The 67,496-nt window shown below is 36.2% G+C and overlaps 11 protein-coding genes and 2 long non-coding RNA genes across 42 annotated transcripts; 11 read left to right on the forward strand and 2 right to left on the reverse strand.

Moving 5' to 3' along the window:
- LOC18793307 (lipid phosphate phosphatase 2) lies at window positions 6,421–9,475 on the forward strand. Of its 6 annotated transcripts, none has more exons than XM_020555438.1 (9): window positions 6,421–6,664; window positions 6,938–7,016; window positions 7,382–7,606; window positions 7,811–7,898; window positions 8,010–8,119; window positions 8,426–8,516; window positions 8,636–8,824; window positions 8,906–8,965; window positions 9,047–9,475. In XM_020555438.1, the coding sequence occupies exons 2-9, from the start codon at window positions 6,957–6,959 to the stop codon at window positions 9,253–9,255; spliced, it is 1,032 nt and encodes a 343-aa protein (XP_020411027.1). In that variant the 5' UTR covers window positions 6,421–6,664; window positions 6,938–6,956; the 3' UTR covers window positions 9,256–9,475. The 6 variants fall into 6 exon arrangements, with proteins under 6 accessions (XP_020411027.1, XP_020411030.1, XP_020411029.1 ...); XM_020555441.1 differs by having other exon boundaries at window positions 6,424–6,664; window positions 7,385–7,606; XM_020555440.1 differs by lacking the exon at window positions 6,421–6,664 and adding an exon at window positions 6,671–6,808.
- LOC18794037 (lipid phosphate phosphatase 2) lies at window positions 11,431–15,265 on the forward strand. The gene is made up of 8 exons (XM_007225635.2): window positions 11,431–12,527; window positions 13,126–13,352; window positions 13,471–13,558; window positions 13,662–13,771; window positions 13,896–13,989; window positions 14,208–14,396; window positions 14,500–14,559; window positions 14,773–15,265. The coding sequence occupies exons 2-8, from the start codon at window positions 13,137–13,139 to the stop codon at window positions 14,988–14,990; spliced, it is 975 nt and encodes a 324-aa protein (XP_007225697.1). The 5' UTR covers window positions 11,431–12,527; window positions 13,126–13,136; the 3' UTR covers window positions 14,991–15,265.
- On the forward strand, window positions 17,988–18,395 carry LOC18792078. The gene has a single exon (XM_007227497.2). It carries the CDS (start codon window positions 17,988–17,990, stop codon window positions 18,393–18,395), a length of 408 nt encoding a protein of 135 aa, XP_007227559.1.
- LOC18793893 lies at window positions 19,370–20,218 on the forward strand. Its single transcript, XM_007226757.2, has one exon. It carries the CDS (start codon window positions 19,634–19,636, stop codon window positions 20,048–20,050), a length of 417 nt encoding a protein of 138 aa, XP_007226819.1. The 5' UTR covers window positions 19,370–19,633; the 3' UTR covers window positions 20,051–20,218.
- On the forward strand, window positions 20,454–26,520 carry LOC18793166 (amino-acid permease BAT1 homolog). Of its 2 annotated transcripts, none has more exons than XM_007222748.2 (8): window positions 20,454–20,808; window positions 21,571–21,831; window positions 24,380–24,398; window positions 24,519–24,738; window positions 24,838–25,019; window positions 25,455–25,744; window positions 25,837–25,966; window positions 26,049–26,520. In XM_007222748.2, the coding sequence occupies exons 1-8, from the start codon at window positions 20,690–20,692 to the stop codon at window positions 26,394–26,396; spliced, it is 1,569 nt and encodes a 522-aa protein (XP_007222810.1). In that variant the 5' UTR covers window positions 20,454–20,689; the 3' UTR covers window positions 26,397–26,520. The 2 variants fall into 2 exon arrangements, with proteins under 2 accessions (XP_007222810.1, XP_020424682.1); XM_020569093.1 differs by lacking the exons at window positions 20,454–20,808; window positions 21,571–21,831 and adding exons at window positions 22,686–23,145; window positions 23,255–23,515.
- Window positions 27,155–29,463, reverse strand: LOC18789286 (two-component response regulator ORR24). The gene is made up of 4 exons (XM_020556978.1): window positions 29,328–29,463; window positions 28,721–29,227; window positions 28,523–28,599; window positions 27,155–28,099 (listed from the first exon to the last, which is right to left on the reverse strand). The coding sequence occupies exons 1-4, from the start codon at window positions 29,461–29,463 to the stop codon at window positions 27,155–27,157; spliced, it is 1,665 nt and encodes a 554-aa protein (XP_020412567.1).
- LOC18791254 lies at window positions 32,035–35,390 on the forward strand. Its single transcript, XM_007223338.2, has 7 exons — window positions 32,035–32,240; window positions 32,342–32,417; window positions 32,604–32,665; window positions 32,815–32,957; window positions 33,145–33,343; window positions 33,966–34,137; window positions 35,063–35,390. Exons 1-6 carry the CDS (start codon window positions 32,235–32,237, stop codon window positions 34,131–34,133), a joined length of 654 nt encoding a protein of 217 aa, XP_007223400.1. The 5' UTR covers window positions 32,035–32,234; the 3' UTR covers window positions 34,134–34,137; window positions 35,063–35,390.
- Window positions 35,920–39,924, forward strand: LOC18789837 (putative zinc finger protein At1g68190). Of its 2 annotated transcripts, none has more exons than XM_020554052.1 (6): window positions 35,920–36,115; window positions 36,695–37,273; window positions 37,688–38,002; window positions 38,471–38,698; window positions 38,827–39,113; window positions 39,183–39,924. In XM_020554052.1, exons 2-6 carry the CDS (start codon window positions 36,761–36,763, stop codon window positions 39,283–39,285), a joined length of 1,446 nt encoding a protein of 481 aa, XP_020409641.1. In that variant the 5' UTR covers window positions 35,920–36,115; window positions 36,695–36,760; the 3' UTR covers window positions 39,286–39,924. The 2 variants fall into 2 exon arrangements, with proteins under 2 accessions (XP_020409641.1, XP_020409642.1); XM_020554053.1 differs by having other exon boundaries at window positions 35,923–36,115; window positions 39,210–39,924.
- Window positions 40,019–43,790, reverse strand: LOC18793742 (phosphoglycolate phosphatase 1B, chloroplastic). 21 transcript variants are annotated; one of them, XM_020554059.1, is made up of 9 exons: window positions 43,650–43,790; window positions 42,555–42,626; window positions 41,797–41,856; window positions 41,536–41,573; window positions 41,185–41,334; window positions 40,962–41,094; window positions 40,625–40,719; window positions 40,461–40,508; window positions 40,019–40,358 (listed from the first exon to the last, which is right to left on the reverse strand). In XM_020554059.1, the coding sequence occupies exons 1-6, from the start codon at window positions 43,737–43,739 to the stop codon at window positions 41,064–41,066; spliced, it is 441 nt and encodes a 146-aa protein (XP_020409648.1). In that variant the 5' UTR covers window positions 43,740–43,790; the 3' UTR covers window positions 40,019–40,358; window positions 40,461–40,508; window positions 40,625–40,719; window positions 40,962–41,063. The 21 variants fall into 21 exon arrangements, 17 of the variants coding, with proteins under 17 accessions (XP_020409648.1, XP_020409647.1, XP_020409644.1 ...); XM_020554058.1 differs by having other exon boundaries at window positions 40,019–40,377; XM_020554055.1 differs by having other exon boundaries at window positions 40,019–40,508.
- LOC18790254 (putative zinc finger protein At1g68190) lies at window positions 49,109–51,643 on the forward strand. Of its 3 annotated transcripts, XM_020561894.1 has the most exons (7): window positions 49,109–49,269; window positions 49,388–49,442; window positions 49,785–49,874; window positions 50,100–50,540; window positions 50,671–51,048; window positions 51,137–51,316; window positions 51,435–51,643. In XM_020561894.1, exons 4-7 carry the CDS (start codon window positions 50,163–50,165, stop codon window positions 51,438–51,440), a joined length of 942 nt encoding a protein of 313 aa, XP_020417483.1. In that variant the 5' UTR covers window positions 49,109–49,269; window positions 49,388–49,442; window positions 49,785–49,874; window positions 50,100–50,162; the 3' UTR covers window positions 51,441–51,643. The 3 variants fall into 3 exon arrangements, with proteins under 3 accessions (XP_020417483.1, XP_020417492.1, XP_007226357.2); XM_020561903.1 differs by lacking the exon at window positions 49,785–49,874; XM_007226295.2 differs by lacking the exon at window positions 49,388–49,442.
- LOC18792705 (zinc finger CCCH domain-containing protein 15) lies at window positions 53,180–55,950 on the forward strand. The gene is made up of 3 exons (XM_007224136.2): window positions 53,180–53,393; window positions 53,744–54,434; window positions 55,152–55,950. Exons 2-3 carry the CDS (start codon window positions 53,763–53,765, stop codon window positions 55,479–55,481), a joined length of 1,002 nt encoding a protein of 333 aa, XP_007224198.1. The 5' UTR covers window positions 53,180–53,393; window positions 53,744–53,762; the 3' UTR covers window positions 55,482–55,950.
- Window positions 60,767–62,092, forward strand: LOC109946552. Its single transcript, XR_002269680.1, has 2 exons — window positions 60,767–61,482; window positions 61,584–62,092. It is a non-coding gene; the product is annotated as an uncharacterized LOC109946552 (long non-coding RNA).
- Window positions 64,140–64,841, forward strand: LOC18790290. Its single transcript, XR_002269525.1, has 2 exons — window positions 64,140–64,394; window positions 64,569–64,841. It is a non-coding gene; the product is annotated as an uncharacterized LOC18790290 (long non-coding RNA).

Below are 67,496 nucleotides of genomic sequence, written 5' to 3' on the forward strand. Positions count from 1 at the left end.
ATGAAAATGAAGATAATAGCACGATTGGACCTCTTATTGTGGGCTCCTGCTACGACATTGCTTCTAGTACGAATATATTAAAAATATCACATTCCTTCGACCATCTTGACTCATTTATTAGTGGTAGACTCACTAAATGCGAGATCGTACGGTAGAAAAGCACTGAATTATTAATTTATGTGAGTAGTATAACCAAAATTGTATTGGAAAAATTAGGTATGGGTCCACCCTCATTCTCCAATTGTTTTTCTTTCTTTTTTTTTAATTTTTAAATTAAAAATAATAATGAATAGTTGTATTTCATAAAAATAAATTTTTTTATTTGATTTTATTTTAAATTTTTTTAATATGAAAAAAATGTGAATTTATTATATTATTCTAATTTAATTAATAATTTTAATTCTTAATATTTGAATACTTTGACTTTTGCTATATATATACAATTCTGATTTCTTGGACTACAAGTGTCCAAGAGATTTATGGTCACTCACTGTTTGATATAAATTCAATAGTTCACTTACTCTTGTACTCTTTTTAAGAAACTTTTATACACCATTGGATTAATATATATAAAAAACAAAAGACAGAAAATAGTAAAATATTCAAAATATCATATGTTCTTAGTTAATGTAAATATTAAGAATTGAAATTATTAATTAAATGAGGATAATATGGTCAATTCATAATTTTTCATAATAAAATATTAAAATTAAAAACAAAATCAGATAATAGATTATACTTTTATGTAACACTAGCCCCTTGGCACATGCGTGAGCATGTGCCAATTGGTTTTATTTTTTATTTTTTATTCTATTTTTAGAATGGGTAATGCTAGGGAGACCATCTTTTTGTACCACAATTGTATACCATCTGATGTGGAGGATGATGTGGCATGCCAAATCATTTAATACAATTATATATTTTTAAAATTTTTATTCTCCCCTAATTAATGCACTGATCCCATCAGATTTATTTATTTATTTATTCATTCATTTATAGCCTTTCCTCTTCCTCCTTCTCCGTCTCACCCATTTCATACAACAAGGAAAGGTAGTTGGGTTTTGATTCTAAATATTATATTATTTAAGATCTACAAGAACAGTATAACTAGATTTCTGAGGGAGTCCATGAAGATATAAAGTTTTTATCGGATCAGTTGCTTTTTCCACCACATTATAGCGACTAGGTTTTTTTTTTTTTTTTGGCTGCGAAATTGACCACTAGTTGCAGGCCGTAAGAGACAAAAGAACAAAAAACGGCAGCCAACATGAGGAAAGGGGTTGATTCTGTGTTCAACACCTATGAAAAATCCGGCAATCATAAAATTATTTTGGAGAAGACAGTGTTGGGAGAAGGAAGAAGAGAGAGTGAAGATTGAAAGACTCCTATCGGTAATTGTGCTGTAATTAGGGGATAATAAAATATATTTAGCTATATTTAATAACTTTTGTGCTTTAATTAGGAGAGAATAAAAATTTAAAATATATGTAATTATATTAAATGATTTGGCATGCCACATCAGATGGTATACAATTGTGGTATAAAAAAGATGGTCTAGCATATTAAGAAAAGATAACATGGTAGTTATGTTCCATAAAAGCAGGATCTATTATCTGATTATTTATTTATTTATTTTTTAATATAAAAAATATGAATTTACCATATTATCCATATTTATTTAATAATTTCAATTCTTAATGTTTGAATTAACTAATGACATTTTCTGGTATTTTGAATGTTTCACCATTCTCTACCTTTTGCATTATATATATAGATAACTACCCATAGTATCTTTTCTTAATTCTAAAAAAAAAAAAAAACAAAAAAACAATTGGCACATGCGTGAGCGTGTGCCAAGGGGCTAGTATATTTGATAAGAAAGAAAGTTTAAATAAATTAGCCTCTTCACACGTGCTTCTGCGCTTGCAAGAGGTTTTTTTCAAAATTTTTAAATTTATTGTGGAATTAAAAAAGATACTAGGTAGTTGTGTTCCATAAAAATAGGATCTATTATCTGATTTTTCTTTTAATTTTAATTTTTTTTAATATAAAAAAGTGTGAATTTACCATATTATCTTCATTTAATTAATAATTTCAATTCTTAATATTTGCATTAACAAATGGCATTTTATGATATTTTGAATGTTTTACCATTCTCTTCCTTTTGGTTTATCAGTACTGATCTCTTGAACTACAGGGGTCCAAGAAATTCGTGGTCACTCACCGTTGGATGTAAATTTAACGGTTCACTCACACTTGCACTCAATTTAAAAAACTTTTTTCAACCATTAAATTAATATTCAACGGTGAGTGACCATAATCTCTTGAACTTCTGTGATCTAAAAGATCGGAACTGTTTCTTTTATATATATATATATATATATAGATTATCTGAGTTAAGCTAAAGTTGGAGGGTAGATGATCTCCCAAACGGCATAGGACCACGACGTATGCAACATTCAGAAAGAAACCACCTAATCATGCTTTGTTTTTTGCCCTTTTAGATTTAAGCTAATTGCTAAGGGATAAGATAGCTGCTACACTAATAATTTAGGTATTGACGCAGAAAAAGTCATTGATATGTTGCTAGCTGACATGAAATGAAAGTTATTCGTCCCAATTCGCATGCTCTTATTGAAAAAGATAACAAATTCAATTCCTTTTGGCGTCTAGGGGCAAACTTCTCACGAATATTGCTTACCTAAATATTGCATATCGTTCTTGAGCCAGATTTTTAAATAAGCTCGTAATTTTTAAAAGCAATTCCACTGATGACTTGTAAAATTATTATTCATCTTTTTACTTTTTTGCGAAGGATGCGATGTGACGGCATATTCATTGAAATGAATTAAAAAAAAAAAAGATGTGATGGCATACACCGCATTTACACGATGAAATGACGCAGTAATTCATTGCTTGAAGGTACAAAATTATCAATGAATTAAAAAAAATTAAAAACTCTTGCTGAAAATCAGGATTTCATACGCGCAGACGCAGAGACCAATGTGGATCTTGCCATTGGTCTTAGGAAGTGGTATGTCCATCAGAAATGGTGCAAGATGGGTTTGCTAATCCTACGAGGCGGTTACGTGATAAGAACAAGGCCCAAAGGATGAGCATAAACAACGGCGCTATCAGTTTATTTTATTTTTTTGACAATGAAGATACTTTAAATTTATTATAATGTATCAGTAATAAAACTTTGAATATCGGTGTGAGAGGCACGCTATTTTAATCAACTAACCTAACTTATATTTATGCGTTTAATTTATACTTTACATTTTGTATTTCATACAGTGTCACTTAATATGACGTAAATGTAAAAAAAGAAGGAAACCTCCAGAAAAAGCATGAGAAAAGAAAACGTGTAGGCTGTGCTGAAAAAATGTACAATAGATGGATTAGAGTGAAGGGTAGGGTTTTGGTTCAATGATCCAACAGTAGGGTCTTTAAGAGACACATAATCTCCAATTGTGGAGATTGGGGACCACTTTAGGAAACAGCTCCAGTGCTCAACAGCCTGAGCAGCAGCATACTGCGGCAAAGCATTATTCTGGTATTTTCTGTATTTTTAATTTCAGAAGACCGAGATGTCGTCAAAGCTTACAAAAGAGCCACCTCGATTTCCAACTTGTCTTCTTTCCTTTCCTTTCCTTTCCATTCCTTTCCTTACAATCGCCGGCAGCAAGCAATCTCAATTTTCAGTCTCCAAGCAGAATTTTTAAGAAGCGAATTGACGTAATGCTGATCATGACGACGCCAATTCTTTTATCCCTAAACCCCATTTGCATCGCAGGCTTTATTTTATTCCTATAAAATGGATTGGGCCAGCTCCTCTGATGTCAAAAGGCCCAAATTCTATCTGGTCCTCGATTATTTTGACCCATAGAAGGAATAAACCGAACTGGGCCGACCCTTGATGAAAGCGATTTGGCCCAAACAGTTTGATTTCTCTCTCTCTCTCTCTCTCTCTCTCTCTCTCTGCATAAAATCCATTTTGTACATTAGGTTGTAGTTGTCTAATCTCAATTTGGTTCTCAAATTGTGAACCAAATTTTGCAGCAAATCCCATCGGGTGCTAGTGGAGCTGGAGAGTGGGTGGGTGGACCAAGCTATGATCTAGATATTTGACTCCCACTTAATCAGGTCAGGACAAAGAAAATATTCCTAGTTAGTATATAGAGTACTATTTTTTGAATTGGAGATGAAGATGAAGCTGATAATAATGATGGGTGAAAAGGTGCTCACGTGGAATCCCTTAGTATAACAACCGTGTAATTATTGGAGAATTAGAAAAAATAAATTAGTTGTGACACGTGAGAGGAAAATGTATACCTCATTGCTCATTAAATATATTTTCTTGGAATTAAGAAGTGACCATCTAGCATTAGAGCATTCATAATAGATTCATTAAATCATCTTCTTAAACAAATTTTGAGAAGGAATTGGGAAAATACAACTTTAATCGTACTCCTTATCCATCTTCTAAAATAGGAAGACCTCTAGGAGCTCCTAAATTTAAGAAGAGAGAAATGACTCCTAGTGGCTCCCTATAATATAATTTAATACTGTTTTATTTTATGCATAGTTGAAAATAACTTTTGTGTGTTTTTAGCTAAATTTTAGCTAAAAAATAAAGAGCATGATTATAAATACTATAATAATTTTTATTTTTAGAGTTTGAGGGTTGAGATCAGTTGGATGAGGAGTTGGTGGCAGTCGGTGTCAATGCTGGTAAATGTCATTTTAATTTGGTTTCTTTTCCTTAATCATTATAGTTGTTGGAGATTGGAATGGATGTTTTTTAATTACAATGGGTGTGTTGGTGGAAAAAAAAACTTACCTATTCATGTCTAATTATTATTTTTATTTAAGTCGTAGTTACGTAAAGAGAGATATAAAAAATAGACATTTAGTCGTAGTTACGTAAAGAAAGAGATATAAAAAATAGACTATCAAACGGAGATAGTAAGTAATTTCCCCTACGTAATATCTAACCCAGTAACCCGAGTCATAATCCACAACTACGGCTCCAAATTTATTTGTATGTGTACAGTTTAATTTGCATGCAGATTGATGAAGCTTAACTTGTAAGTTGTGAGGTTGTCTGCCACTAAATGAAGGAACGCAGCTACGAAAAATAGATGTGCGATCTATTTTAAACCATATTGTACGCAGCCAGCCAGTCTAAACTCCACAAGCTTGAGGCTACAGTCAAATTGATGAACAAATTATGAAACAGACAATAGAGGACATTCAAGAAATGAAATCAATGACGAAGAAGAGGCCAAAATAATGAGAATAACAATAAAACGACAATTTTTTTGGTCTGATAGTAATGAAACGACTTAGGAATTCAAAAGTGTCGGCATTGTTATGTTCAAGAAACTCAATAAGTCTTGTTTGGTATGCCGAATTGGATTGGATTGGATATTTTCAATTACATGGATATGAGTCCTAGTTATTTTTTAATGGACTTAAATATGTCTTGAACCGGATATAGGCCTTGAATCCAAATCCCCAATATGAATTAAGGATCATGAAGATTTTTTATTTTTTATTTTTTGAATTTTCTCTTTGTTTTATAAAATTATTTTTTAATGTCTAGTCCAGTCCGGTGTTGTACCAAGCAGTGAATATGATTCGTGAATGTATAGTATGGTCCCAGCCAATCAAATCCAAGAATTTAGTCCTATCATGTCTAATCTTGATCACGAAATGGAGCCTTATTAGGAGAAACACTTTGTAAAACAAGGATAATACTATTTTGTTATTCAGGTTAATCATTGCATGTTATGCATGATAATTTTTTCAAATGGTAGTTTATAATTGGTTGGAGATAACAAACAGTGCTCTCTCCATTTCATACAAGTTTTTCTAGAAAGACCTCATAAAGTCAGAACTAGATATTTAAAGAAATCAAAAGGATTTGTACTTTTATTATTTTGGAAAACAAAGGAAGAAAAGCTGCTGTATTTTTTTGAATTGTTTGCAAATTACAACCATGTCATCTTATAGTCATCAATCTTAATCTGGGACCTAGTTGGATGAGCATATGAAAAGACAAAATTGTCCCACATGATTGTTGTGAATGACAAATCATCCCGCCAACTGAAGGTAACCGCCGTACCAACTTCCCTCCGCCGGATTAAAGGCCATGTTACGCACAACTGTCATCCACGATTCTCTGTGTGTAATTATTCATCAAAACGACGGCGTAACATTCCAAGCAAAACCAACCATCACATTCCTAAGCGGGGCCCCACAAGGTTAAATGCCCACATGCAGTCAACAGATCGGACGGCAGCTGAGTGATTAGTTTGAAGACTTGACCCCGCCTCTGAACACAGAAACAAAGACGAGGTCGTTATCTCTTCCTCCAGCCTCGTTCATATTCACACAATTTTTAGTGTTTTAGGACTCTCTCTCTCTCTCTCTCTCTACAACCTCCAACATTGTTGTTAACGTTGATCCAACAAATCTTAACCGTCCGCGGCGCCAACCCCATTTTATAATTCAAAACTTTGATTACAATTGGCATTTGGCAGCAAGAAGAAAATTTTGGCACTGCCACTGGGGGTTTGAATTCCCCATTTCAAATTTTCCTGCGAAGCACTCTCACATTTTGTTGCTTAAAAAATTCGAAAGTCTTCTTTTTTTAAGGGTAAAACAGAGACCAAGTTGCTGACACGTCTTTTCCCACTTTTGTTTTTTCAATTCTGATTCATTGCCTCATTGTAACTATACCTCACTGCTTTGAATTCAATTCACTACTTTTGCTCTTTTTCTTTTTCCTGTTTGTGATAAGGTTATGCTTCTCTTCTTTCTTTTTGGGTTGTGAATTGTGGTCTTATATATCCTGCATCACTTTCTGTGTATTCACTTCTGTTGTCCATGTCTGGTTTTTATGTTTGAAACTTGACAACCGTACGTGCAGGTTTCTGGGTTTATTCATTATGGCTTGGAGGAATCTGGGATCCCTTTGTTCTTTTTGGAATTTCCGGAGTATCTTTCAGGTTGGTAAATTGAAAATACTTTTGTTGCTTTTTTGGTTTATGTTTGTTTATTGCATTGGGCTAGCGACTACCAATTGAGTTTTGGCAGATTTTCACTTTATTGAGTTTTGGTTATTATTATTTTTAAAATTATTAACAAGTTTTACTCTTTTGGAATTATGTTCTGCAAAGAAGGGAAAAGAACAAAAAAAGAAAGCATTTGGAACTGGAAGTTGTACACTTCTTTGCAGTTGCTCTTTTTCTTCATCTGTGGATGTAGTTTTAGAAATATCGTTCTCCAAATCAATATTGCCTCTTTGCCAAGGCATCTTTATTGAGAAGTGTTTGTAGTGGACCAAATGAAGTCATCAGTTTGTTTGTTCTAGCAGAGCAGAACCACAGAAATTGAACTGGGAACTCACACAATCAAATCTCATGGAGCTGCACTTGCAAAGAATCACATGCATGATTGGCTTATACTGCTGCTTCTTGCAGTTATAGAGGTCATCTTGTTCATCATTCAACCCTTCCACCGTTTTGTGGGAAAGGATATGATGACAGACCTTAAATATCCCATGAAAGGGAACACAGTGCCTGTGTGGGCTGTCCCTGTAAGTATTCCCCTTCTTCTTTTAGTCCTACTTCCATTTTCGAAGAAAGAACTTCTGCTTTAAGATCCTATGCCAGTCATTTTACAATGATAATTTTTTCTTATTTTCTGTCTGAGCATTGTTTCATTTAGTTGTATGTATATTTGATAGCTGCGAGTATATAGTGCTATGGTTAATGAGATTGATTCTTCTATTGATGCTCAGATGTATGCAGTTTTGTTGCCTATTGCCGTTTTCGTTTTGTTCTATGCACGTAGGAAAGATGTCTATGATCTGCACCACAGCACTCTAGGTAATCCAATTGCTTTTTTGTCTTTCCTTTAATTTTTATTCACCTTGAAACCCTTTTATTTACTAATGTCTCTATGCATTAATTTGGCTATATATCTATCTACTAGAGCAGGCCTCTTATTTGCTGTGCTGATTACTGGGGTTGTCACGGATGCAATCAAAAATGCAGTTGGCCGGCCTCGACCAGATTTCTTTTGGCGATGCTTTCCTGATGGAAAAGATGTATGTTCCATTGGTTCCAAATCCTTGTTAGCCTTAAATCCGGGAGTTCATTTTCTTTAGATAAATCCACATTAGACTGGGGGTTTTGGCATCAACTTTTTCTGTTTCTTTGCCTGTTGACTAATGCTACTAATTGACATTTCAAGAGATCTAAAGTAAAGGAGGTTAGAGTTTTGGCCACCTAATTGTATGTTAGGAAGCTGTTGTGTGATGTGGGCACAAACATAACACTCAAAAATTTTCATTTATATATGGGAATATGAGTTGCGTCGATTTTGATCTTTATCTATTTTTCACTACTGGTAGGTTTATGATCAGTGGGGAGGTGTACTGTGCCATGGTAAGGATAGTGACATAAAGGAAGGACATAAGAGTTTCCCAAGTGGTCATGCTTCATGTAAGAAATGCTTTCTGCACCATTATACACTGTTTCATTCAATTCGGATCCTTATACTTCTACAAAAGGCAGCCTATAATAAATCCATTAATCTGATACAGTTTAGCATTGCTCTGCAGGGTCCTTTGCAGGTTTAGGCTTTCTCTCATTGTACTTATGTGGAAAGATTAAAGCATTTGATCGGAAAGGGCACGTGGCAAAATTGTGCATTGTCTTCCTTCCTCTACTTGCTGCATCTCTTGTTGGCATTTCTAGAGTAGATGACTATTGGCATCATTGGCAGGACGTGTTTGCCGGAGGCCTTTTAGGTCTGTTCATTCGCGATCTCTTTTCTCTAATACTTTAATTGTAAGAATGTTAGAGCTTTATACATGGTTCATATTTTGCAGGACTTGTTGTGGCTGCATTTTGTTACCGGCAATTCTTCCCTTCCCCTTTTAATGATGAAGGTTGCATAATTTTTCCTCCTTGCATTTCTTTTAGAACTGAATTAGATAGTTCAGTTTTCCTAAATATTCTTTTGAATTCAGGATGGGGTCCTTATGCATATTTCAAAGCTTTGGAGGAGATGCGGAGCAATTCACATGCGGCCAGTCCTGTGAATGCACTCAGTGTGCAGGTGATGGGGGCTCAGAATGTGACTGAACGACGTAGGCAAAATGGGGATCCATTTGCAGCATTATCCGCAGACCGCTATACAAGCATTAGGCTGGATGAAATAGAATCAGGGGCGAAGTGATATTTTTTGTACATGTTGTTGCTTTGTTTAGGTCCGCGTATTGCTTGCTTGGAATATGTAGATACCAGTTGAAAGACAAACAGTGTAGACTAGAAGTTAGTTTTAGCACCATATACAGAGCTTAGTTTGATATTGATAGTTCTGTGAATCCATTCATGCATGCTTTATATTTCTTGGAACCACAGAATGAAGCCACGCTTGCACAATGCCTGGTTGTGTTGTTCTGGTTGGCCTGACAATATTTCCTTGGATCAAACTCTGCAATTTTTTATTATGAAGAACGATACAATGTCACGTAATGTAGGAAATGAAAGTATAAAGAATAGAGTATAGTACGGTATCTGGGAAGTGATCTGTAGTCTCTACGGTACTGAGTACCGCCTGTTTGAGTTAGCTACTACTGGGATAGGCAGATTATTAGTAACAGTGATGGAAGAAAACATCAGCTGTAAACTTGTAATAATTGTATTAATAATAAGACATGCTAATCAGCTAATCCTTGGACCTTTGACCCCATGATAGTTAAAGTTTAGTGGCATTCCCTGATTAGGTCTCCATTATTCAACATTATAGTTGCTTTCTGAGCTGTTCACCCACTGCCAATTAAACATTTCCATATGAACATGGACCGATCCAATTTCTTGGTTTCTTCCATCCATTTATTTATCAAATACCAACCAATTATGAGGCTCCAAATTGCCACTAGCTTTTCTTGTAATTTAATTTAAGTTTTAATCTAATCTTGTTTATCTTCTAATCCACAAATGGTCTGTTGCCACCTAACTCCGTTCCTTTACCTGTGTAAAATAGTAAAGGTAAAGTACAAAGATGATTGAACAAGAAAAGAATATGGATTTTGGAGATGGATAGATATATAAAGAGATTGTTGACAAAGACTTGGCAAAAAATATTAGGGACAATTTAAATATTCAAGGGACAATTTAAGCACCGAAAAGAGCTCATATTCACTTGAAAAACACATTGCTTTTTGCACGTTTCAATCCCATTTGGGTTGCGAGAGAGTCAAAGGAGTATTGCCTCCCTCTGGCAAGTGGCCTACGACCAATCTTTCATCTTTTTTAAATTCTGTTTGTATGTTTTGTTTTGTGCATCACACAACCCTTTTAAAGGGCAAAGAGCAAATTAAAAAAAGAGTTTTCTATTTAAATCCCATACTTTTTTTTTTCATTCAAATACTTAAATCATTAAGTTATAAGTTTTATTATTATGTAAAAAGACAAAAAAGGTCATCAAACTAAATACTTAACCTTAATACATTTAAACACACACCCCACTATTCTTCATATTAAGTTTTAAGAAAATACAAACTCTTTTACACCCTATTACCAGATTACTTTCTCTTTCAATTCAAAAAACCTACTACACTTTCATCTTCTCTTCACAAACACTAATCTCAGTTTTAAATATCCATGATCTAATAAAGCCACAATATAGTTCACATGTACGAAGAAAAAGAAACTTGAGTAAAAGACGATGAGCATGATCAACAACCTAAACAAAGAATAAATAAATATGTCAATGAAGTGTCCATTAGCAGAATTTAACCTTTTAAAACATTTATGTTACTAGACTTTTTTTATGTCACTGCAGTGTCCATTACCATTAAGACAATTACAGCCATACGAGGGGATGCCATAGCAACAAACTTGAAAAAAAAATTGTGAAATTTTGGGAAGGTAGTGAATTTTCTTAAAAATCATGAAATTTTGAATTAGAAGTTTGGGTGAACAAAGAGAAGTACGAGATTTAAATAGAAAAACTATTTAAAAAAGTCTCAAGCAACCAAAAAGAAAAAAAAATTTATAAAAATTTCAGGTTAGATCAAGTGGTGAGGGAGGGTGAATACTTACGAAAAGAATGCCTTAGCTCGAAATGGAAATTAAAAAAGAAAAGATTTATCAAGAAATTAAATTCCATGTTAAAAAATGTTAACATATGCTATATTAATAGAAGTTTGAAGGTTAATATTGTAAACCAAGTATCCTTCTCGTGTATAGTATATCTAGTACTTGGGTTAAGGACTGGGCCTATACCTGATCCCCGGGACAATTATCAGGGTAGGAGCAAACTGGGGTTGATCCCAGTTGAACCCCCTCTGATGGTTAAGTCAAAAATAGTAGAAAAGGTGGAGAGAATTGATGTAGGGTTTTCAAGGTGAGAATATTTATTACCTTTATTCATAGATAGATGATGTGTATTTATAGGGGGAGAATGAGAGACAAAGATACTAAGGAGATATTTTCCTCTCCCATTCCTCTGACGTGAGTTACATTAAATGCCCCGCTTCTGATCGCCATACTTATCTGACTGGGATCAGGTGGCGAAGTGATATGTGGCATAAGATGGAAGGTGTATTAACTGATCTCTTTCCATTGCCAGGCTTTTGATCAGATTAATGGAGTGATTTATTCGACACCCATGATCAATGTGCTTCTGGCCCTACGACACCACCGTAGTCTGATCGGTATTTTGGGTGCTCGGGCTCCACTCACCTTTGGTCTTGTCAAGCTCCAACTGGGAGGCTCTCTACCGATCTCCGAGGGTATCGAGTCTGATCGGGTTGGTGTATATGTAACCCGGCCCACCAATGGCTACGCGGTTTTATGCAATTAGTTCGGCTCATAGCAACAGTATAGGCCATTAACAAATATTTTAAAAACCGCGTCATTTTTCTTTTTGCCGGTAATACAAGAAGCTTTTGTGGAAGCCTGGATATTTTCATTTGAATCCCCAACTAATTTGTAGTAGATGAGATGTTAATGAATTGCAAATTATGAGGCTAAATTCACGCCTAAGCATGCTATTATTAGTTTTTTTTTTGTTTTTTTTTTCTGATAAATAAGAAGTAATTTACAATGAATTGTACATTACTTTTGATCGCTTTGAAATTTAGATTTATGTCACCATCCGCCGTCCCCAGCCAGCAATCAGCAAAGCAAACAAGCCGCGTTTTGTCTCTTTTAGTGAGAGACAAAATATAAAACCCCAAAATAAATTCCAAATTTTTTTTCTTCATTTCTTCTTCCTACTTCTCTGTATCTCAACTGTAGGGAGTCGGTGATCCACTGCACTGCACCCAAACCAAATTGACAACTCCGTTGTTATTTTTTCCGCTTCACGCGGCTTTCCATTTCAGCCCCTCTGTTTCGCTCTTCTTCACCAAAATCCACTCCCCTGCCACCTTAAAATCGAACCCAAAACCACCCCGCTCTCTCTCTCTCTCTCTCTCTCTCTCTCTACGAAATTTACACGTATGTCTCTCTCTCTTTTAGTTTTGTAAATTTTTATGCACAATGTATGCTTTCGTTAAGAATTGTTCATTTTGTTTTTTTACTCTGCATGTATGGAATTCGATGTTTATGTATGTGCATTTTATTGTAGTTTATTTTTTCTTTCGTTTTCTGCGTTTTCCCCTAATGTTGGGTTTAAGCCTACGTTTAAATTAAGGAAAATAAAAGAAATTGGAAAAACTCAAATCGACCAAGCCGAAATGTTGAGTTACATTATATTTGTTGTTTTCTTTTCCCTCTTCTTCACCTCTGCATAAATTTTATTGTTTTATTCATTTCTATGTCGTATCAAAATATTCTTGTGCGGATGAACCTGAGGCCATGAGATTGAGTTTTCCCTTGATTTGAATTGCCAAGTGAGATTAAGAGTACATGTTTCTGTGAGTGGGCACAGTTACAGGATATCTACATAAATTTGTACACTTTTCTAATTTGTTACTGTAATATTGCCGACTCCCCCTTTCCCTCTTTTTGTTGTTGTTAGTTTGAGTGTTTTTATGCTCCAATTTGCAGCATCATTTCCATCAACTTACAGTGGTTTTATTCTTTCCTTTTCCAGTTAGTCAAAAAATGCCAGAAATTCAGTTGGGTTCTCACACTGTAAGATCTCATGGAGTAAAGGTATTGAGGATTCATATGCATGACTGGCTGATTCTACTGGTTCTTGCGGCGATAGATCTGGGTTTGAACTTGATAGAACCTTTTCACCGCTTTGTTGGAGAGGACATGATGACAGACCTGAAATACCCATTGAAAGACAATACAGTTCCCTTCTGGGGTGTTCCGGTACGTTTTGGTTTTGAGAAAACAATGTCATGCTGAGAAAATTTGCAGAAATCTGGATATTGCATGAGTCTCACTTTTGTATAGATGAGGCAAAAACCTTACTTTTCACTTCTAACAGATAATTGCAGTACTGTTGCCACTTGCTGTCATTCTTGTTTACTACTTCATCCGAAAGGATGTCTATGATCTGCACCACGCCATTTTAGGTAATTTTCTCCCTTTTTTGTTTGTTATTTTTCGTGATTGTTGCATTGGTGAATGGTGTTTGCATGTTGTAGTCTTTCAATAACACTTCCATTGCTCATTCAGGCCTTCTATTTTCCATCTTTATAACCGCTGTTTTAACTGATGCAATCAAAGATGGTGTTGGTCGACCTCGTCCAGACTTCTTTTGGCGTTGTTTCCCTGATGGCAAAGGGGTGGGCCTTCCAGTGCATAGAATTCTTATATATTTTGATCTTTTCTTGACTTAAACTTGGCATTTTTCAGTTCTTGGTCATGCTTGCTTATACATACATTGACATACAATTGATCCATGTCCAGGTGTTTGATCCAATCACAAAGAATGTCATGTGTACTGGAAGCAAGAGTGTCATTAAGGAAGGACACAAAAGCTTCCCCAGCGGGCATACTTCATGTAAGCAGTTTGATATTTCTGGAAAACTGTACATCGAAGGATTAGAGATTAGGGATGTGCTTAATGTCCTCTAAGGGAGAGTTGTATGCTGACTATCTAGTTTCTTTAGTTTATCTGCATATGTTTGACTTTGTATTGTTTTCTCATTTGCACTTTATCTTGATTTATCTGTAAAACCAGAAATTAGCCCAAACGTAAATCTGGTTGTCAACATGCAGGGTCCTTTGCAGGTCTTGGTTTCATTGCATGGTATCTATCAGGGAAAGTTAGGGTGTTTGATCGTAGAGGACATGTTGCAAAGCTCTGTATTGTCTTTCTACCATTACTTCTTGCGGCAATGGTAGCAGTTTCTCGAGTTGATGACTATTGGCATCATTGGCAAGATGTTTTTGCTGGCGGGCTTATAGGTACCTTGTCAGCTTATGGCATCATTGGCATGATTTTTTGAGAAAAACAAAAATGTTTGTCAAGTTTTTCATTCTTTCTTATATATATATATATATTGTGCAGGAATCACCATTGCTTCATTTTGTTACCTGCAATTCTTTCCACCTCCGTATGACACAGACGGTATGTACCTAAGAGTTCCTTTCTTAATGTTATCACTATGTGGCTTCCCTTTCGTTTTGTGTAACTCTGTGTTTTCATAGCTAAGGTTTTCTATTTCTACAAGTCCGTGAGTGTTTTTTTTTCTTTCAATGAAACTAAGTTAAATTTCTGTGCATTTTAATAGTCCACGGACATTGTTCTCAAGATTGTTTTCTGTTTATGTTGGATGGGCAGGTTGGGGACCTCATGCGTACTTTCAGATGCTGGCAGAGTCTCAAAATCGCGATGAGGCCTTGTCTCCCAATGCCAATAGTCTCAGTGTGCAGCAAACAGAGCTTGAGAGTATATACATCCAGTCTCAGCATGGTGTTGAAACATCACGAGGCTATAGTGGAGACACAAACCCCATTCTGAATGGGCGGGAAAGTGGGAGACACTTGAGTGTAGGCTGACTGTAGAGAAGAATAGAGTTAGTGATCAGGTGTTCATATTTTAGGATCGACGCCGTGTGAATTTCATACACAGATCTCAGAATGCAGATGAAATTTGGACCATCCTTTTTTTCTTGAGTTCTATTAATTGATTTATTTTGTTGGTGTTTTGAGGAGTTCATATTACATTGCTTCTGTTCCCTTTTCTTTTATACTGGTATATGGCTGGCTATGATCTTATATTTTGAAGTGACATGTATTATGTATAGCTATGTTTGAATGATATTATTCTTTTCTAGAAGCAGCCACGTTCAAAATTAAATGAAATTAAACAATCCTCAGGGTTCAGACAAAGGAGAAGAAACCGAAGACAGAACAGAACCCAGGATTTCCTTCATCCACACTCCCTGGTGCCTACCAGCCGCTTTCACATTTCACATTTCCAGAATTTAGGGTTGGTCAATAAGCAAACCTCAGGGTCCTACAGCTGGGCCCGGGCCAACACGGTGACACACGTGTGCACGTCCAGAAGAATGGTGGCGGTGGCCCAATGCCTGGTTGAATGGACAGGCCATCTTCTGAAAAAGACCCTGAATGAAGGAAGAATCTTCCCATTTCGATTTGTTGTAACATTTACATTTGGAGGTTCAATTTAAAAGTAAAACAAATGCGCCTCATAATTCTCTCTTTTAAATTGACACAATCAAATTAAACGATAGAAAAAAGTTTGATTTAAAAATAGGTATATGATTTTCCGACTCCCCTTTTCTTTATTTATACTCCCTTTTACTTTTTAGTCAATTTTGTTCTTTCTCTTTTCTATTTTACCTTTATTCTACATTAATTTCTTTTTTACTTCAATTTTATATTAATTTTTTTTCTTCAGACTTAATTTTTCAACTTGCACTTCATTTTTAGTATTTTTTTTTTCCATTAATCAAGTAAGAAATTAAATTTTTTTCCCCCTTTAATATTGAAAATGGAGTGTAAGTTAAAAAATTAAGTATAAAGAAAAAGAAATAATATAAAAGTGAAAAAAAAAAAGAAGGAAATTAATGTAGAGTAAGGATAGAATAGGAAAGAGAAAGAACAAAATTGATAAAAAATATTAAAAAGCAAAAGGGAGTGTAAGTGGAGAAATCAACTTCCTAAAAATAAAGAGTGCTGCTAAACGAACCTTAAAATTAACTGAGTACACCCTATGATCTAAGTACACCATAATATTTAAACTAAAATGTAAAATTAACTAAGTTTACCCTATTTAACTACCAAAAATACCCCCATTACATCCTAATACACCATTATAAAAACTTAAAATAGCTATATATATTGAAGAATTGGGCATCAGTGATACAGTGATCTGCTTGATCACAAGGTTTGCCTATGCAATGTTTATTTAGTACCTTCAATTAAATGGTATCTATTGATCTTGGCTCCACCTTTACATTATTATTTTTAATCATATTATTTGTTTGATGCCGGATCAATTCAAGCTCCATATTTAAAGTTGAGAACAAGCATAAACATGTTCATTTGGTGGCCAAGGGTTTTTATACAGTGTGAAGTGGAGTAACTGGGAATCACACTGTAGTGTCGCCCTTAAATTTGCAGCGTTGTTGGCCTTGGTTGGCTGGAACCTCATTCAAATTCAGAATCAAATGCAAATGGTTGGTTGGAACCTTTTTTTGTATGCGGAGTCACAAGTCTAGGACTCATATTTTTTCTTCTGTTTGAAAAGTTTTCATAAGAAATATAATCATTGTCATTAATTTTGCAATTCTATATGAATCAGACAGACATTGTGATAGTTGTCTTATAGTACAAGATCCATTCTTAACTTACCCATCTCTGGACACATTTTTTAATCTAGCTTGGCTTTATGGTTGGTCCCTCCCTAATCATTCATTTTTTATATTATTGAGGTTAACAAACAAACCCAAAAAAAAGTTCAATTTGGTTGAATATAGTGGGTAGGGTGTACTTTTTATTTTTTTAGAGTAGTGTGTACTTATTAAAATTATATTTGTTTCACAATTCAATATATCCTTTTTGGTCATTTTATATTAGGGTAAATTAGTAATTCAATAAATAGTTTGGTAGTAGGGTGTATTTAGTTAATTTTAGGGTGTTTAGCAGCACTCAAAAAAAAAAAACAACAGAAAAAAAAGGACCAACAAGATAACAACACTCCCCTTGTACCATGTAAGTAGGACAAGTTCATGCATTTCTATCAACATAACAGTGTAACATGTGTGCATAAGTTTTCGTTTTTGTGAATTATTTTTGCATATGTGTCAAATTTTAATTTGTAAGAAAGAAGAGTATCTCCTTATAGGGGAAAAGATAAGCTGTATCCCTTAAGAATTATTGTGACAGAATTGATGTTTTTTATTTTGCCTTGCACGTGGCAGCTGAAGAATATTGAATAATATGAACTATGAATTAATTTCTTCTGCATAGTATGAACTATGAATGGCATTTAGATTTGGATAGATAGCACAAAAATTTGGTTTGGTGATGGACTAATGATCACCTAATTTCCCAGCACTTAAGCACCTTTTTGTTGGTTTGGTGATGGACTAATGATCACCTAATTTCCCAGCACTTAAGCACCTTTTTGTTGGTATGTACGGAAGAGTCCTATTCAAGTCAGAGTTGGAGCATTAGACCCTAAATTATGGATTTGGACTTATTAATCAATTTAAGCATGAGAATGCATCGATAGCATATAATAATATACCATGAATTGGATTTAGTAAAAGCGTACTTAATCAAACTTATTATTCAATTTGCTACAACATTCGCCTCTTTGCCTGGTCAGACAGACAATATTGACCAACTACAATTGAAAACTCACTCGTCTCACATATTCAATGCCACCCCCATTTTGACCTAGCACCGTTTCCTCTCCTCCTATATAAACCCCCCTTACCTCCTCTCTTCTCACACTTGTCTCAATACTCAAAACATCTTTTCTTAATTTGAAGCCATTTCTCTTGACCTAATAAAAAAAGAAAGATGGAGATTGCTCCCGTTGCATACTACGACAACTTGAAGAGGTACTGGAGAAGGAGAAGGTACCAGAGGCTCAATGGTGACACCAAGAAGAAGATGAGGGTCACAAGGCTTGGCGGAGCCAAAACTACCAGAAGGATTTGGAAGCTCAGAAGCGCCATGCCAAAGCTCAGGCTGATGAAGTTTGTCTCCCCACTTAAGCTCTTGACAAAGTTCCACGATGCTTACGTTGACATGATGTATCGGATGGCCGGCAACGCTGCCAGTATCGGAGGGGTTTCGGGGAAGAAGGTTGCGAAAGCTCAAGACCAGATTTCAATTGCTTCATGTGGGGAGGAAGTTGATGGTAGATTGGTTTTGGAAATATACAAGAGATTGGCTGCTTCTCGCCAATTATTGATTGATTATTGAAGCAAAATCAGCTTCTTCAAATATTTGTGTAATCAAATTCTTTTATAATTTTATTTCCATTGATTTATCAGATTGGCTCTAGCTAGCGCTGTTTCTTCATTCCCTGAAGTAGTAGCTCACGGGGCATGTTGTTGTAACTAAAAAGTTGGGAAATGTACAAATTTTGTACTCATGGGATGGGATCCTTTCGAGTACTCAAGTCAATAAGTTATTGAAATTTTCCGTATGCCACTATAATTTTTATGTTTTCATAATTTAATTACATGTTTGGAGATAATTTTGTGATTAAAGTCAATATTAAGGGATTGACCAAAAAAAGTCAATATTAAGGTATGTAAACAAGCCTCCTCCCCTCCTATATGTATAAACCATCCAGAAGAAAATCTTTGACTATGCGGTTTGCCCGTGTGAGTCAAAAAACATGTACAAAGCGAATGCATGCAGACGCAGTTTAAAGATCAGATGGTCAGAATTTGTGGTCGATTCTGTCGGCAAAGAAGTGGAACCTTCTCAGACAAAAAATAAAATTTGGCCCATACGCCTAAGGCCCGTGATGTAGTGTCTCTTTTGGCCCAAGGGAGAGGAGCTCCAACAACATGACCAAATTATGAATTTTCCAACAGTAACCGTCACACTTAAACGGAATGTACGATTAAGATTATTTTGTATAGAGTATAAAGATATGTGTTGTACTGAGGTTTTTTTGAGTCTATTTAGATTTATGATTATCCTAAAGAATATAGGAAAGCCGTGCAGGCTGCACCAGCACAAGGCCAAACAAAACCAAGGAAAGGATCCTCCAGGTCCAGCAAAGATATAAACCCTACGCTAGTATTTGTTCTTGGTACGCATGGAAATGTGTTGCGTATTTGTTTATGTTTTATACGTTTTTTTGTTTGTTTTTGTGATAGCATATTATACCATGGATTGGATTTCGTATAAGAATACTTGATCAAACTTAATTATTCAATCATTAAAAGACTAGCCTTAAATTTGAAGTCAAACAGACAATATTGACCAAGTACACTTCAAAACTCACTAATCTCTCACATATCCTCTGATATTCTCATTCCCGGAATAAACCATAAGACCAAGCCTTCATTCATTGGGCACCCATTTTGACTTCGCACCCAAATTCTTCTCCTCCTCCTATATATATACCCTCTCTCACTTCTTCTCTTCACACACTTCTCTCAATCAAAACTCAAAAAACACAGTACTAGTGGAAATCAATTGAAATGGAGATTGTTCCGACTACGCACTACGACAACTTGAAGAGGTATTGGAGGAGGAGAAGGTACCAAAGGCTGAATGGTGACACTAAGAAGAAGATGAGAGTCACAAGGCTTGGCGGAGCCAATGGCAGCAAAACTACCAGACGGGTTTGGAAGCTCAGAAGCGCCATACCAAAGCTCAGACTGATGAAGTTTCTCTCCCCAATTAAGCTCTTGGCAAAGTTCCACGATGCTTACGTTGACATGATGTATCGGATTGCCGGCAACGCTGCGAGTGTAGGAAGGGTTTCGGGGAAGAAGGTTGCGAAAGCTCAAGACCAGATTTCAATTGCTTCTTGTGGGGAGGAAGTTGACGGTAGATTGGTTTTGGAGATTTACAAGAGATTGGCTGCTTCTCGCCAATTATTGATTGAGAATTGAAGCACAAGCAACTTCAAATAATTGTGTGACAATATATATGCAGTTTCAATTTCAGTGTTACCATAGTCAATCACTTGATGTTGTAGCTACAAAGTTTGGAATTGTAAAAATTTTGTACTCATGTGATATATATTTTCAAGTTCTTTTAAGTGATTGAAATTTTTGGTATGTGCCTACCTATGATTTTTATATTTTCAGAATTAAATTCCATGCTAGGAGATAACTCTCAGATTAAAATCAATCATCAGTGATGGATCCATTTTCTGAAATTTCAGCGCAAAGTGAATGCATTGAGTGATTGTTGTGATTGGAGAGAGAAAGGGTAACTAACAATTATAGAGACGAATACCAAAATTAAGAAAAGTAGGTGCGTGCGGACTTCAATCAATCAATTTATGACAAGTAAAAGGTCCTGAAAAGCAATATGTCTCTGATGTGCCCACCGCCCACCCACCAATAATTTTGGTGTGGGTTTAAGCTTTATGCAGCTGTTTGACTGTTAGCTAGCTATTTCTTATAACACACAGCTTCACTTTCAGTTTCAGAGGCGAATTAGTTATGAAATTCATCACCCCAAAAAAAATCTAAGTCTTTCAATCTGAAACTGATCAGAAGGCAACCCCAACAAGGACATATAACATGGAAGAAGAACAAGGCCCCTATCACCCTCTTCGAGATCAAGACGGAGAAGCCATTTCTGCCGATAACACTCGCTTGAAGCAGCTGGGTTACAAGCAAGAACTCAGTCGTAACCTCTCGTATGAAACCTTTACCCTATCCATCCATCCATGAATATTTACCTTCTGTTTAATTTGTGGAAGCACTTTTGACTTTTCTGGCACTTTTCCCACATCACAATCACATTTTTCAGTTCTGGATGAATGTATAAAAGTCTCTTCTTTTTTTTTCACAGCCTTGGACTTTTAGTCGTTGAATATCAGTTCTGATATTTCTGAAGCCAGACAGTACTCATAATTTAATATGATATGATTGTTTTCCAAGAAATTAAATGACATAATTTTGTTTTATTATTAGTTTGCTTGTCACACGGACTCAGTGCTTGGACAGGAAAGTTGTATTTAAACGTTGCTTGGGTTTCTTGCAATCCTTTTATTTTGCGTATTTTCCTGGCCGTTGTTTTTAAATATTGTTGATTCAAAAACGTCACATTGGATTGGAGAATGACTGACTTTGAATAAGATATAAACTTGACATAAATATCTGAAAAGTAGATTTCTCATTTGATTTTGATTGATATCTAAAAACTAAACAGTGCAGAATTGGGGCAGCCAATCAGATTTAGTAATTAGTATTTACAAACAACTGATAATAAAATAAGAAACGACACGGGGATCAATCAGAACAAGCCAACGCAAGAAATCTATTTAAAATGTGTGTTTTAGTTTAATTATGGAATCTTAAACAAGTCAACAAAAATCCAAATTCTACATAATCTCATGTAAATCGTTTTTTGAGGCCTTCGATTCATTCTGTGCTTCTTGTCTTCTTGTTGTGTGCAGGGCAATTGCAAACTTCTCGGTGACTTTCTCCATCATTTCAGTTCTGACTGGTCTCAGCACAACATATAGTATGGGCCTCACCTATGGTGGGCCCGTAACTTTGGTCTACGGGTGGCCCATTGTGGGCCTCCTCACACTCCTAGTGGGCCTATCAATGGCCGAGATTTGTTCCGCTTATCCAACTTCTGGTGGCCTTTACTTCTGGAGCGCCAAACTCTCTGGTAAACGCTGGGGCCCTTTGGCTGCCTGGCTCACTGGCTGGTACGTTTTTCCCTCTTTTATTTATTTATTTATTTATAGTCTCTGAAAAAATATTTGTTACATGCATGCTGAAGTCTTAAAGCCCTTAGATGAGGCACTATCTCACAATTATTGGATCAAACTAACCAATTTAATTCAATAATTAGTTAATTTAATTCAACAGTTAAGATATAGGACCTCATCTAAGAACCTTATCTAAAGCCCTCACTATAGAATTCTACCGGAAACCAAATCGAATCCTTGGAATATTTGATGTTTGGAATTTAAGTGGCTTTCACGTATCGTATATTGTTGGGCCAAGAAATCCTAAAGCCCATATAGATGAAGTGGGCCTGAACAATTCCTAAGTATTCAACAGCCGTTGGTCGGTCAATGGGCTATTACATATTTATTTTTTATTTTTGCATGAACCATTGGATTGGATGGATGGATCCCCGTTGTTATTTTAGACTAACATTGCTAATAATTTCTCGTATTGTATTACTATTGTGTTTGTCCATTGAGTGGTATTTTCAGGAATTTTTTTGAATTGCGTATTGTTTAATTAATCCCTATTACTTTAGTCTAATTGGAGGGTCAGCACATGGGCTACTTGGTCAATGATTCGGATTCTTCTTTCTGTGGCCGATCAAGATTCAAAATCCCATGTGATAATTGATACCTAAGTGACATCAAAGAATCTTATAATGCACCATTGATCTTGCATAAAAAAAAATAAAATAAAATAGTTATAATAAATGTTACATCTGTGATATTGTCTTGTACTAATATGGAATCTGTAACTGCTATTTATACTGTGCAAGCAAACATTATTATGTCGTTATAAGTTAGGTTGCAATATTTTTGAAACTCATGTGAAACTTTCGCAAACAATGCTGAAATAGAATCATTACGTTCCATAGGCAAAAAATCCAATGGAAGGCAAAAGAATGAAAAGCCAAGTCAATCAAGCCAATGTCCAAAGTCCATAGGCCACGTAGTAGCAATCTTCTCGGCGCGTCAACCTGCATTGCTTACTGGCTGCTCTGTTTGACCTTCGTGCCCTCAATCAAAAGCTCTCCTTTTCTGTTCTCATATGCCTATTTTATACTCGAGCTGCGTAGCCACTGACACTCTGTTTGAATCAATATTAGCCATATTAAGGCAAAACAAATTTCTCCCTGTCCCTTGGAATTAAAGAAAAATGTTGTCTGATGGTGGTGACAGAATGGCACTGCCATCTCATGTGGTCCCAAACGGCAGCGCTTCACAGGACTCCGGCCATGCCCGTCTCCATGAACTTGGCTACAAACAAGAGCTCAAGCGTGACCTCTCGTAATTTTTCCAAATCCCAATTTTTTCTTTGGTTTTGTTTTGAAAGATCTCTTCTTTTTCTACTTTTGAGGTTTTTTTGGTTTATGGGTTAGCTCGTTTGGAATTGCAGGCTGCTTTCAAATTTTGCCTTTTCATTTTCAATCATATCGGTGCTTACCGGTGTGACCACTCTTTACAACACTGGACTCAAATACGGTGGTCCAGTTTCTGTTGTTTATGGATGGCTTATAGCTGGTTCTTTCACCATCTTTGTTGGGTTGTCCATGGCTGAGATTTGTTCTTCCTACCCAACTTCTGGGGGTCTATACTATTGGAGTGCCAAGCTTGCTGGCCCAAGATGGGCACCCTTTGCTTCTTGGCTCACTGGCTGGTACCTTCCTCTCCTTTCAGTTATTCCTCATTCCTGATCACTTTTACTAACACTGTTACTCGTTTAGAATTTGATTGCCTAAAAAAGGACTAAAATTTTGGTGTTCTGTTGGGGTTATGGGATCTGGAGTGTCTAGATGAATATGTTGGTTGACTAGTTGAGCTTTATAGCTCCTGTGCATTATAGCTTTCACAGCACGTGTACCATGTTTAAGTAATCTTACGAGTGTGAATATCTTTCATTCTTCGTTTTGCTATGCTACTATGTCCTAGTTATCTGTTCCAGAGCTCTATAAGTCAGATTCTTGTCGGAATAGCTGTATAAGGTCAGATTCTTGATTGATGATGTGTAGTTCTTTAGATTAGGTTGATTTGGTTACTCACTATTTTGGTGGGGATTAACTCTAGGACATGCTCAACATGAATAGCTCTATCTGTAGATGAACTAAATTACGCATCATGACGGCGATAATGATCAATTTACTTTTGAACTGGGATGAATAAGTTTTAATAGAATTTATGTGGAATGCAAGGAGTAGGCTCTGGTGCTTCCGCTTTAGAAATTTTTTTATATAACGTCGAACTATCTTCACAAATATGTTTAAGATGCTCAACTCTTGTTCACTATACCATCTCAATCTGGAATTATTGAAGCCTTCAAATTTTATACTGCTATTGATGCATATGCCATTTTGTCTTGTGATGTTCTCAAACGCATGGGCTAGAATGGTGAAATTGTTAACTTGTTTATTCTGAGCCTAAAACTGAAATGTATATTACTTGCAACTTTAATCACAAGACGTTCCAAGTTGGTCTCTCTGCTATACTATTCTCTGATGACAGTAAATGGTTTTATGTTTTGCAGGTTCAACATAGTTGGTCAGGTAATTGTAAAAACTCTTATGTTGTGAAGTTTAAAATCGTTCAATATCCATTCTGAGGTTTGTCATGGATGTGATATTTCCATTATAAGCTCTAACTGCATTGCTACCTTCCAATTGCAGTGGGCAGTCACAACGAGTGTGGATTTCTCACTTGCACAGCTGATTAACGTGATCATTCTCCTTAGCTCAGGTGGAAGAAATGGTGATGGTGTTTCGGGAGATAAATATGTAGTCATTGGTATCCATGGAGGAATTTTGTTTCTACATGCTCTCATAAACAGTCTTCCCATCTCGTACTTATCTCTCTTTGGACAGCTAGCTGCTGCATGGAATATTGTAGGTATAACGTATTTTCAAGCCCTTTTCACTTTCCTAGTTTCTAATTTATTGCTTGAGGATGCCTATATCTTGGATTTCTTATCGCTATTGGAATACGCAGGTGTCTTTGTCCTTATGATTCTCATTCCCTGTGTTGCAACGGAGAGGGCAAGTGCCAAGTTTGTGTTCACTCACTTCAACACTGATAATGGGGATGGAGTCAACAACAAAGTTTACATTTTTGTTCTGGGACTCTTAATGAGTCAGTATACCATAACTGGCTATGATGCATCTGCCCATATGGTGAGTTGATACCTTCATTACTTTCAACTTAATTCACTTACTTCATAAGATGCAATCTGTAAGGATGAATCCTAAGATCTCAATCAGATGCATCCTGTTTGTGGGAGTGCAAAATTATGGGATTGTCAAATGCTACATAATATTTGTGTGTATGAAGTTGTCTTTTTTGTTTTTGGCTGAGCGAGTTGTATTTGATATTTCAACTTGAGTAATGTCATATTTGCATTCGCAATCTCATATAAACTCTAAGCGTTATCAACTAAAGTAAAGTCATATTTGCATAATAACTATTTTGTCCATATTGTAATGATACAATCACCAAATCAAACACAAGATGTTTGGGACTTAATAACGTTTTTAGCTCTTCTCTTTGTTTGATGGCTTAATGCTTGGTCATATAATTGTAACCAAATCTCCTTCAACTTCTGTTTCTAGACAGAAGAAACCAAGAATGCTGATACAAATGGACCAAAAGGAATAATTAGTTCCATCGTGATATCTATTATCGTTGGATGGGGTTATATACTCGGGATCACCTTTGCTGTTACTAACATCCCATACCTTTTGGATGAGACTAATGATGCTGGTGGTTATGCCATTGCTGAAATATTTTACCTGGCATTCAAGAGTAGATATGGCAGTGGAGTTGGAGGAATTATATGCCTGGGAGTCGTTGGTGTTGCCATATTCTTCTGTGGTATGAGTTCAGTTACTAGCAACTCCAGGTAAGCAAGCCTATTTTATGTCTCATACAACAAGAACCACTAGGGTTGACTTTAATCTCTCAGCTGCTCATAGTGCTTAAGTTTCTTCTCAGGATGGCTTATGCATTCTCTAGAGATGGAGCCATGCCATTTTCATCATTTTGGCATAAAGTGAATAAGCATGAAGTCCCAGTAAACGCAGTTTGGCTTTCAGCCTTGGTATCATTTTGCATGGCACTGACAGTAAGCACATCACTTGTTGCAATAAACTTGTATCTCTGTTTTTCCTGCAACTGCTAAGCATATGTTTATTTCGTCTTTGCAGTCTCTTGGAAGCCTTGTGGCATTTAATGCCATGGTATCTATAGCAACCATTGGACTGTACATTGCTTATGCCCTACCCATCTTCTTGAGGGTGACCTTGGCACGCAAATCCTTTGTCGCAGGACCTTTCAACTTGGGACGCTACGGGGTCCTTATTGGTTGGATTTCAGTGCTTTGGGTAGCAACCATCACGGTCCTCTTTTCGTTGCCTGTTGCCTATCCAATTACTATTGAGACACTCAACTATACTCCTGTTGCAGTTGGGGGTTTGTTACTTATTACAGTTTTAGCTTGGATCTTGCGTGCTCGGCACTGGTTTAAAGGTCCTATAACCAACATAAATGAATGAACTTGTGTATATTCAGTGATTTTCATTTCTTCCAATCATCTATAGAAAAAGATTATTTTTTAAGCAAGGCATCTGCTGCAATTTACTTCTTTTTAATTATATTAAAAGCTGATGACTTAATTTGTACAATTTACCCAATGTATGATAATACTCCAGATTATACCAATGGAGTCTCGTCTCACAGCATTCACAGAGATCTGGGGGAGATGGCATGCTACACGGTATGCATTGACCTCCACAGCTAATAAAACACTGAATCTGCTCGTTTAACTGAGAATGGAGTATTTTCATATGCTCGTTTCAACGAGGCTTTATTGGTTTATATGGTGTGTGAACGCGGCAAATTTTTCGTTTGATACAAACTAACTTTAACCAACATAAAATTTGGAAAGCACGAAATCTCATATAAAAGGAAATTATCAGTTAAAGCTACTCTACTTTAACCTGCAGTATCTGTGAACTACCAACGTTAATTATGCCTTGCTTGAATGGAAAAAGGGGATGCACTTAATTTTTGAAGTCTGAATCAGGAACAACATTGTTCTGGTTGAATGCACCCAAAATCTATTTTTCTATAAATTAGTAAACTGAGTAATCAGCTTACAACTTAAGAGGAAACATATGCTTCGAGTTCATTGTTACTGAATTTTATTTGGAGAGACCTATTTTTCTATTGCGGATCGGTGCTGCTTTCAGAGGAAGTTTTTCTTAACCATTCACAGCAACCATCCACATGACCTGCATCTGGAGCTCATAAACTATAGAGGGTCTGTGCTATTTTCAAGTAAAGTTTCCCTTAGCCATTCACAGTAACGATCAGGATCACCTGCATTTGGTACACTGCCAACACAGCTGGCCTCCTGTGGGTCTTCTTCAAGCAGTTTCAACAGCTCATCATACTCTGAAAGGGGTTGGTTCTTGTTTGGTGAACTAGCCTCTCCAGCTGTAGTATCCAGCTTCTGGCTGCCATCATTGAAGTCTGCCGGAAATTTGTTTGGATTGGTTGCATTGCCTGAAGCTATCTGTTCTGGCACAAGCTCAAGTACTTCAGTTGTTAATCTTGCACCTTCTGTTGAAAACTGGTTCTGATTTTGGGAATCGAAGGGACCGGTCAAAGACGAAGTATAGTATTGCTCTTGATTCATGACAGAAGGCTCATTTGGGACCTGAAATGTGTTTCCTGATATGTAGGGAGAAGCAGCAGCCTCTGGAGTTATGTAGTTCATACTTGGAAAGTGGCTTTCACTTGTTCTAAACCTGTTCTCTTCTATTCCAAGAGGTTGTTGGTTCATGATTTCATTCATGCCAGCACCGTATCCAAAACTGTCTGTTTCCCTTAATTGGTTCAAATTTTGAAACTGTCCTTGAGTTCTTAAATAAAACTCACTGGGGTTGTTGGTATGATGATTTGTGTAGTGAGACAAGATTGTATGTCCCGAATATAGATTCTGCCTTCTGTAGTCATGATTGTTGAAACCAGCTACAGGGATAGGAGATGTGATCAAAGAATTTGGAGCATCTAATTGTGCTGTATTACCTCGGACTCCAAAACTTGATGTCCTTTGATCATATTGGCATACCATAGAACTTTGCTTTGCTGGTGGGAATTCATTTCTGTTGATGCAATTGGATAATCTACTTAATGAAGAAGGTAAGCTAGTTGTGTCAGTCCCACGAATTCTCTGAACTTGGTTTTTATATTTCTGGAAGGAAAGAATATAAATCCTTTTTAAAACGGTTAACAAGATTAAGGATATTGGTAATAATGCATGCAAGTTCTCAACTTGGAAAAAGAAATGAAGCAGAAAGGAAAACCATATAGAATGGATATCATGCTGTATGAAGTTTAATGGGCAGTAGAAGACAATGACAAAAAAGGTTAGAATTGAATGAAAATATGCATAGTATCATATAGCATAAACAATAATGCATGCTTTTTGCCATACGAATTTGAAGATTCAAACAAACTAGGAAGAGAGAAAAAGGCAGATAAAGAAGAAGCATCTAGCACAACGAAGTCGGTTATCTTTGCTTTAATATGATTCAACAAATGCATAAAGAATCAATCAATAGTTAATTGATGGGAAATGACTACTTGGTTCTTGAGATATAAGTAGATGAGAAACCTGCAGATGGCTTGCAACCTGGCGCACTGTTATATTTGGCACATTCATCAATTTTAGAATTGCTTTTGGACGAGATTCTGGATCCAAAAAGCAAACATTAAAAATGACAACTTGTTGGTACTTTTTCAGGGTGAAGCATACTGCTGCACCACAAAGCACATAAAAAATTTAGATTGTTTGCTGAGAAAGAAGACTTACTTAGATCTCCTAAGGCACTTAGAGCTGCTGTAAACTTGAGATGCAGTTCCGGAGTCCAAACAGCACGAGGCTTTTTATCGCCGGTGATGCCATTGCTATCCCGATTCACTTCTTCTTGCTCTTCTTTATCATCAATTGGTAGCTTTATCCCAGAAGCTCCTTGGGCGTTGCATGTCAACGTGCTAGTGTTTTGTTTGTCAATGTCCAAAGCATGTCCAGTGGCAAGGCTACACTCACCACCAGCCCCATTGCTTTTAACACCTCCAAGGGGAGGCCTAAGCACATCACCAGCCTCATTTATCTTCATCCCTTGACAGTCCTTTCCACTGTTCATTTTCGTTCCATAATTTGGTTTATGTTTGTACTTCATTGGGGTTCTAATCTTCCGGTACACATGTTGCCACACGCTTTTCAGATCCTCCAGAGAAATTGGTTTCTCGAGGAAAAAACAGGCTCCTTCAGCTAGGGCCTTCTTGGCTACATTAACATTCATTTCGGAGGACATGACTGCATGGAAATTCAAGTTATCAAGCAGCTACTACACAACAAGAAATTTCTGTAAGCCAAATATTCCAAATAGAAAACTTAAGATAAATTCAAAGCTTACATATGACAGGGATCTCCTTCTTGTGCAGTACACGCAGAAAAGAAAGACTGTCCATATCTGGCATGTTAATGTTAGCCATTACAAGCTTATAGTCATCCTTTTGTTCCGTAATCATGGACAAAGCAACAGATGCCATCTCGGTTGTGGTCACTGGAAGAAAAACACAAGACAAAGTTGAATTCCATTCAACATGAAGATTAACCAAGTTGCAAAGAACAAGCATCAAGATCAAATCACTTTGAAACTGTGAATTTATATCAAAAAGTATATATCCTCTCTATCCAATATGTTTTGATTGTCCTTTCCAACCATTTCTATATCAGTTTTCTTTCATGGATTGCCTCAAGATTTATGTTCACAAAACAAAATGTTTAAACTTTTGATCCAATATCAGTTATTTACATATAGGATACAAAAAAGTATTTGTATGCGTTTATGCACACAGCCACGCAAATAAGATGAAAATTGTCAAGGAAGCACATTGTGATATATTAACTCTTAATATTGTGTTATAGACATAAAGCCACGTTTGATGTCTAGGATTAAATTGGATTGAATAACTCACAAGATTCAAGGTATGTTGATGCAAGAAATGAAGATAGAGTTGAATGATTTTTCATTTTGTAGGGATTAGAAGGGATACATATTGATATCATATCATTTTGTGGGGATTGGAAGGGACATAACTAATCCATCTTCTACCTTCACCTTGAACAAAATTTTAAGATTGGCCTTGATTTCTTCCATCAACAAATCTACTGAGTTATCTAATCAAATCTAATCTTAGACACCAAATGTGACCTATATGTATACATAAAATACAGGAATATTTATGTAAGCATGCCAATCTTATTTGAAAGATAAACAGACCACCATATATCTGTGCATGAAATTCAGATTATGGAATGAACAAATTTTAAAACAAATTATGCAGAGACACAAGAAATGTTCAAAATTATGGCATGAACAAATTTCTTCATGTATATTATTACCCTTGAATGAGTATTGTTCAAGCGTTGATGCTATGCACATGAGGGAATATATGTCATGATCTACCAGAAGGATTTGGAGGTCATGTGCAAAGCTAGGGAGACCATTAGTCTCTGTACGACTCATGTGTTCCATTGCCACCAGAAGACTTAGGACAAGATATGTGAGTGCAACAGAGAAAACAGGGGACCCCGAAGCTTGAATCTGAAAAAATGAATTAGATTCAGAAGCTTAGTGAGAGAGAGAGAGAGAGAGAGAGAGAGAGAGAGAGAGAGAGAGAGAGAGAGAGAGAGAGAGAGAGAGATTGTGAAACGAGGCTTAAGCATAAACAAAGACGAAATGTTTTTGTTGAGGAGTTCTCTTATTTATATGGCAATCAATATCAGTCAACACTGTGTGACTGACCAATTAACATGTTGTTGAAACTTGAAACTATGAAGAAGAAAAAAAAAAGACACAGAAATCTGCCAAATCTTAGTAAATCTTAGAAATTTGCCATAATATAACTCACATGTGAGCTAGGCTGCTGTGTGTGAACTAGAAAATTATTTTCATATCTGTTTCAAGGTTCAAGAAATGACAGATTCATGTTCTGCATAATTATAAAGGAAATGTACTATAAAAAAGTTATGAACATTTTCCTTAATTCCACATTCAGAAGTTTTGACCATTGAGCTTTTTAGGTAATTCAATTCAATGTCCTTTGACATGCATTCTTATGAATTGAAAAAGGACAAAAGCAGTGAAGAAATTCAATTTTCTTCTGAGGTTCATGATAGTTTCTGTTGCATATACTTTTCTGCAAAAGCTATTTGCACAACTGATACAAGAAATTTGTTTATGAGCTCAAAATATAGAATTCAATGAGTCACGAGAGAAATGTAGGGAATTTTTTTTTCAGAAAGAGGCGGTTTACATGGAATGCCTTTTCTTGACATATGTCTAGAAATGCCTTTTCTTAAAAAGGATAATATTTGCTCCAAGAAATAGCGAGTCAAATAGTTAGTTATTTGGGATTTAATGCGGTTTATTGAACTTAATTTGCTACACACTCCCTTAGAATTGACTGGTTTTATTTTGAAAATGGATGATCTCTACATTTCATGCTGCAGTGCAGCTGAAGCTCATTAGGGCAGTTTTTCCATGACTCAATACCCAAGGAATAAATAACGAAAATAACTTGAAGAAGGGTGTGGTCTTTTACTAAGCATTGAGCAATTAGTTTAAATATGATTCACAGTGAACAACTCGTTTCCTAGAGCTAAATTGGCTATTATATTATCAAAACTAGCATCTTTGCCCCTTCTGTCCGCCCTAAGGCGCGAAAAGATGTTTTAGTTAAGTGCATGTAACGGATTTTCAAAAATTTAACCACCAGTGCGTTTTACTTTATAAATACATTAGCCTCTTGATCCGCGTTTACGCGCGTACCATTAAAGCCTTATATATATATTATAATAGCTATGATTACATATATTTTTTTTACATATTTACCAACTTTTATATATATATAAACTCCTCTCTTTTTTCTTTCTTTCTGATTATATATTATTTTTCACAAATTTTTTGTCTTTGTTTTAATGTGCACACACTGTTGGATTAATAGGTGAGGCACAAAACCTCAGCACATGGATGAAGCCCAATTTTGGAGTTGGGTTAGGGCCAAACCCGATCTGTGTTTGATTGGCGGGACACTAGAAAAGAAAACTTAAATTGAAAAGACGCGGAGACTGATGTTATTTTTCGGTCGAATAGATATACTTGAGAAGGCATGAAAAGCAGAACAAGGTCACTGGAGCCCAACAAAAGATTGGGACCAAAAACAGCCTGAGCCGCAAGATACAAAAGAAAGAGCAAACGAAGTTGGAAAGGTGGTAGGGGATACATCAACAAAATCATCTTAATTTTTACGGGTTGATGATGGTGAGGCTTTCTCATTACTCGTTAGGGTTTTTTTTATATTTTACTTCAATTTTATCATACCATTAGTGCAGTTATATCTGACTGTGATTTCTGATTTGCAGGAGGAATTTTCCGAAGAGCTTGAGCCCTTATTCGATTACAGACGTGTTCAGCCTCTCAATGTCGTTTACCTTGATGGTGAGCTCTTTTGGACTCTGTTTGGTTGATTCACCTGAGAGGAGCAGAAAATTTTGAACCTTTTTCATCAAATAAGGCATTGAAATTTTAATCTTTTAGGGGTTTATACAGATTTAATTTTGGCGAGTTCAGAATTTGAAGTTTTCAATATCGTTGCCTTTTTTTTTTCCTTAATGTTTCTGGCAGACGATGATTTTGATGCTCCCTCAGCTTCTCCTCCAAAAAGGAGGAAGATTTCCGATTCTGCGGTAACAAATTTATATCCATATTATTTTACATTCATATGTTCTGGGTTTGTTGTTTATAATTCCATATGATAAGAGGAATTGTTATAAATTGCAGTCCCCATATTTTAAGAAAAATTTCCCATTGGTGTTTTGGATTATGTTGGAATTAGGTTGAAAAGGTTGATGACACTGTGAAGGCAGTAAATGTTATTGATTGTGGTGACAAGGAAGAGGAGGATTGGTTACCTCCTCCGCCCAAGGTTTCCCTTGACACAAAGCTGCGGGGTGAGGATTCAACCTTAAGGGAGTTGAGGTATTTGGATTTTGGGTTTTTTTTTTAAATTTTTTTATTTTGGTGTGGATATTAATTATTATTATCTTCTTAAACTTAGATTATCCTTGCCCCAAGAAGAAATTTGTGACAGATTAGTGTCTAGTGTATATCTTTCCCGTTGTTCTTTAGATTCTAGTGGGTAAGTAATTGTGGTCCATGCGTGTAGGTTAAAGAAGCAAGAGCTGGCATCACTTGCTCAATCAGCTGAAAACGTGATGCGAGCTGTAGAGGAATCTGTGAAAAAAGAACTAAGTGATTCATTAGAGGCTGTTGCTGAAAAACCCTCAAAGCCCCGTTGTGAAAGAAACAAAATTGTTTTATCTATTCAAGACAAAGATGGAGCTAAGCAATTTCGTATTTACGTGGTATGTTGTGCAGAAGTATTAACCTTTATAATATGTTTGTCTAGTAATTTTCTATTCTGAAAACAGACAAGTTTACTAGTTATTACTGGTAGGTAATGGAGTGGGAGTTCAGCAATATGGTATGCTGGTTCCCCCTATGAAAGGTAGGAGTTATGAGAGGCTGTTCATATATATCTAATCAAGGGGTTCAGCAATGGACATGTTTTCAACACGTGACTGCTAAATTTTTTATTTTTCACAATTTATCAGTGTTCATTTCTAAACCTAAAATTCATGAAAAACTGTTACAAAGCATAGGTTTTCTCAAAACAGAACTGCCTTGTGCCTGTTTTGGTACATTTTCTGCATATTTTCCTTCTTATCTTGTGGATCACTTTATATTTCATGTTGTGATTAATCTAGTTGAATACATGGTACATTTTACCTTCCTCTGTCTGACTCTAAATATTAAAAAGATAAGTTGGGAGATTTCTTATGTAAATATCCCTTCCTAGTTCCTTTCTGCCTTACTTTTTTTACATGTTACTTTGTTCCGTATTCTTTGGTCTAATCTTTGATGTATATGCAAGCTATTTGATATTAGACATTGTAATTATTAATTATGTTTCTTCTACTTTAATAGGACGACAAGTTTGAGCGGCTCTTCAAAATGTATGCAGATAAAGCTAAGCTTGACCTTAAGAGTTTGGTGTTTTGTTTTGATGGGGACAAAATAGGTCCAGCTGCTACACCTGATGCCCTTGGCATGGAGGACCATGACATCATTGAAGTGCATGTTACCTCGAGCTGACATGGTATGGTCATTTCACAATCAACCTCCCACTTGTCTGCTTTGTTAAATTATGGTTTTAGGGCATATCATTATACTCATCCTATTTTGGTTCATATTTAAGTTTTATGTATAAAATTATAAATACATCATTCCTACAAAAAAAGAAAGTTTGAACACGTCCTTTGGTGATTGACTGATAGTTATGTTGAGATTAGTTAATAGAAGGCTGGGTTGTGCTTAAATTTGGAAGGGGAACATGGTTTGGGGTGGTTAAGAGCAAGAACCTGTTTTTCAAGCTTCAGAACTGGCAGAATGATAACTTGTTCCCACATTAAAATCTTTGTGTGCCAGGAAAGTCTCTTTTCCGATTTAGATAGCCACCCTTCTAGTTTGAAGATGCTCATCGTCTCCAGAATGGAATTATGAAGATTTGCTCTCCATTAATCTTATACCTAGGTGGTTAAGGTGGTATTTTTGTTGTTGATAATATTATTAAGACAACGGTTGGGTAGTTCGATAGGCATACTAAAAGCTGTAGTCCCTCAAATAATTCATTCAAAAGGGGGAATAATTGTCATATCATGTAACCATTCCTGCTGCTTATGCTTATTCTTTCGATGAGAATGTTTGCAAGCACACTTGTTATATATTCAGTGGCGTGGATTTAGAAAGCAGAAGCTGAATGCTGTTTGTGGCATAGAAAAGAAGTTGACAGATTCTAGCGGAGTTGAATTTTTTGTTTTCAGGAAGGAAAACCCTGTCTAGATTCACCTCCATTTTACTTGCTTTGTTACTGCTGCTGAATATAAATTTTTGTTGTAGATGTTTATTTGTTATCTTTGCACAATGTTATGAATACTTTTCAGTCTGAGTTTTTAGCATACAATATTTTATGTTTTTGTTGCTCAATTCCTTTTAAATTCTTATTTCTTCTTCTTTGAATTCAGGTTTTTCTTCAACCAAGGCACTAAAACCACCAACTTGACAACTCTATTGTGGGGACAAGAAGAACCTTGATGGTTGATCTTTTCGTATAATTTTGTAGTTTGTGCAGTATCTGCTCTCTAACTGTATAGTGTTATTTTGAAATTATTTAGGAACAAGTGCAAGCTTAAAAGTACATAGCTTGGAGAAAGGAAACACTCCTCGCTTGTTTTGTGGACGTGAACAGTGGACCTAATTGAATTTGAGTGTGCCTAAAACTTGTTTTTCATTAAGCAGCACATTGGCTTCTTTACTGGAATTTGTGAACTTATGCATAAAATTTTGTTTTCAGATAGCTTTCCATACTGCAGTGCTTCATATGTTATCCTACATTTGAGTGAAAAGAACCAGAATCTAGCTGCCAGCAATCTAATTGGAAAGATTTTGCGAACAATATATATGCCCTTAGTGTTCGTGTAGGTGGCTCGATACAACCCATAATGTGTAAGTTCTACATCGAAGAATATAGATAATGTCTTTAAAGTTAAAATTCCACATTTAGAGATTCATTGGGTTTAACCCAACTTAAGAATTAGACGTAAGTGGTTAAGATGGGGACAATATCAGTGCTAAATTCCTGGAGCGGACTAGTTGAGCAAATTCAAAGGCTCATAATTCAGAGCAAGATTTTGAGAACAATATATGCCCTTGGCACCTTTCTGTAGATACAAAAGAACAAAACTACTTTATATAACAGAACGAACAGCCATTGGCGGAAGCAGGCGAGATTTTGGATCACATGGATCATACATTTCACGTGCACTCAGAGTGACTCGGTCTCTTCTCTTCGTCTCTCAGTCAAGAGGGCAATTGGATAACGTGGATGATGATCCCGTTGTCCACGAGAGCCACGTATTCAAATCCACGCTGGAAAGTTTCCTCTCATAAATGTACACGTCAAACCCATAAAGTGTTAAAAGGATAAAAGCAAGAAAGAACATGACCAAACAAACACCAAAACAGCTAAGAGCTCAGTCTGCCTCTGAGCTTTTTAATTCCCGGGACAATGGAGAGAGGTATTTTTTTTCCTTCCATTTGCTTGTTAAGTTTCTTAGTTTTATCTCTGAAATTATAATTGGTTAAATCCATCAGGTTCTTTTCAGTTGCGATCGCGTCTGTTTCTTCTTTCGATTACTTGTAATCTTAAAAGTTCCGTTTTTTTTTTTTCTGTCTCGAATGTTTCATATGCTTCAAACTTGTAACCGGACACAACTCAACTTGCATTCTTAGCTTGAAATTTCAGAGCTTGGCATGTCTAATTTGCGTTGGCAAGTTTGATATGGGAATTTTCCCACACCTCTACCGTCCGCATCTGATCCAACAACTGAGAAATATGATTCTATTAAGATCCCAATAGAAAATCTCATATGTTTGTGTATGATGGTAAATATTAGTGTTGGGGTTAGTTAGCCTTTTCATCTTTGACTCCACTCATTACTTTGCTTGTTATGCTGAAATATTGTTTAGATCGTGGAAACTGTGGCAGATCAACTAGGACTATAATTTTTTCTTTTACTTCCCAACTGAAAAAAGATGGTATCTTTCTTCATAAAAATAAAATAGATGGTATATTTACTGTTGATTATATCTGACAGCAAGAGGGCTCAGCGGAATGGGGGTTTCAAAGTTTTGGAGGCCATAGTTTTTGTGAAGTAAAGAAAATGAAGAAATTATGTGAGTTTTGCTCGGTACTAAGGCCAGTTGTGTACTGTAAAGCTGATGCAGCACATCTTTGCCTTTCCTGCGATGCAAAGGTCCACTCAGCAAACACTCTTTTTAACCGACATCTGCGTACTATCTTATGCAATTCATGCAAATACCGCCCCGCTTATGTTCTGTGTTTGGATCACAAGATGTTTATGTGTCGTGTCTGTGACATTACCCTGCATATTGCTTCCCAGCATCAGAAAAGGGCAACTAGCAGTTACAAAGGTTGCCCATCTGCTAAGGACTTTGCAGCATTTTGGGGTTTTGAATTGAACGAGCTAGACAGTAGTGCACATCTGGATGGAATTCTCTCCACTTCTTGTGGCTCTTCCTGTGACTCAACTGCAGTAAACTTAGATAGTTGTGAACAGTCTTGCTCTCAAGTTGAAGGCTTTCCAGTAGCAAATTCTCCCACCCTGGCTCCAGGTGTAGATTCTGAAGTGGGTTCACGCAGTCAACAATACAAGGTAGATAGACAGGAACTATATGTGTGTTCTCTTTAATCTTTAATTTCGGCTAACAATGTAATTGGCACTGTTGAAATACCTCATGAAACTGCAATGAAGGTAAATCCTTGATATGGGACAAGGTTTTAGTTTTCAAGAGTTTGATATCTAGTTCATGATATCCATGCTTTAAAAAACTTTAGAGTATCATAGATGGAGTTTCTCTTAATAATGAACATCCACCATTATGAATAAGATGCAGTCTCCTGTGACTAGTTTGGGGCATTCACAATAATTTTCAACATTAAACTGTATCTAGTGCTTGAGTAAATATACCCATTGAAGTCTGCACCATGTCTTCTCAATTGGCATCTTCTATCTTGCATATATCTCATGAAGGTCGAGCATAAAAGCACTTGTTTTATTCTGCACCAGATTCTTGACTTAAAAAGGCTTCAGCTCACTGAAGGGAGAAGCCCTTCGCTTCTGATACGTGGCAAAGAACAAAGTGACTTATCTTCTTCAGTACATCACACATCAGGGAGGTTCGATGATAATCTTGATCAGAGTTTACAACATTCCGAGATTACTAGATTTAGGCAAAGGGACAGTCTACTTCAGGATCTGAAAGTTGATAATTTGCCATTTCCACTTTCTCAACTGGAGCACATGCCACCATCTTCAACTGCTGGACTTCCGTTGGATACAGAATCGTTTTGGCACTGCAGAAGTCCGGTTGAAAGTTGTCAGGTTTGATCAATACCGATGCAAGTCATTTATTTGGACTATTATGTAGTAATAAATCACTTCTTGCTTGTTTGAACACTGATCTCTTACTGTTTATAAGTGCCTTGAGAGAAAGGAGGAGTTCTAATTATGTTCACCTTATGCAGGTAAAAAAGTTGATACTCTGTTTCTCAATGAACCGTATGGATTGTGTTAACCATTAATTGAACAGAAACTCTGACAGGAAAATATCTATGTGAAATAAATTCTGGTTAAGCAATGCTGACTCCATGAAATTCCATTACAGTAAACTGCAGGGTTGATGTTTGGATTTCCTATTATAAATTTCTTGATGCTAGGCTGATGGTCCTGCTTACATTACATGCTGTCTTCAAATGCATCACTTATATTAGATCCTACTCAATGCTGTGGCTACCTTATCATGGAAAATATCTATCAGTATAACCATCTGATCGTGATTTTATTTTGCAGCTGTGGGCTCAAAATATGCAAGACATTGGGGTTTGTGAAGAACTTGTTTGTCATGATGATTTTAATATGCCTGATGTTGATATGACATTCCAAAACTTCGAAGAACTATTTGGAAGTGATCAAGATCCAACCAGAGCACTGCTTGATGATAAAGATGTACCATACTCCTCTGTGTTGAAGTATATATCCCTTGACAAATCAGATAATGGCCATGCAAGAGCAAGGATGGTGTGAATTTTGGCTTCCCTTCTCTTCTTTTATTAAAATTGTCCAATTACCAAGTATAGTCACCAAGGTTCCTTTGATTAGAACATGTGCTAAATATATACCCTCCAAAAAAAAATGGTTTCTGACAGGAGCATGATGCGTCAGAGGTTTCGTCTATTTTCTTTAACAAAGTTCAAAACCTTGAAGGAAGCATGGATTATTGCCCATGTCCTATTCAACCATCTTCTTCAACTTTGTCATTCTGTATGTCAAGGTTCAGTGCCGAAAGCAGCGGTACTGATTGTCATGAAAGCCGGCTTTCACCCTATATTGCCACAGGGTCTTCAAGAAATTCACCTCATGACCAAGAGGGTGGGCGCTTTGAAACCAGAGCAAATGCCATGACGAGGTACAAAGAGAAGAAGCATTCCCGACTGTAAGTATTAGGGATTCTCTGCTCTAAGCTCTTCCAGTTTGTTTAAGTGTTGCTACATCTCTTATATAGAGAGAACATGCAATTTTTTGTTTTCAGGCTTGTGAGAAAAAATCGATATCCATTTAGGAAAGGTACAGCTGATAACGTAAGCGGGAAAAAGGAAGAGTTGTGAAGAGAAGAGAAGACTATGACCCTGACACTGTAAATGCGACAAGAAGTTATTGAACTCTTGCATGCATGTTGGTCTTGTACATACACCATGGTACCAATGAGATTCTTGGGTTGGGTCTTATGGAGTGTTCCGACCATGAGCCCAAATTGAAAGAAAATGCAAATTGAGTAACCGCTGAAAGCCATTTTTTGTTTCTCACATAAGTAAACATGATTTCCAACATAATGCTGAAAAAGAAAGAAACTATCACGTACCCAAGACCTCAAAGATGTTAAATGTTTAGAAAGTGGATAGAAACGCAGCGAAATTTTGGGCCATTCGGAGCATAAGAAAATCTAACAAAAACGTGCATTAGATATCTTTCAAACTTTTATACATTTATGTTTGTAATGGTTACAATCGCTGTTGTAGGCATTGATCTATGCGTCAAATCTCCTAACCTAGGCCAACATGGTAACAGTTGCTATCAAATATACCTGTTAACAATATCAAATTCTAGAAAATTTCTTTCATTCAGAACTTGTGATTTCAGCTAGTGAGTTTTTATGAGAGCATCTTGTTAATTGGAAACTATGGGTTTTGCTAGTGAGTTTTGATGAGAGCATCTTTCAGCTAGTGAGTTTTGATGAGGGCATCCAATATTACCTTTAAGAATGTGCACCTTGCTAATTGTCTTTGAACCCTCATACTCCTCATCTATTTATTTTTTCAAAAAGAAACTAGCAAATATTAGTGAATCAGCAAAACCCATTTCAGTAAAACTTTTGAATTTTGCAAATGAAGAACCTAAAGCCAGTTTCAAGCAGAAAAAACTTGTGTAATATGAAGAGCCTGCTCAAGCCGCTGAATTTGAATCCATTGTTCTGTAACAATGTCAGGCATTTGAAAGCAAAGAGAAAGAAGCCAATGGCAAAATGAACACCACACTAACAACATCACACACTCATAGCCATAGACCATAGATGGATTGAGTACATCAGTGCATGACCTTTTGAGCCTGAGAGGCAACCATTTCGAGTCTATCCTCAGCATCTTGTGCTTTAGACTCTAAAACATGGAGGTCGAAGTTGTACCTAAAAAGCATTGCAAAGCCTAATTCTCAAATCCAACAAACTCTTTCTGCTACTTTTTCATTGAATTGAAATTGCAAAAAGAAATTGGAAAAAGATATGAACCTCTTCTTCTAGGGCGTTAAGCCTCTCATCAGTAGCCAATGAGTCTCCCTGTGACATTCAAATGCAAGCAAATATTATTTATTTGCTTTCAATTTAGAAATACTTGAAATCTGAAGACTTGAAGCTGAAACGGGAAACAAATCTTAAGAGTGAACAAAACAGACTGCAAATGATGGATCTTCTGCGCCATGTTGTCAACACTCTTCGATACGATCGATTTTCTCATTCAGATTTTGAACACTTTCTGCTAGAACTGATTCTGCATAACAAAATTAATAATAGCTAAGAAGAAAATCACGGGTAACAAATTGAAGAATTTTTTTATATAAAAAATAAAAAATAAAGCTTGAAGCCAATACCCCTAACAAATAAAGCATATATAAATGTGAGTGAAAAGTGTACAAATAGGAGTGTGAAAATCTTTACATGTTTTGCAGCATAACGCAGTTGAAAATAATCTAATTAAAACACAAAGTGCAACAAGAGAGGATAGAAATGAACCTGCCCATTCCTGAGCATCTGTGAGATGAGTGACAGCATCAAGATTTGTTGCAATAAAAAGACATCAAGGGTTTTCACGTATAGAGTGTCCCATACCTTCCATCACATAAACATCACCTGCCACCAGAGAAGACTGCAATACATGTGACAAGTGCACTGCATATATAATAAGACCATAATGTTTATACGGTGTTGGCACTTGGTATAGTAACATGCATATTACCTTCCATTTAATACTTTGTAACACAATGTTTGCATATAAGCCTGAATTTGAGCACAAGTACAGTCCATATAAATATATATATATACATATATATATATATATATAAAGTGAACTGTGGCAGTTATGTGGCATCTCTTTTTCAATCCAAACCTTCAGACGTTAAAGTTTAAATATTAAACCGAGGCCCTAATAATTTCTGAGGTAAGAAGAATCTAAAACAGAAGGTGCTTGAAGCAGCAGTGATTCTTCAAATTTTAATTACAAAGGAAAGTACAGTACCTTGCAACAAAAATAATTTGCAGTGTGTTCAACACACATGCATTGACATAAAACAGAATCACCAGAACTTACTGAATTTTGTAGTAGCTGAAATTTCGGTCAAATCCAACCTAGAAGACAACGAACACAGATCTAGCAATATTAAAAGTTGATGTTCTTTTTTCTTTTTTTAAGAAGAAGAAAGAAAGAAAGAACCTCACATGTGTATGGTCAGTATAAGGTTCCAAAAAGGAATGCAAAAGCTCTATTGAGAGAAAGTTCTACTTGTATTTCTATCAGGACAAACCCAATAATAAACAAAGTTCTATGAAGCAAGAAAGGACAGAAGTATACATTCTCATCATGCTCCATCAGAAATCCAGGCTTCAGATCTATCTTCTTCCCACCGTCTTCCTGTAAGAAAACGAAAGCATTTAAAAAAATACTTCTCAACATGTAACATACCAGGGGCATATTAATGAATAAAAAGAATTATAAACAACTTTAGCCCAGTCCATCCCTCAAACTACTAATTATAAACAAAAGTAACTACCTAACTTTTCCTGATAGTTTAGGGCCATAGGCACATGAGCACACGGATGCACGCACACACAAAAAGATGATGTTTTCAAAAAATTATTGTTTGGTGGGGTGAGAGAAAACAATTAGATTTTCTGGAGCAAACTGCATGGTCCCGGGAGAGGGGCATGCAGGGTATCCTCCTTTACTTCATCCACTACCTCAACATTCATACTAAATAATTACCAGGGGAACTTTCAGTTTCCAAATATTTACTTTTACATCCAAAGAAGATGCAGACCTCGTTATGTTTCTTGAGCAACAATTTGCTATTTAGAAGGATATGCACATATTATGGACAAAGTGCCTGAAGATCTTTTAAACTATAGGTAAGCTTTTAAGCTTTATCCTAAATTTAGAATGAAACCGAAGATACAAATGCAAGGGAAATAATGACACCAAGTTTTGTGCAATGCTCTTGTTAGCCAAATGAATAACATGTCATTTGATTTCACAGACTAGGATATAAAATAGAAAAAGTACAAGTAACAGCATCATGTACTGAAACTATATGATTTCGGACTCATACTTACTGGTCCACCAAGGTATTGATATCCAGCAAGCTCAAGCTCCTTCAAGATACCTTCCTCCCCAATCACATAAACCTATAAAAGGCTCAATCATCAGTCTATTATCATCTAAGTTCACGATTAACATGCACCAGTTAATTCATTTAGTGCTAACCATGAGGTACCAGATGCAAGGAAATCACAACAAAATAAAGTTCTTTAAGAATATGCAAAACTTGGAATCCCCATGGAGAAAACCACTAGCAAACACAATTTACCATGCCCGACAGGCTCAATTAGTATGTATCTACAACTGACAGACTTTTCTCGTCTTTAGACTCAACAATAAGTCGAAGTCGTCGCATAATGCAATATGGCTCAGATTTTCAGTATCTACTTTTCCAGAGCCAAGTGTTTCAAGAGACAGCCTACCAAATTGACGGGTTCAACGGAACAATGAACAACCTTTAAAAGGAGTCAAAAAGGTGACAAAAACCAATTAATTCAACCATGGCGAGCTACCAATTAAATAAATACCAAATTGCTTCTAAACAGAATTGACATTATCAACCAACAAAAGACTCTAACTTTAACAAATCAAGAGAAAATAAGTAAAAACCAATCAGATATTATTAAATCATAACCCATGTAAATTACTTTTTTGTTAAGAATACCAGCACCTACGCAAATCCTTCCTTGGTTACACTAGCCAAATTAACCCAAATGTCAAAATCAAGAACGATTAACATTATCCCGACAAAATAATCTCAAAATTATAGCAGAGCAGAATTAACATTACCATGATATAAGCAAAGGCTCAGTTTTTACAACCTCAACTAAACCAAATATCAAGATCAACTGCGATAAACATTAGCATAATACACAAACTAAATTCACATTTCTGATAAATCAATAAAACCTAACCTAAGATCAAAATTAGCAGCATTACATTACCGCAACACGGGGAAAAAGTAAGAAAATTTGTGATCAAAATTAAGCGAAATTAACATTTCAGAATGAAGAAAATTCAGATAACCAAAATAATTTTATAGAAACTAGAATAAGAAAATAAAAGAGCTGAAACTGTCATAATTAAAAATAAAATAAGCAGAAAGCCACCTGGTATCGATGTGAGGCAACATCATTGGAATTGTCAGAGTCGTTGTCGATGAACTCGTAATCCGCAACTCCAACTTCGTCGCTGTCCATAGCGGCGGCTGCGTCGTCGTCTCCGCCACTATTCGAATATATCGGCTATACTTTTTAAACTGTACGTAAGCGATCTTGTACACGTAGTCAAGTCAGGAAAAAAAAAATGTAAAGAATAAATAAATAGTATAGCCGTGCGGCTATACTATTTAAATATTTTAATATATTTAAACAGTATAGCTGCACGGCTATACTGTTTAAACAGTGATCTTGAGATAGAAAAGATGTTTTAAAGGTTAGCTCAACTCTTTTTCTTTTAATTACATAATCTGTTAGATAAGTTAAATTTCTAATAACACTAGTTTTCAAACTTAAGAAAAATATAAAGTTAATACCTTGGTCCTTATTTAGAAAATTGAATTAAAAAATACATCCTCAGTAGTCTTTGTTTCTCTTGGGTTGAAAGTAGAATCAGTGTTCTTCTAAGTGAAGGCATCCTCAAAGCACACGTTACATCCCTCGGTCATTTTTGTAAAACTCAATAAATTGTAAACGTGCAATTTACAGCTTAAAAGTCTTTACTTGTGGCTATAGGTATATAGCCTATAGTTATTACACTTTGGATTGCAATGGAACTATATATATACACAAGTATTAGTAGCTATCTCTTTAGTACCCTCTCATTGCCACTTTGGATTCAAATCTGTAAATAGTTGCTACTGGGGTGTGGATGAAGGTGGGCTAGACATCACAAGGGAATCTGCTTGGCCGATAAAAAAATAAAACTATTGAGCTTACCATTGGGAAACAGAAGTCGAATCAATCTCATGAGGCATTTGCGACCTATCCAAACGTGTCAATTATCTTTTTGTGAATAATCTACCTAAATATACCTATTATTAAGGGAACATAAATTTAAATCCTTAAAATTGAGGATACAAATTTTAGTCAACTTTATTCATTTGAGTGAAACATTTATAGAAATAAATCTTACAGAAGGTTGGATTTTGTGGGTAAAGTAGATGGAGGTTCACATATATAATGATCTTTTTTCTCTTTTTTTTTGGTCGGAATAGAGTTTCATTAAATAGAATGTCAAAGCCAGATTACATCAAATTGAACTCAAATAATTGAGTTCACACAAAATGCAATATAAATAGACATAGAGCCCACTATAAATAAAACTAACAAAATGCATAAAGCACACATAAAGGCATTAAGCCCACATAAAAGCAAAGAACCCACATAATAGCCAAAAGCCCACAAAAGGCAAAAGCCTTTAAAATACAACACAATATTAGGAAACCCTAACACCAATAACATGTATGTGCCGCACAATCCAACAGCCACAAGCCGCGCCACCAAAGCAAGCCAACAACCACCAAAGAGAAACCAGTAACCAACAGAAAATTGTGGTGGGCAAGCCACCAAAGCTGCACCTAGTAGGAGTAGCGCTACCATAATCCAACTGATAAGTGCTATTTGCACTTTAAGGGCATTCCAAACTCCATAAGTTCCACCAAAGATAATGATCACTATGTCATATCCCATCGCATGTTTGGCTAATAATTGTACATGCGGCTGTGTAAAATCTAGAAGATGAATGTTGTTTCTTGTCTTAGTTTGAAATTGCATCCTCTCCATCCTATGTCTTGTTTGATTGCGTATAGACCAGTTTGGATTAATGTGAAAATGCCGCCTCTCTTTACCAAATTTGATTCAATTTTTCATTTTCCTAAATTTGAGTTTCATTTTCCCTGCAAACCTATTCAACACCAATGTTTTGTTGGTTCGACCTAAGTTTTGACGAAATTCGACGTTTAACATAATGCAAGGTCACATAGAGTAAAATTTTGTCCGAAAAAATGAAGAAATTTTTTAGATCCTTAATACATCACCTGTCACATTGTGCAGTTCCATATATTTGAGATAAATACAATGCTAAAAAAAAATATTTTTTTTTGTGGAAAATAAATAGGACCTCGTTTGGTTTACAGAAAGAATTTTATGGGAAATCATTTCTCATTTAATTTCCCAAGAGATGGAAATAGAATATTCATTTTCCATGTTTGGTAATGTTGGAAAAGTAACCACGAAATACTACTTTATTCATTTCCCATATTTTGGTTTGTGTAGGAATGTAAAACAAAGTTTTTTTTAATTTTCCAGTTATATCCATATGAAATCAAATAATAATAATGCATTTAATGCTATATTGTAATTATAAATTGTCATGAAAAGTGTGCATTTAATGATGGCTAGTTTTCCGAAACTTTCTTATGGGATGGGAAAATGAAACCTAAGGGGAAAGAAGGGTGAAGGGTTATATTTCCCCTATCCATGTAACTAGCTAGGGGTGGGCACGGTTCGGCTTGGACCGATTTTTGCCTCAAATTAGAACCGATCCGGTACTATTCATCCGATTTGGTTCGGTTTGATTTTAATAAAAAAATTTCAAAAACTGTCCGGTTCGGTTTGAACCGATTTCGGTCCGGTTCCGATTCCAGTTCGGTTTTGAACCGGATTATAAAAATTATTTTTAAAAATTATTTTTTAATACAATTCTCAACTGAAATATTATTTTTTTACTTGAAAATTAACAAATTATTCAATTTCATATAAAAAATAAATATTAAAGTGAGAAAAGAGAGATATTTTGACATTGAACTTGGATAAATATTAGGTTTTTTTTAGTGAAATTAAAAATATAGCATTAAATATAAATATATATTGAAATTATATATATTTTTAGTTTCACCGGTTCGGTTCGGCCCGGTTCGATTTTTGAAGACATTGAACCGAATCTGAAACCGGTCCAAACCGGTCTGGTTCGATTTTTGACCGGTTTTTGACTTTTTGGCCAACTCGATTTTTTTCCGGTTTGGTTCGGTGTGGTTCGGCTCGAATTTCCGGTTCGCCGGTTTGAGTGCCCACCAATATAACTGTCAACCATTTCTCATATATGAACTTACCAAACTTAGAAAAGCAATTGATTTCCCATCCCCATATCTCCTTTCTCATAAACTAAAGAAGAATGCTAGCAACCTTCTATCTAACCTTCTCTTTTGGACATTCTCCCTTCTTTTTATGACAAATGTCATTTTCCTTACACTTAAAACAATGCCATTAATGCATCACACAATTTAGTTTTTGTTTTCCAAGTTTACCCTTTTAAAATATATTGGCTTTTATATTTCCTTCAATTTATTCAAATTTTGTTATAACTTCTTTAGCACATTGTTAAAAAATAAATAATTAAAAAAAAATAAGAAAAACGTCATATTTTTAAAAAATAAAAATAAAGTTTTTTTCATGACATTGTTATCATCTTTATTTTGTTTTTAACAAAACACGCATTCTCTTTGAAAAAATTAAAATTTAAAAAAAAAACTTCAGTTTTTGTTTTCTTATTTAATTTTTAACAAGGTGTTAAGAAAGTTATAAAAAAAAAAAAAAAAATTAGCTTGTTATTTAAAAAAAAAATTAATACATTTAATAAGGGTAAACTTGGAAAACAAAAATTAGTTTGTGTGATGTATTAATGACATTATTTTTAGTGTAAGGAAAGTGACACTTGTCATGAGAAGAAGGGAGAAGGTCCAAAAGAGAAGATTGCTAGCACTCCCCTAAACTAAATGCAACAGTCCTAATCTCTTGGACCACAGGAGTTCAAGAAATTTGTGGTCACTCACCGTTGGATGTAAATTCAACGGTTCACTCACTTTTGCACTCATTTTAAAAAACTTTTTTCAACCATTGGATTAATATCCAACGGTGGGTGACCACAATCTCTTGGACTCCTGTGGTCCAAGAGATCGAGACTTGGACCACAGGGGTCCAAGAGATGTGTGGTCACTCACCGTTGGATGTAAATTCAACGGTTCACTCACTCTTGCACTCATTTTAATAAACTTTTTTGTACCATTAGATTAATATCCAACGGTGGGTGACCACAATCTCTTGAACTCCTGTGGTCCAAGAGATCGGGACTGATGCAATCTATAAGTAAAGAAGTGAGCTTATTTCATATATATATATATATATATATTTAAAACAGTGGGCTTCTGGCCCTCAATACCAAACATAAAAAAGAATTGGAATTCCAGCCCTCAATACCAAAAAGAAAAAAGAACTGGGCTTTGTAAGGCGAGGCCCAATACTGAATGGGCTTAACCCAAAAAAAAGAATAAAACCCGATCCGAATAGATCAATGAAAGAATCTTCGATCGTCTTAGGCACAATAGATAAAACCTCATCCCCTTTCATTTTCATCATGTGATCAATCAAATATTTTTGAGTTTTTAGGTCTAATGGTACTCGAATTTTGACCCGATTCACATTTTTTGTCCCTTAATTTCCAAAATCGTTTATGTGGTCCTTCAACTTCAGTTTTGTTAGAACAAATGGTCATGCCGTTAATTTTGTTAACTTTTTCTGTTAAATGCAAGGGCAAAATGGTATTTTTGTATTAAAAAAAATCTATATATATATATATATATCTCTCTCTCTCTCTCTCTCTCTCTCTCTCTTTCTTTTCTTCTCCCTCTATCCCAATTTCTTCCCCCACAGCTACCCTTCACCCAGCGCCCCTCTTCAATTTTTGTACAAAGGTCAAGGAAGACTAGCTGACTTCCCTAGGTTTTGGGTTGGAGGGGGGAAGGGGGAGGAGGAGGGGTTCGGGGTTCGTTGGGGGTTAAAGGACAGTGGTCATGGGGGAAAAGAAAATCGAAGGGGAGGGGCTGCTGGGTGAATGGTGGCTATGGGTTGCCCTCTTTGCTCTCTTCCTCTCATTTGAGAGAGAGAGAGAGAGATTTATTTTTAATACAAAAATACCATTTTACCCTTACATTTAACAAAAAAAATAACAAAATTGACGACATGACCATTTGTCCTAACAAAACTGAAATTAAAGAATCACAGAAACAATTTTGAAAATTGTAAAAATACGAATCAAATCAGAGATCATTAGTCCTATAAACCCTAACATTGCTTCTCTTTTCTAGCAAAGGCAGCAAAGTAGGGTGGGGGCTTGCTAATTAATTAACTATTTTTAATAAGATCCCCACTTGGCAGCTGGCGATTCGAAAAGAAACAAATCTGACCTAATAAAAAAGCAGGGACCTAATCTGGCAGCTGGCGATTCGTATGGTGGTCTTAACTCCCAAGCCGCAATGCCTAACATAGCCCTAGTGCTGTCGACGTCCCATTGGCTGAAACAATTAGGCTTCTGCATCCCACATGTGAAACATGGCTAACACCAATTGCTCCACTCCACATAATCTCTCTCACAATTGGATCCGCTGTCTGGGTCCCGTTGTGCATGAGCCACGTAGGACATTTACGCTTATTTATAATTTAAAAAAATCGTCACGTCCCAATTAAACAACTTCTTTCAGTTCGAAAAAAATTAAACAAATTGTTTTTTGGTTGGATCCCATAAAACAACTTAAGGGCGGAGAAAATGACTTCGAAGCACCGTGAACTATAGCTTTATTTTTTTCAGTAAAGTCGTAGTCTTTGTGTGAAATGTTTTTCCAGAGAAGAAGAGCTGAGCCTGAGAGACTGCTTTCCTCTCGGGAAATAATTATGGGTATTTTTTTTCCTCTCTTTTTCTTATTTAGGATTTTGAAGTTTCTAAATGCAAAATGTATATTTGGAGGGTTTATATATATATATAATGGGAATATTTTTTAAATGTTTTCTTTCAGTTTGGATCGCCAAAGACGAATTGAGCTTGTTGTTTACCCAGGGTAACAATGACGGGTATTTTTTTTTCTTTCGTTTCCCTATGTTTGGAAGATCTTTGTCTTTGAATTCGTGTTCACTTAGATTTCTTTTTTGTTCTTGTTCCAAAGTTTTCTGGGCTTTAAACTTTTCGATTTATTATTAGCTTATCAATCGATTGGGGGTTCTTGTTAGTGCTTCTTCTTTGGATTTAACTTTTTCTTCGATTTTATTGGTTATATAGCTTTTTATTTATTGCAAAACAAATTTTTTTGTTGACCTTTAAACTGTTTATGGTGTTTCATGTTTAAGCTAAATAGTTGGCACTGTCGTACATCGTACTTTATTTGACTAATTTCTTTTGTTAATTTTTTTTTTAAGTACAAGCGATAGTCTAAACTAGAAAGAGGGGAATTTCTCACGTACACACAACTATGATGCGTAGGAATTCGAACTTGGGACCTCTTATCTGTAAGTCATTGTCCTTTTTCACTTGACCCGTTTGGCAATTTCTTTTGTTAATTGAAGAGATAAAAAGAAAGTTCTATATTCAATTATAATAATTTGATGCAATGCAAGTACTATAATAGAAGTATAAATTGACAACAACAAAAAAGCAAGTGTATGAACTGTTTAATCAAACTTAAAAAAGGTCAATTCCAGTCTAGATTATCACAAGTGTGAATATCGTGGCAGCAACATCAAAGAGGTTTTGAAGTTGAGATTCGGAGGAAATTAGTGAAGTAGAAGAGAAACCAAATGGAGAAAGCTTGTGAGTTGTGCTTGGAGCTAAGGCCAGTTGTATACTGCAAAGCTGATTCAGCACATCTGTGCCTTCCCTGCGATGCAAAGGTTCATTCTGCTAACCCAATTGTTGGCTGCCATCACCGAACCATTCTATGTGATTCGTGCAAATACCGGTCCGTGGATATCGAGTGTTTGGATCACCTGATGTTTATGTGCCGTGTATGTGACGCGAGCCTGCACAGGAAGTGCTCTCCCCATGGCCAGCATCGGAAACGGACGTTGGCCAGCAGTTTCACAGGTTGCCCATCTGCCAAGGACTTTGCAGCATTTTGGGGTTTCAAATTGGATGAATCCGATGGAGTGGGATCAAACAGTCAAAGATTTAAGAAGGTCGAGATCAGAAGGGAGAAAAAAAGCAGAAAAATACTTGAATAATTGTAATTACACTGATTAAAAGTGTGTGCATGATCATATCTTCTTATAAGTTATAAGAGATGTGTATTATACATATATCTTGCAGATATCTCGTGGTAATGGTCATGGAGGTCACTATCAGAAAAGAAGTACTGGCAATAGTTTTATTCTGGACCAGATTCTTGACTTGAAAAGGCTTCAGCTGAGTCAAGATCAACCAAATCAAGAGAACCCTTCAAGGAGTTTGGAACATAGTCTTAATCATCATCGTTTACAACATTCCCAGGATGATCTCGGCCGTACTGGATCTCAGCAAAGGGACAGCTGTCTACCTGTTCAGGGTCTGATGGTCAAATTTGATCCTTTGCCCCTTCCATTTCCTGAACAGCTGGAGCAATATTTTCCATCATCTTCAAGCACTGCAGGATTTCCATTGCATACAGAATCATTTTGGCAGGGTAGAAGCACGGTGCAGAACAGTCGGGTATGAAAATTGCATATGAATGAAGAGTTCCAGTTTTCATTCTGTTATGTATGTGGTCATCTGAATTCTCTATGGCTTGATTTTGCAGCTGTGGTCTCAAAATATGCAAGACCTTGGGGTTTGTGAAGAACAAGCTTATGATCATCACGATCCCAATACACCTGATGTCGATTCGACATTCCGAAACTTCGAGGAATCATTTGGAGGTGATCAGCAAGATGTGCCATACTCCTTCATGGAGAAGAAGGGCCATGCAAGAACAGCCAAGGTGTGTGTGAATAATGATTTCCTTTTTCTTGGTTCTTTTCTTTCTTGATTAAGAAATAAGTTATTGTGGTTGTTATTTTATCACCATGACACTGACATTTGGTTCCATTTTTCAACAGAGATAAACTTACGAAGGCAATCTCAGCAGTTCTTGAAAGTGCTATATAGAGCTCCAGCAAGTTTGTCGTTATTTTAATCATGAGTGTTTTATTATTATTAGTATTCTTTTATACTATACTATTATGTTTCGTGTACATAACCTCACAGATAAACAATGTTATCTACCTGTGTTAATTACACATAAATAAATAATGTTTTTTTCTTAATGTAATTTTATTTTGCTATTTGTGTATCCCCGTTTTGACCTGCTGCTGACTTATCCTATTAGGGTAACAATGTTAGTGTGACATATGCCGTTGATCAGATCTCGTGGTCAACAAATTCAACGGCCTCCATAAGATCTAGCCATCCACATGATATTCACAGGCCCAGCTGGCAAGAGCTGCGCGGAACAAGCGAAACATGGCCAACTGTCATGAAAATGAAAGAGAAACTATAAAGCAGTTTGTTTAAAAGGAAGTTTAATTATATTGAGGGACTTGACAGCAATGCAATAAGAAAGCGTTTGCTAGAGCAGTGGCACTGCTATTGGGAGGGAATGTGGGATCTTATTATTGACTCACCAAACATCTGATACTAGATTTTGATGGGAGAGCTATCAGGCAAGCAGGTAGTTAAAGCTGTGATCAAGAAGCAACCTCCTCCCTAAATAAAATCATGATGCCTTTCTCATCTTAATGCTACTACTTCTCGTAATCTGTCTATGTCATAACCAAAGCTGAATATTGAAGAGCGCTACCCCAAAAAGGGAAAATAAAACCAAGATCACTAGTTACTCGATAGATTTTACGGTGTGATTGTCAAACTGTCACATAGTGTTATTAATTAATTAATATTATGATAATTGTATTTATTTATTAACTATACATTAATTTTATGAAATATCAATCATTCATCTCGTATTATAACTCTTGAATTAATAACACTACGTGACACTTACCCAACAGTTTCTCTTCTTGCTCACTTCCTCTCGTTAAGCTTCCAAAACAAGCAATTACAATATGATATTGTGCCTCTCTAGCTAACCGCAAGCAGATCATGTTTGACAGCATGCATAAGCTGTCTCACCTCCTAACATCTTTAATTTCCTAATAAAGGGATAAATATGTAGAGCCATTAAGATTGAGTAACTTGGAACTCTCTTGCACAATGATTTTGATATGATTAGAGATAACAATTTCTTAAAGTAATTGTTTAAAAGGAGATTAGCACTAATATTAATTCAGTTTCTGACCCCTACAAGATTATTGAACAACTTATCAAACCAGATTGAGCATATCATATGACCTACTGAAAGTGAAAACCATGGCTTACATAGAAATAGACATTGGTCACACAATGTGATTGTGCCTAATGGTAAAAGTATAAATGTGAGGGTAATTCAGTCATTTAAAGTGGATGTTTGGGATTTGTAACATTTATTGCTGGTGTACGACTGCGCACTGTGCATATGTGCCATGACTACGGACTTGATATTTGTAACTTCGTGTGTGAACACACAGAGAGTGAAATTATCCCCTGCGGGTGCGTGTATCTTTAACATCATAATGCCCCCCACATCTGGTGAGTTAGAATGTTTAAGGGCCGCTTGATCAACTGCATCACAATCCAAAGGCTCAAATTAGCTGACGAAACAACTTCCTGCTCCTCAGTCTTAACTGAATCGATACAACAAATGACGAAAAAGCCCCTACACAATTCAAAGAAGCTGGTATGAGAGTGAGGGCAGATCAAGTAAAAAACATGTAGCTACCTTGATCGTAAAGCTGATATGGCATTCGGTTAGCACTGTCTTCAAAACAGTTTTGGATTCGTTTTGCTCCTTCCCTTTCCCTCCAAATGCCTCCACCCATATCCCTACGCTTATAAAACAAGCCCTGTACCGGAGCACCTCCATTCGTCACTCTTTTCACTCGAACCGATCGGAGGATCGAGAGCCTCCTCTGTTGCTTCTGAAGGTAAACCATTACTGTTCCTCTCTCTCTCTCTCTCTCTGCGTTTAACTATTTCTATAAATTACGATCCATCCAAACAGCTTTTGTAGTCTCTGCTTTAATTCTTTGTTCGATTCCTCATCAATTTGTTTGATATATCTTTTTATTTTCCTTTAAAATTATTGAAATCTGGATCTTCTTCTTTAGCTTAATTAGCTTGTTTCGGAGATTTAGAGCAGTACTCTGTAACATTCCAGAGTATCAAACGGAAGCTTCCAGATATTTTCTTGATTATAAAGCGAGATAGATTTCTTGTTTTTTTTTTTTTAATTGAAATTGACGCTGTTTGTATTGTCTCTGTAATTCATTCACAGCAAAACTTCAACCGCGGAAATGCACAACGACACCGCCTCCTCCACCGCCAATGGCGGCCTCGCCACCTCATTGCCGTTCAAATCGCCGCCTCGCTCAGACGACGCCGTGTTCTCTTCCCTCTATTCCGCCATCTTCGATCGCAAGCCGTCCCTCGCTCGATACAACGAATCGGAGCCCGACGCGTCCTCAAATCACCCCCACCGCCAACTCTACCACTCTCTCCTTGTCCAAGACCACCAGGAGATGGTCAACCGCCATAGCCGCACCCTCCAGCAACTCCACGAAGCCTCCGAGGAAGCCGACGCTCTCCGCCGCGAGAACATTCATCTCCGCGCCCTCAATCTCGAGCTCAACAAGCATCTCAGTCTCCTTATCCACTCCTCCGTCCAGAAACAGTTCGTTTCCCCCGGTTCTGTGGAGACAACACCGTTTGGGATCGTAAATAGGCTTCACGGCATGAGTATTGATGACAAACGAGCAGAGGAGGATGAGTCCGACGAGAGCCCTACCAGCGTGATCGAGAGCGAAGGCGCCGACGCCGAGAATATTGATGTGGAGAGGTTTACGCTGCCTAAGAGCATATCTGTGAGGTCTAATGGATACGTGAAGGTTGCTCAGCCCGGTACTAGCACTGCCGCTGGGACTCGGGCCGCGACTCGGCCTCGCACCGCCAATACATTCAACGCTTCAGTAAGTCATTTCCGATTTACTCTACCATTGAATTTTCTTTTATTTAATTCACAAAAAAGATCATTCTTGATTTGTAGTCTAATTGCTATGCGATTTTTATTTTACTTCGTCTGTTTGTGTGGCTCACTACTAAGAAACGTAGCGATTGATTTTTAATTTTTTATTGCGGTAATTAGAGTGCTACTGTCAGGGTTAACTAATTAGATTGAGAAGTGGAATTGCTTGAAAATGTTCACCAATGGAGGATGAAATCCATCGAGTACTAGAAAGAACTTGCTTGATCTCATCTCACGTGTTTCTTAAACTTGATGTAGTGCAAAATAATGCAGTATCTGTTCATATTTCAATAAAACCAGTTTTTCCTTTGCTGCATTTTTGCTTCAATTTTATTTTTTGCCGTGGAAATCTTATTTGGGACCCTAGGATTAAGGCTGCAATTTCTTTTATTGTTTGACATTGGGATGATGTAAAGAGCCCAAACACCCAGTTTTGATTCATTTCACGGTCTACGTCAATAATCCATACGCACACTGCACCTGACAACGCGTAAGAGAGTCATTTGTTATAGACAATGCATAATGCATTTAGTACATTGACACAGTAGAGATTATATGATTCTATCTTTACAATTCTTGAAATATTACTCAAATGTACGTACTGTCCCAATTAATGTTTTTTGTGTACCGATGGTGGGGGGCACTGATCACGGTGATGCAGCAAAAGGTGTACGTTCCTGCTGGAGGGATTAAGAAGCAGGAGCCACTTGAATTGGAGGTGTACAACCAAGGCATGTTCAAGACTGAACTCTGCAACAAATGGCAGGAGATCGGTGAATGCCCTTACGGAGAACACTGCCAATTTGCACATGGGATTGAGGAGCTCCGCCCAGTGATTCGACACCCACGCTACAAGACGGAGGTCTGCAGGATGGTCCTTGCTGGTGTTGCCTGCCCATATGGTCACCGATGTCACTTCCGCCACGCCCTCACTGAGAATGAGAAGTTCATGGGTCCAAATAAGCCCAGGGCAATGAAGCTGGCCAGGTAAAATATCAGATTTCATAAATATGATGGCGACAGAAGAGTAATAAGACCGCAACTGAGGTTGAGTAAACAGGAGAGCCAAGTGTTTATATTACATATGCCTCCAATGGGAACCGTATATAACACCAATTATATGGTAAGTATAAAACAAGGACATGCATAACATAACAATAATTAGTGTCATCTATGCTCTGCGGTGAAAGTGATCAGGAAAGTGTGCAAGGCTTCGTTGCCCGGATGGTGGACAAAAATGAGGAGGTTTATTGAGAGATGCGAGCTCTTGTTTCATTTTGTATCTGTTGTTTTCGGGTTCCATTAAATTTGACTTTTAAAGCATCATATATACATACATTAGGAATTTGGTGATGTCAAACCGAGCAACCGAAGAGACTCTCTTTACCATGTCGTGATTGGACTCGTATCATTCAAAAAGCTATTCCTCTCACTCAACTGATTTTCCTCATATATTTCTTTAAATTTCCCTTGGATTGAATGATTGTCCATAATTGCCCATTTTCTTTATAGTTCCTTTGTTTGTGCTGCCGTATTGGGGCAGGGCCAAATGCTGAACTTGTTAATTAATGCTCTTCTTTTATTTGTTCTTTATTCGTTTTTTCTTATTATTATTCATATTATTATTACTTCTTTTTTTTAAAATAAAATTCTGAATTATTATTTTAATTTGGTATCGAGATTCACTGCCAAATTATAATCGTGTGTTTACTAATCAAGAATTGAATTCACTTATAGAGGATTCTTGCGTTTAATTCACATCAAGGAATTGAAAAGTAAGTGGGGCCCACACAAAATTAGGAATTGAATTCCTGATTTTGAAGGAGTTCAATTCTTGGGTGATATGTGGCATTCTAATTCATAGAGAACTAACTCATTAGAAATTCATTTTTTTTTTACCTATTATATCCTCACACAATTTTAAAATTTTAAAATTTATCATACACTTTAACCTAACAATGAGGACATTTTAGTAATTAGTACAACTCCTACCCAAATCCATATGATTTAGTAAACAACTTCAATAGAAATCCAGAATCTAACTCCCCTCAATCCCTATGATTTAGTAAACAATTTTAATAGAAATTTAGAATTTAATTCTCCTCAATTCAATTCCTACTAATTTAATTACAGATTAATAAACATCCAATAAATGAATTTTGCGGGAAATACAGAAACCCATTCATCTTAGGCTATTAGCCCAAATGAAGATGGAGAAAATTTTAGGCGCAGTAATATTAAGAAAGGGCTTCCGATTAGTCTAGCCCAACCACTGATCTAATAGAGAGGAGGGAAAGAATTTTAGGCCCACTATTCTTAGCAAATGATTATTGTTTCTTACCTGAAACGAAATATGCTCTTTGTCAGGATTTTTCTTTTTCTTTTTTGATGAATGATGAATCTCAGGAAAAGAATTTAACTTGTACAAAAATATTAAACCAAACTTGGATTAGAAATCCGATCAAAGAAATAAACTTTAGTGTTGGAGAAGTAAAAGAGATATTAGAGATTAAAAAAAATTTGGGGGTGGTGTTGGGCTAGTGAGTTGGACTACACTTGACCCAAGGTTTGTTTATTCTACAACAAATGAACCAGTCCAAACTACAACACTAGGAGAAAATTGGATCGAGGTAGGGCTACGTGGCAAGCCATCGTGTATATTTAAAATAGGGTTGCTGCTGTTACGAAGAAGCGAAGCGACGCTACTCGAAAGAGAGAAAAAGAAAATAAAAGAAGAGGCTAGATGAGAGAAGGGGGAAAGGGAGAAAGAGGTTGAGGAAGTTTTGGGATTGGGTGGGTTTGGTAAGAAAACTTGATCATATATCTCAATGAACTCGTTTCCTACCGATTCCACCCATTCCGATGATTTCCTTGGTCTCCTCCTTTTCCCCTTTGCTGTCTGCTGTCCTGTCCAACCCTTTTCCCGACTATTCTCCTGCTGGTAAGTTGGTAAGATCGCTTGGTCTCTCATATTAATTTTCCTTTTTTCTTAATTTAAAAAAAATTATATTTCTGTTAAGTTTACGTTATTGTAGGACGAAACTGAATTGAGCTATAAAAAAACAGAGAGTAAAGAACTGTGAATCAGATTCATATTTCTCTTTCCTTTGTTTGATTTATTATGACGCGTAATTATAGTTGTTCTTGTTGTGATATCAATTGTATATTCGTAACTGAAACATATCAATTGTATATCAGTGGCCAGTGGCCAGCCAAAGTTTATTGGTTTTAATTACCCCTGATTATGTAATTTAATTCTGTAAGTTCTACTTCCCATATATATATATATAAAAGAAAATAGCCTTCTTTCATAAGCAGTTTATTATTTCCTTTGCGTAGGAGGACAGAAAAAACTGGATAAGTGTGAGGCCGTTTTCATTATCATGTAACAGAAAAGATGGCTCCCAAACTTTTCAAATTAAGAAATAAATAATGCTCAACTTCTGATATAACTCAATTTAAGATTTATCTAGTGCGACGCCATTGCTAGCTAAATACATGAGATGTGGGCAGCAAGGATATTGGCCGGCCCTGCAATGGGAACTGCCATTGGCTCTACCTCTACCAAAGACGTGGCATGCCAATTGTTGAGTTTCCATCACTTGTATTATAAGCTCAACTTGAGTTCAGTTCCTCGAACCAATTTCCATTCGAATTCGAGGGCATTTGGAATTTCTTTTCTCCAAAAGATGATGATTGGGTTTTTCAGCTGCGATTGAACGCTCGCAAATGGTATTGCTACATTAATAGTGCTATCAATGTGCCAACTTTTCCCAAATACGTGTGTGTTTTATAATTTTTTTCTTTTCCCTGAATTTAACAATTCTTCGGTAGGCTCTTTCCGGGGCTTTCGTCTTTTGGGTTTTCATTGGGCCGATTGTTGGGCTTTCATTTTCAATTGGAAAATGTATTCTCCATTTACCAAGAAATTAAAAAATTAACAAGTATTTTAAGCGGGAGTTTTAGAAATTCCAGGCAATGAACTCTTCTCCATTACCAAAACAAAAAAACAAAAAACAAGTCCCCAAAAATGCCTTGCTGATATTTACCTTTTTAACCCTTGAAAAAAACACATAAGTCTCCTCACTGGTTTCTTCTAGAGTTGTAGTCTCAGAAATATATATATATATGGGAGAGGGAAAGTGACTTTACTCATAACTACTACTCAAATACAGAGAGAAGGAGATCAAAAGCAGGCAGCAAGAGGAAATGGAAATTTTTGGGTGAGAGGTTGCCGGAAAGAATACATAATATTCATCCAAGTTTTGATATTAAATTCTTTCCGAAACCTCCCATTCCAATGATTTCCAGCTATTCCTTTCTCTTCTCCAACCTAACCCAACACAAGGCAAGTAGAGTTTGGTAAGCCTTATTTGGTTGTCTCTGTTTCTTGAATTGTTTTGATTTCGTGAACTCATCCTACTTGGATCTTCACTTCCCATGTTCTTTTTTCCTTTTCTAAGATTAGTTTTGTGATGAAAATATATGGTCGCTCTCACTTCCCATCCCAACAGACACTGCGTGATTCTGGAATTAGTAAATACAAATACATGAAGGGCTCACGGTCACGGATCACTATACGCTCCTCTTGTTTTTTATGGAGTTGTCAAATCATCAATCACGCTCCGCTTGTTTTCTTTTACTTTTTCTTTATTATAATAAATAATTTAAAGACATAACTTTTCTTTTTCTTATTATGGAGCGAGTGCCTTTATTCTATTCCACCAACCAGTCCAAGCCACCGATACTTAAAAGGCTGAACCCCTCCCCTCCAAAATAATTTGTTCAATTCACATCAATGGAATGGTTCCTTTCAGTTCCAGATGAAAAGAGACACAGACAGACAGACAGACACAGAGAAGAGGGAAAGGGAGAAGAGCTTGAGGAAGTTTTTGGCCATGGGAAGTTTGGCAAGAAATATTTATTATATATTCTACTACTTCAAGTTCTGTTTGAAGTATGTATGTATAAGTAGTTCTTGCCTATTCCTCCCATGCCAATGATTTCCTAATTGGGTTCATCTCTTTCCCTTGCTTTTCTTATATCTGGACAATCGTTTATTTTGTGAAGGAAGTCACATGGAGATGGAGCTCAATTTTTATCAATTTGTTCAACTCATTTGGGCTGGCTTTTTACAAATTCCACCACTGATCACGTTTATCAACAAACTAATAAATAAGCTTCTTCTATACTAATCACCAAATATAATGAGATACCATTTAACCTAAAAATCAACTCCCACATTGAATTGAAAGGCAAAAGATATAGAGGAAAATATAATTTAAGGACAATTTAAAACTTCAAGAATGTGTTCTTGTAATTTCTAAAATTTGGAGGAGTATTTTGAAAAAAGTAGAAAACTTCAGGAACTGTTAGTGTAAATAACTTAAATTTGAACATTATAAGAAAAATAATATTAGTTTTATCACATTTTTTATATTATAATTTTATATTACATGATGTGATAATTTATGTGTACATATCACATAATGTAAAATATTAATTTTTATTTTTTTAATTATATTTATTTAATTGATGTAGTATATAATATGAATATGTCATATCATATGATATGAAAATGTGAAATAATAATATAATAAGTGTAGCATTACTCTTATAAGAACTTTATGTAATATTAAATCATTTATATATTTTACTATGTAATATATAAAATATAAAATATTATAATAAATTATTATAAATAAATAATTATAATATATTTAATATTCTTTCATTAATTTTCACATATTTTGTTTGTTAACTTATTATATAATCAGTTTAAATCAATTACATTCTACATGCATCTTTTTTAAAAATTTTTATAATAAAATAATAAATAATTGATTAAATAATTATCATTTAAAATTTCAAAAAAAAAAAATTTAAAAAAAAATTCCAAGTTTTTCGTACAATTTTCATATTCATACCTACCGTGGTCCGTGATTGATTCCTTTCTGACATGTCTGTATTAAATTAGCAATATTTGGGTCGGAAACAGAGTAGTTGAGTGTACATTGATATGATAACCAAAAACATAATCTGAGATTGCTTTAACTTTCATTTTGCTTTTTGACCCCAAACCACAAGCAAGCATTGGATTCCAGTCGAGGACTATATCTGTGGGGTCAAGTCTGTCTGAATGCTCTGCTCCGTTCTGAAACTTTATTTTATTATTCTTTTGAGGAGAAGAAAAATAATAAATCAATATACATTTATTTATATTTTACGAGTGATGCAGAACGCGTGTTTGATAAGTTTACGCGTATTGGGATAAGTTTTTGAAAAATATCGAACGGCAAAGAAGGGTGCTTTGACCGTCCCATCATCCCCATAAAACCCAAAGCCATTTTAAGTTTGAAGCAGATGATGGAACTGGAAAACAGGGGTGGGAAAGGCATAGTAGGGTTTAGGAAGTTTTTGGAATGAGCGTGTTGGAAAAGAAAAAGACTCAACAACCCATGTTTCTTTGCCAACCCCGCCCATTCCAAATATTTTCTAAGCCTACTGTCTTTCCCTTTCTCTCTTGTTTTTTCACTAGACAACAGATTCAACAAACCAAGCAACTTTCTTCTTGTTTGCTTGCGATATCATACAGAGAGAGAGAGAGAGAGAGAGAGAGAGAGAAATGAAAAGAGAAGAAGGGAAGAAGGGGGAAAGGAAGTTGCAGTAGGGAGTTAGGGGAATGGGAGGATTGGGAAAAACATGCACCCCAAGTGTTCGTGAATATTACACAAGGAACACAAAAAAGGACTTCTTCCCAAACCTCCCATTCCTATTATTTCCTACAGTTGCTCTCTTTCCCTACCTTTTCCCATTTTGATTCGTCATTGTACTCTGTGAGATTGACTTATTACAACTGAAATACTGATTTGTCTTCTTTTCTGTGTTTTAAAACTATGTTCTGATGTTCATGTTCCGATCTTTAGGTGGCTTGGGTGATTCATTAGTGTTGTTCTCCATTTTCTTTGCCCTTTTGCTCGTTTTATGGGCTGGTACTATAGCTAGCAATAACTTATCTTGAAGATGTATTTTGTAATTTGCGTTGGTTTTGTTTTGAAAATTATAAATTTTGTAACTTTTATTTGCATTGCAGATCCTTCAAATAAATACCGAAGCGTCGATGGATACCCAGGCCGATGTTTTATGAATTATACAAGTCACAAGTCAAGTGAGCTTAGCTCTGCCGATGGTGATAGAGAGCGAGGCAATAGCGCAGAAAATAATGGGGTTTAAGGCTTTTAATGCATAGGTTCAAACGTAAATCTGAGATATATTGTTAACAACAACCAGTGAGAAATGTCTTTGCAGCTCACAATCAGAAGAATCATCTCTGAATACTTTACTAGGGTTTTTTTTTGCACTTCCATCAGTTTTCGTTAGTATTGCAAAGTTTGCGATTTCTTATCCTACTCTTAAGCGGCGATTTCTTATCCAAAGGCTGATCTCGGCTCTGCATCACCCTTCACCATATTAATGAACCGACCAAATACCCATTGGTGTGGTGGTGGTCAATATGGAGAGAGATCAAAACTATTTTTCTTTCTCTGGTTAAGGGATTACGCAGTCCAAAGATGGCCTAATAGAAAATTTTCATTGGTTTAACTTTTGGTCCAATCAAAAATAAAAGTTAAAATGATAATTTTTTATTTATAAATATTAAACATCTTCTGAGTAAAGAAGCTTTAAAAATTAGGTAGGGTAGGTAAGGTATGGTACACCGGTTTGGCCTGGCATAAAGGGTTAGAAAAGGAAATTCAAACTAGCTTTGTTTGGAACAAAATTTATTTTTGGTAAGGGTTCTTAATTGATGTGGATTGGTTTTGGAAGACGCGTGGAAGGGGAGCCAGGACATTCCCATCTCCGATATATAGGCAAAACTGTAGTAACCTCAGATAATATTCGACTTTACTTTTCGTTCTCGTGTTGCGAAACTTATTTGTTATTATCATCCGTCAATTAGATCTCGTGTCGTATTATTGTTTTTTTTGTCAATTCATGTTGTATTATTGGTCTTTTAGTTAAATAAATTAAATTTTTTTTTCAAAATGAAATTCAAATGGGGAAATTCCTATAAAATATTTATTAGATAAATGAACTCATTGAAAAACAAAAAGCCCAATTTCCCCATTTGGGCCTGTGGGAAAGGAGGGGTGGGTGATTGGGGAAGTTGATTTTAGCAGCAAGTTGATTTTTGAAGAGGATAAGGAGCTCCTGAGCCACCCAAAGTTGAGCTACACCTCATTGGTTGGAGGCAAAGAAAACCATGCTGATGCATTTTACTATATCCACATAAAATCCAGCATGGTTTGAAGGGGAAGTAGTTTACATACTAGAGGAGACTTGGAATTTGTCACCAGAAGGTGCTGGATCTGGCATGGTTTGGATTGGTGAGGTAAATGGGTGGGCAAATTTCGGGGGAAGAGGATGGCATGCGGTTGGGTTTGAGTAAAAGGAGGTGGTTGCTAGGTAAAAGTCTTATTTACACCTAAAATATCCATCATGTGTTTGATATGTGAGTTTTGACGGAAAAACGACGGAAATAAAAGGACTAGTGATGTAACAGAAAGAACTAAAGATGCAAATAAGATCTAATTGAAGGACGACTATAATAATTTTGATGAAAGACGAAAATTAAAATCGAGTCTTAGTCGAGAGACTGTTGCTACAATTTTGCCCAATATAATATTATGTAGTGAGGGCGGGGTGAGCGGCTCACAAGTCACAAGAGCCACCCAACCACCAATAGACACGGAAGAATAATGAGGAGAGTTGAAAAGCAGGATGGGCATGGGAAAGGCTTGAGAAAGTTATTGGAGTGGGAGAGTAGGATGGATCTCTTTAGTTGATTTCAATTTTCAAAGGGAACAAATTTCTTTCCTATTCCAATCACTCTCGCAATTTCCTTAGGTTTATTCCCTTTCCCTTTTCTCTTCTTGTTTTTAGTACCCAACACATCGCATCCATAAAAACGAAGGATTTCGCTGTTAGTTCATTTATGCGGTTTCCTAGTGTTATTTTTCCCTATGTTTTCCTTGTTTATTTGTACCAGCTAGCTGTTCAAAACTCGTCTGGGATTTTATCATCTTCTTAATTCTTAGTCTTCATTAGTACCTTTATATATATATTTTTTGACATTATTAATCCTTATGTTACACCTCACTCATCAATTTGATCTCACTGTGAGATTTCGTTAATTTTTTTTTGTTAAATTGCTGACATGACACATATGTGGTGCACACATAGCCAATGAGAAAATGTCAAGTGGATCTAAATGAAGAAATATATATTTTTAAATAGTTTAATATTTAAAATCTTTTTTAAATTTTATTTTTTTAAAAATAGATAAAATTTTCAAAATATACATTTTTTTATTCAAATCCACTCGGCATGTTATTAATGGACATGTAGACTCCACGTACATGTTGCGTCAAATTCATTTGGTTTTGATGAAAAACCCTAAACCCTTAAAAAATAATTTAACATTTAATTTTTTTTAATTTAATTTTTTCATAACTTTTTTTTTATTCAAATCCACTTGGCATGTTATTATTGCACATGTAAGGGGAGCTAGGGCATTCCTCTCTCCAATATATTATATATATATATATATATATATATATATATAATGAGGGTTGAGCAGGTCAAAAGAGGCAGCCAAGCTGAAAGGGGAGATAGGCCATAGCCATGGGAGGAGGATAAGGAGGAGAGTTGAAAGAAGGGTGGGGATAGGAAGGGCTTGAGGATGCTGTTGGAGTGGGAGAGTGGGAAAAGAATGGATCTCTTTGGTTGGTTCAAAGGGAACAAATTTCTTTCCTACTCCACCCATTCCTGCAATTTCCTTAGGTTTCTCCCTTTCCCTTTCCACTTCTTGTTGGAATTTTTGGTTGAAACAGAAGGTGTTGAGGTTTGAATTCATTCCTGAACTAGTGTTCTTTTTCCTTCTTTCTGGTGTTGTTTACTAGTGATTTAGAAATATTGTTTGTAAGAAACAGAAAAACTAGTGACTTATTATATATTGACTGGATCTGTGCTTTGATCTTGGCGGCGTGGGATTTTGTTTATTGATGATAATTTGCAGGTGCAATTAATTGTGGAGATGTTTGCAAAGTGTTGTGTTGGTGAAGAAGAACAAGTGATTGAAGGAGGTGGAACTTGTGTCCAAGTCATTGCTAGGTTTTGTTGAACTTGAGATGAATTGATGTTGTATTTGTATGTAACTAAGTACTTGTATTCAGCGGCAGCCAAAAATCAGTCAATGAGACAAGTTTTGAATGCTTATTTTTGTACCGAGTCCGAAGCTAAACACGAGAAAGGGGTTCAAGAGCTTTGCCGGAATTAATAAACAAGCAAATTAACAAGTGAAAGGGCTTCTCTTTTCTTGTCAATACTTGAAACGTTTTGATCTAATTAATGACCAAGAAAACGTGTGGTTTCCTTTGAGTCCTGCTAAATGGAAACCACCGTTAAAATTAACTGAAGTGACACTGACAAGACGTGTCTGAACTTGTTAGTAAGGAATCTTTGTAGTTTGTCTGAGAGTGAGACTCTGAGTTGGACTTGGCTTGGAATCAATATCTCCCTTCCAAAACAGGTAAGCATGCAACCAATGCGGATTCGAAAGCTTTTGAAATCCGATACTGAGCTGAGCTGCTGCTGACTCTGATCCTGATCCTGATCCATCCAGCGCGAGTCACGACAAAAGCAGATCACATGACATGTATAAGTTTTGTTTTATTCAACGAAAATCAATGAGAGAGTTGCTTTCTCTCACCTCGTCATGTGTTCATGGGTTGATTGAACAAGTTATAGAATTCTTTTTCTGTTGGATTGAAGTTAAAAAAGCCCACTAAGCAAACTGGGCTTGAATGCAATTACCAAGTTCCCACTTGAACGGAAATCTCAAAAGTGGGCCTGTAATTGGTCAAGTTGAAGGTCCGGTCGTTGTCATCTTTCCTTTCCAACAAGGAACCCCATATCTCTCTAACAGAAACAGTATATGATATGATATGATATGATATGATGATGCAACTTTGCAAGAGAAAGGGAGACGGACTTTATCCCGAATTTCCAAAACAAGCAACAAATTCACTCCATCCTGTTGTACTCCATTAACCAACCACACACAGTGACACAGTGACACAGTGACACAGTGACACAGTAAAAAATAAAATAAAAGTAAAAAGTAACTGTTTACTAACGTATAGGTCCATGAGCCTACTACGAGGGATCCAATGCGGAAGCGTGCGTGTTGGCTCGGTTGGACGCTACTTTTTGGTCCAATGGGGCGCCGTATATACAATCACTTTGAATCAAATTGGATTGGGGTTGGGGCGCTGTGTCTGTTATGTCTCCGTGTGTGGGACCCAGGCTTTGTTGCTAGCTGAGCTTAGCTGAGATGGACTATTATCGAGGCCTCACGCGCCGCTTCCTGTCCACCAATCACTGGACAGTCAAGGGACACATGGCGCTTTATCAGATATCTATCTATCTCGAGTATCCAATGATTGTATTTTTCTTCACTACTTCTGGATGTTGCTCTATCTTTCTCTCCTGTTCTGGCTGGCTGGCTGGCGGGTTCGTTCGGACTCGGAAAACTCACTCCCAACATTATCAAGTAAGTTGATGTAAAAATGACGTAATGGAGACGTAAAAAAAATATTGTGCTTGCTTGCTGCTTCAGAGGAGTTTAATTAATTAGTAAATAAACGATGATCATGGAAAATGCTAGTCCTCGGATTCTAGGAGCTGCTGGGGCCCTCCCTAACCTAATGCATGATGGGTCCCATATATTATTGCTCCATCCCAGTGTCAACTTTGAACAGAATAAGTACTGACTGTTGGATCAAAGATCAATCAAAGATCACAGGAGTTTTGATAGATGGTTTAGGTTGGTTTTGGGGTCAAGTAAACCAACAACAAACAAAGTAAAATGACACAAATCACTTTGCCATGGATACGTCCATTCCATGACATGAAAAAAGCAAAAGCTATAAAGACGAAGCATAAGTCAGCGGTGTGAGATTCTCTTTCTTTCACTTTTGCTACTCTATTATTTTATTTATTTATTTAATTATATTTGGAAATAAATGGATGATGATGATGATGATGATACGGAACTAAACCAATCCCGCACAGGTTGGTGGGAGTCGCTGTCTCCATCACTGATTCACTAGTGGTGCTTCTGTAACATCCCTCCCTACCATGCGCAAGTATTTTTTTTCAAACCACACAAAGGTTGGCCTTGGCCATCCCCATCTCATTTGACAAACTATCATAATTTTTATTTATTTTTTAATATCATAAAATATTTGATAACTTGTTACCTGAAAGCAGCCCAAGTTTCTTCCGGAGGATTGTTTGAATTTGAACTTTGAAGGCAGGCACCAGGCCAGGCAGACCAAATAAACTATATTGTGTATATATATATGTATGTACTTTTAAAAGACATTTGATTTGAAAAGGTGGAGATGATTGCAAACCTCTGCAATATAATGATTTGGCTTGAAAGTTTGAAGCAAGGCAGTGGCACATAGCAATGGATGACTAAAAAGTTTGAAGGCATTACTGATTTATTATATTCTTCCATCATTATAAATCTCGCTGAATATATAATTAAAGATTTAAGTTGATGTTTTTGTGGTGAATGGTGAATGGTGATAGATTTTAAAAGAAAACACTCTTTTATTGCTCAATCATCCATTAGCTGAAATTCGGCCCATTTGTCTGCTTCGAAGTTCCATCATCCATGCATGCACAGGATTCCATGTAAATGAAATTATCAAATGACCCACTCACTCTACTTCTTCCCGACTGCACTGCGTCTTCCCAACCCTAAACAAACAATTATCAGGTAATAAATCTAAAAAGCTGCCCATTCAAAACTTTTGTCTTGAGCTTGACTTTTGTTGAGGATGATGAGGAGCTTATTTAGTGGGAAAATTGCAACAACCTCCACCCTCCACCCACCAACTTCGTATGCCGCAAACACGCCACGTTCACATACACA

This window comes from Prunus persica, chromosome G1, assembly GCF_000346465.2.
Source record: "Prunus persica cultivar Lovell chromosome G1, Prunus_persica_NCBIv2, whole genome shotgun sequence".
Classification (NCBI taxonomy): domain Eukaryota; kingdom Viridiplantae; phylum Streptophyta; class Magnoliopsida; order Rosales; family Rosaceae; genus Prunus; species Prunus persica.

What these genes read in the sequence shown, in the direction of transcription:
- LOC18793307 (XM_020555438.1), top strand. Translation starts at nt 6,957, where the DNA reads ATGGCTTGGAGGAATCTGGGATCCCTTTGTTCTTTTTGGAATTTCCGG. An exon ending in ATTTCCGGAGTATCTTTCAG is followed by an intron (nt 7,017 to 7,381) that starts GTTGGTAAATTG and finishes TGTTTGTTCTAG; the next exon opens with CAGAGCAGAACCACAGAAAT. An exon ending in TCTGCACCACAGCACTCTAG is followed by an intron (nt 7,899 to 8,009) that starts GTAATCCAATTG and finishes CTACTAGAGCAG; the next exon opens with GCCTCTTATTTGCTGTGCTG.
- LOC18794037 (XM_007225635.2), top strand. Translation starts at nt 13,137, where the DNA reads ATGCCAGAAATTCAGTTGGGTTCTCACACTGTAAGATCTCATGGAGTA. An exon ending in TTCCCTTCTGGGGTGTTCCG is followed by an intron (nt 13,353 to 13,470) that starts GTACGTTTTGGT and finishes CACTTCTAACAG; the next exon opens with ATAATTGCAGTACTGTTGCC. An exon ending in CCCCAGCGGGCATACTTCAT is followed by an intron (nt 13,990 to 14,207) that starts GTAAGCAGTTTG and finishes GTCAACATGCAG; the next exon opens with GGTCCTTTGCAGGTCTTGGT.
- LOC18792078 (XM_007227497.2), top strand. Translation starts at nt 17,988, where the DNA reads ATGGAGATTGCTCCCGTTGCATACTACGACAACTTGAAGAGGTACTGG.
- LOC18793893 (XM_007226757.2), top strand. Translation starts at nt 19,634, where the DNA reads ATGGAGATTGTTCCGACTACGCACTACGACAACTTGAAGAGGTATTGG.
- LOC18793166 (XM_020569093.1), top strand. Translation starts at nt 23,015, where the DNA reads ATGTTGTCTGATGGTGGTGACAGAATGGCACTGCCATCTCATGTGGTC. An exon ending in GAGCTCAAGCGTGACCTCTC is followed by an intron (nt 23,146 to 23,254) that starts GTAATTTTTCCA and finishes TTGGAATTGCAG; the next exon opens with GCTGCTTTCAAATTTTGCCT. An exon ending in TGCTGCATGGAATATTGTAG is followed by an intron (nt 24,739 to 24,837) that starts GTATAACGTATT and finishes TGGAATACGCAG; the next exon opens with GTGTCTTTGTCCTTATGATT.
- LOC18789286 (XM_020556978.1), bottom strand. Translation starts at nt 29,463, where the DNA reads ATGGCATCTGTTGCTTTGTCCATGATTACGGAACAAAAGGATGACTAT. An exon ending in GAAGGAGATCCCTGTCATAT is followed by an intron (nt 29,228 to 29,327) that starts GTAAGCTTTGAA and finishes ATTTCCATGCAG; the next exon opens with TCATGTCCTCCGAAATGAAT. An exon ending in AGGTTGCAAGCCATCTGCAG is followed by an intron (nt 28,100 to 28,522) that starts GTTTCTCATCTA and finishes CTTTCCTTCCAG; the next exon opens with AAATATAAAAACCAAGTTCA.
- LOC18791254 (XM_007223338.2), top strand. An exon ending in CAATGTCGTTTACCTTGATG is followed by an intron (nt 32,418 to 32,603) that starts GTGAGCTCTTTT and finishes TGTTTCTGGCAG; the next exon opens with ACGATGATTTTGATGCTCCC. An exon ending in TCAACCTTAAGGGAGTTGAG is followed by an intron (nt 32,958 to 33,144) that starts GTATTTGGATTT and finishes CCATGCGTGTAG; the next exon opens with GTTAAAGAAGCAAGAGCTGG.
- LOC18789837 (XM_020554052.1), top strand. Translation starts at nt 36,761, where the DNA reads ATGAAGAAATTATGTGAGTTTTGCTCGGTACTAAGGCCAGTTGTGTAC. An exon ending in GCCATGCAAGAGCAAGGATG is followed by an intron (nt 38,699 to 38,826) that starts GTGTGAATTTTG and finishes GGTTTCTGACAG; the next exon opens with GAGCATGATGCGTCAGAGGT. An exon ending in GAGAAGAAGCATTCCCGACT is followed by an intron (nt 39,114 to 39,182) that starts GTAAGTATTAGG and finishes TCTCTTATATAG; the next exon opens with AGAGAACATGCAATTTTTTG.
- LOC18793742 (XM_020554059.1), bottom strand. Translation starts at nt 43,739, where the DNA reads ATGGACAGCGACGAAGTTGGAGTTGCGGATTACGAGTTCATCGACAAC. An exon ending in TTGCCTCACATCGATACCAG is followed by an intron (nt 42,627 to 43,649) that starts GTGGCTTTCTGC and finishes AGCCTTTTATAG; the next exon opens with GTTTATGTGATTGGGGAGGA. An exon ending in TGATGGAGCATGATGAGAAT is followed by an intron (nt 41,574 to 41,796) that starts GTATACTTCTGT and finishes GTTGTCTTCTAG; the next exon opens with GTTGGATTTGACCGAAATTT.
- LOC18790254 (XM_020561894.1), top strand. Translation starts at nt 50,163, where the DNA reads ATGGAGAAAGCTTGTGAGTTGTGCTTGGAGCTAAGGCCAGTTGTATAC. An exon ending in ACAGTCAAAGATTTAAGAAG is followed by an intron (nt 50,541 to 50,670) that starts GTCGAGATCAGA and finishes TATATCTTGCAG; the next exon opens with ATATCTCGTGGTAATGGTCA. An exon ending in GCACGGTGCAGAACAGTCGG is followed by an intron (nt 51,049 to 51,136) that starts GTATGAAAATTG and finishes TTGATTTTGCAG; the next exon opens with CTGTGGTCTCAAAATATGCA.
- LOC18792705 (XM_007224136.2), top strand. Translation starts at nt 53,763, where the DNA reads ATGCACAACGACACCGCCTCCTCCACCGCCAATGGCGGCCTCGCCACC. An exon ending in CCAATACATTCAACGCTTCA is followed by an intron (nt 54,435 to 55,151) that starts GTAAGTCATTTC and finishes ACGGTGATGCAG; the next exon opens with CAAAAGGTGTACGTTCCTGC.